This window comes from Oryctolagus cuniculus, chromosome 12 (assembly GCF_051225735.1).
Source record: "Oryctolagus cuniculus isolate XC-2025 breed Fujian yellow rabbit chromosome 12, ASM5122573v1, whole genome shotgun sequence".
Classification (NCBI taxonomy): domain Eukaryota; kingdom Metazoa; phylum Chordata; class Mammalia; order Lagomorpha; family Leporidae; genus Oryctolagus; species Oryctolagus cuniculus.
In genome coordinates, this window is record NC_142878.1 from 73,916,736 (window position 1) to 73,988,055 (window position 71,320).

The following is a 71,320-nucleotide window of genomic DNA, read 5'->3' on the forward strand; positions in this document are numbered from 1 at the left end:
TGGCTCCCTCAGTGGGGCAGGGGTCCAAGGCAAAAAGAAACTGTTTCTGTCTGTTCTGACCTGTTGCCCTTGCTGAGACCTGCTGGTGGAAGTGCTGAGCCTTCCCAGACCAGGGAAGGAAGGACCCGGTTACCTTAGAGATGAGTGGGCTGTGAGAACCCAACTCAGTCTTCCTCCTACCACCACAGCTTGTGCCGTGGCCTGAGCAGTGGGGGGAGCCTGCAGCTTCCTTGGCTGGGAACCTGTCTTCTTCCTCCCTGACCTCACACGCACAAAAGGCAGTTTCATCCACTGCTTTTGGGTTTGAGTCGCATGTAACGGTCTCCTTAGTGAGAAATAAACCTACTTCTAGACCCATTTCTTGCACTGGAAAGCAGTTCCTAGTCAGACAAGTACAGCAAGGCAGGCTTGGAGGACCCTGCATGTGAAAATACAGCTCCTGCTGGACCAACGCCTAGCAGGCAGATAGAAGGGGGAGCCTGCTGCATTCAGCTCCCACCAGCGCTGACAAATGCCCAGAGACCACCCTAGTGCAGATGGTCCTATTTCGGCTCTGAGGAGAGGGGACAGGCCATAGTTGTCAGCTATGGAGAACAGGGCCTGACTTATCTTTTCCATATTCCATGCTGGGCATCCTTTGTATGAACTAATTCTGGGGGCAGGAGAATTCTATGGCTGAAGAACTTACTGCATAGTGTACACTGTGGTGAACACGGGAGCCAGCTGAGTCTGGCTCTGTAGGCTCAGTGTACCTTGTGTCACTCTCACAAACCATCTCTTGATACCCTCTGCTGGAGAAAGACCATAGGGTGGGATGAGCCATGGGATCAGCTACTATATGTTTACAGTATCATTAGATAACAAGAGAAGCATAGCAGGGTGGGAGATAAGGCAGGAGGACCAAGTCTCTTAATGTGGCACAGTGTTGTAAGGTCATAAATACACTGTCCTGATGTTGGTTTAAGGGATATTGAAAAGATGCCAGAAGCTTCAGTGTGCAAGCACAGCTGTGCAAGAGTGGGAGAAGGGGTCTGCAGGCCTCAAACCCACTGACCCACTTAAGACCCTGAGTGCAGATCTCTTGCTCTTCTTTTTCATCTTTCTTTCAACTCCGTCATCATCATCATCCTAATCATCATCATTCTTCTTCCTCTTCCTTCTCTCCTCCTTCTTCTTCATTTATTTTGTCCATTTGAAAGGCAGGGTTAGAGAGAGAGAAAGATGGAGAGACAGAGAGAAGAATCTTCCATCCATTGGTTCACTCCCCACATGGCCACAACAGCCAAGGTTGAGTCCCACTGAAGCCAGGAGCTTGGAATTCCATCCAGGTCTCCCATGTAGGTGCAGGGTCCCAAGCACGTGGGCCTTTTCCACTGCTTTCCTAAGTACATCAGCAGGGAGCTGGATCAGAAGTGGAGGAGTCGCACTCAAACCGGTGCTTATATGAGATGCCAGCGTTGCAGGCAGTGGCTTAAGCTGCTGCATCACAACACCGGCTCCTCAATCCCATTATTGTTAACAATGTATTTAAGGAATTTTATTTTGAATCACAACTCCAAAACCTCTTGTTTTAAGGGTAATTTCAATTTATTAATGAACCAGAGAAAACAGCACAAAATGACTGTGAAAGGCCAAGAAATACGGATGAAGGTTCATTCAGCCTGACTGCCCCGTGCATGCCAGAAGAAAGCCCTCTTGAGCCACAAGGATAAGGGAAGGCTGGTCCCACAAGGAGGCGCCCAGTGCTTCTCTGCTTCTGTGTTATGGGTGGGGAAACTCTCTCCCCACTGGGCATGGAAAGCTTCCCTCCACAGGATCATAAACCTGCACTAACAGCTAAAAAGTGCAACTTCAAATTTTCTAATCTGCAACCAGACTTCTGTGACACCTTTGGATTGTATTTCGTGAAGCAGCACATTTAGAGGAAGGTCGCAAACTCAGCCTGTTCGATTCTACCGTCCTTTTCTTCTATGCTGCTTAAAAGTTTAGATCCAGGTGTATCCCTCTCCCACTCAGAAGAGAAAATACTCAGACCTTCCACCATCGTTTTCAAAAGCACGAACACACAGCATCTATCTCATCGGATCCTCACAACAGCCCTGTGAGGTAGGCAGGCAGGCAGGCATTGTGGTTCTGGGATACAGAGTACAGAGCTGCGGCAGGTGGAGCTGGGAAGCAAGTCCATGTCCTCAGGCTTCTGATCCAGGGCTCCTTCCACTCCAAGAGATGAAGCTCACCTGCTGAGCAGAGCAGCCTCTCTGGTTACAAATGATGAACGAGCCCTTGGGCTTGCAAACACAGGTGATGTTAGTACAGACGTCGTCAGAGAACTTGGGGAATAAATGTACCTGAGGTCAGTTCAGCATCAGTATCAGGGGTGGGATAGAACAAGGGCATCTTGGATAAGGGTTTTTTCTTGTTTTCTTGATTCTCACCCAGACAGTGTTGGGGGCTGTAACCTTAAAGCAGCAGAGTCCAGGAGGAGAGAAGCCATTCAAAGGACTTTCTCATCTAGTAATTTATTTATCCCTTCACAAATCCGCTTGAGGTTGGGCCGACAGTCTCCGTCCAGACTGTAGAGAGTGGAGAGGAACTCTACGTCTGCAAAGTGGTTGAAGACATGATTGATGCGCCCGTGGGTCCTGGGTGTCAGGTGCCGCTGCACCAGTTCATGCACCAGGTCCTTGCACTCATGCAGGAGCTTGGAGAGCACATTCCTATCAAAGGTGTATTCCACCTCGTAGAAGCTGACCATGGTCATGGCTGTCTGGTTCAGCTTCTTCCGGAACTTCTCCACGACAACCACCTCCTCTTGGTTGAACTGGTTGTTCCGGTAGAGGATCCCAATTTTGATCGCCACCTTGATTAAGTCTTTCATGATCTTGTGTGCCTCTTTCTTGTTGTGGGTGTATTCTCTGGTGACTTTGTAGAGCTCATCAAAGATCTCACTGCTGGTATCATCGATCAACATGTTGGCCACAGTTTTGCTGGCTATTTTGCTCAGAATCTTCTTCTGGGCTTGAAGGGCAAGACTCTTTGAACTAAAAACATCGGGACCTATGGTAAGGAAAGAAATAGGTGTTATAGAAACACGAACAGTTAATATGTTTCTGCAAGTAAAACAGATTACATTGGGGGTGGGCATTTGGCTTAGTGATTGCAATGCTAGTTGGGACTCCCACTTCTTAGAGTGCCTGTGTTTGGGTTCAAGTTCCAGCTGTGGCTCCTTATTCCATTTTCCCGCTGGTGCAGATCCTTGGTGGGCAGTGGGTTGTGGGTTGTGATTGGGTCCCTGCCATCCATGTGGGAGCCCTTGATTGAATTCTGGGCTCCTGGCTTCAGCATAGCCTAGCTCTGGCTGTTGCAGGCACTTTGGGAGTGAACTGGCAGATGCGGTTCACTATTGGTCTGTCTTTGTCTCTGTCATTCTGTCTTTCAAATAAGGAAAAAAAAAACCTCTAAATTGATCTGTATGTTCTTTGAGCAAAAACTCATGTATTTATGCAACTTTCTAACCAAACCCTGTCCCAATCTGGCTACCCCTCTCTCCTCTCCACATGACAAGCTTGTTTACTGCTTTGAGCCTTCTACACTGTGTTTATGCCCTTCCCTCTGCTGGAAGTGATCTCCTGGGCAGGCAACAATGTCACCTTTTTAAACATACTTCATGCAGAAAGTCTTCCTGACCCTGGAGAACCCCCTGCTACTGCTGTGACACTGGAAACTACTCAGTTTCAGAAATCATACAGGAGCAAACCATTGCTTAATGGCAAGAATGTAGTCCCAGGATCAGGGCAGACATGTTTCCAGGGTGGATAGTAGGTCATGGCAGTCTTTTTGACTGAGTCTCAGAGCCCATATTTTACTGAGTCTTACATGTGTGCTTCCATTTTGAGATGTATCCATTTTAGGGTGTCTTACAGTCATGGCTGCCAGGAAGCTATCCTGCTATGGGTGTCATTATCTGTCAATTGCATGTCAGTTTACACCACAGGTGTGAGAGATTAGGGAGAAAGTCAAGAGCATTCTTCTAAGAAAGGTCTCCTCGCCAGTGTCCTTGGCATCACAGGACATGGCACTGTTTGGGAAACACAGATATTAAGAACCCCAAGTCAGAGGTGTGGCAGATGTAGGCGTTGCCCACATCCCATGTCAAGAGTGCCTGCTTTGAGTCCTGGCTACTCGGCTGCTGTACCAGCTCCCTGCTAATGCACCTGGGAAAGCAGCGGAAGATGGCCCAAGTGCTTGGGCTCCTATCACCCACATGGGAGACTCACATGGAGTTCCTGATACCTGGCTTTGGCCTGGCCTAGTCTAGGCTGTTGCAGGCATTTGGGGAGTGAATCAGCAGATGGAAGATCCCTTTCTCTCTCACTCTGCCTTTTAATTAAATAAATCAATAAGTCTTTATTTTTAAAGCGTTACAGACAAGTAGAACTCTGTATGTGAAAAAGCTTAGAAAAACCACACTTTATTTTACTGTTATGTTCTACTTTATGAATACATGAGAGCAATATACATTAAGAAAAACTACAACACTGCATCTGGGCACTTTCCATAAGTATGGACAAAATTCTAAGTACCAAAAAAGCAACAATTCACAATTTAATCAGCAGCATTTTTCTTCTTTCTTAAGAGCACATAAAATGGCATCTTACAATTGATGATGTCTGAGATCTGATAAAATATCTAGAAAGTGGCCGATTGGCGGGAGCTGACATTTGAAATGCAAACCCTTGGCCATCCTCACTCCACAGCATGTATGCCTGTTATTCTTATCTTCTCAAGGGATTTAAGTGGCCTGAGGACGGAGACAGTGTCTTCCAGAGCCCCTAGCTCAGTTCTGGGTTCAGCACAGGATGGTGTCGGCTGAGTAAAATACCAGAGAACCATTGCAGAAGAACAAGAAGTAGTAAACTAGAACGCAATATTCCTTTGAGAATGAGGGTCCTCCAGGATCCCTAGAGCTCACAGGCTGTGCCCTGTGTCACACGGAGGTGGCAGATGTGGTAGACAGAGTAAACAGAGGGATGGCCACATGCACCAGCTCCTGTTCTCCCTGTCTGCCCCTCTGCAGTCCGTACCCTAGCCTCTCTGCTCACACCAGACTCGTTCCCTCGGCAGACACGGATTCACCACTGGATGCTCCAGCCTTGCAGACACAAACTCAGTAAACACGCAAGCACAGTTTAAACAACGGCTTCACGCGCCCTCACAGCCTTGGGTTCTTCCAGGACAGCTCCTTCTGCTTTTGGGCCTCTTCCAGAGGCAGGCCCCTACTGGGCATATCCTGGAGCAGGGTCACCGCAGTGGAATCAGCAGGACTCAAACAGTGGGCACCAGGGGGCTTCCAGAGCCGCAGGAAAGTCTCCCCGAAGCCTGGGACCACACACTCCTCAGGCAGTTTCACAGCCGAGTGACCCTGGCATGGCCGGGATTTTCCCCTTTGCTCTCAGAGTGTATAGAATGCACACTCACTGTGCAGAAATACAAGAAGTGAGCATGGTCTCCCGGCTTCCTGATTTATGCTCTTGCAGAATTTGAGATCAGTGATCTTTTTCCTCAGACTGATCATCTACCATGGTTACCAGACCTCACCATGAATAACCTTTGCTTCCCCCAAAATCGAACTTGTCCTTCAAAGACAAATATTTACACGCACTAAGGAAGTTCAAAAGATCACACTGTATGCTTTGATGTCGATTCCACACAGAAAAAGCTTGGCGACTTTTGAGCATTGGCTCTGTCATGGCAACAAGTACATGCCTCCCCAGGTGATTACTCCAGTGGGACCAACAGAATTTAACTGGATCTTTTCTGCAAGATCAAAAAAATGTAGCCACAGCTCCTAACGGTCTGAGAATAAGTTCTTTTTAAAGGTTTTCTGGAAATGCAGGAAACATACACTATACAGACGCAATGGAACCACTCAATAAGTCTTAGTGCTGAATGTTAGCACTGAGGGGGAGGGATGTGTCTGTCTAAGCGCTACCTTATGCGCAGGGCCTAGCGTATCACCGTTTAACTCTATGAACCCCTGCTAGCTCGCCTGATTCCAAACCCTGCTCTTGTTACCACCAGCATTTCCGCCATGCTGCTTGGAGCAGTGGTCATCACAACGTTTGTTCACACCTCCCCATTAGAATTTTGAGAAAGCCATGTGCATTTTTGTATATTTTAAAAACTTGGCAGCATTTCCCACCTTAGGGTCAAATAATTAGAAAAGGTATAATTTCTAGGTATTGTAAATATTGACATTTTCAAATTAATCTGCTAAACATTCTTCTAAATGTGTCCACTGTAATACAAGTACTGTTGTACTCTAATGCCCAGTGTTGTCCATTTAAAAATGGTACAGGGCTGGCGCTGTGGGTAAAGCCGCCGCCTGCAGTCCCAGCATCCTATATGGGTGCCAGTTTGAGTCCCTGCTGCTCCACTTCCGATCCAGCATTCTGCTATGGCCTGGGAAAGTAGTAGAAGATTGGCCAGTTCTTAGGGCCCTGCACCTGCATGGGAGACCTGGAAGAAGCTCCTGGCTTCGGGTCGGTGTAGCTCCCGCCATTGCTGCTGTCTGGGGAGTGAACCAGTGGATCAAAGACCTCTCTCCCTCTCTCTGCCTCTGCCTCTTTGTAACTCTGCCTTTCAAATAAATAAATAAGCCTTTAAAAAAATGAAAATGGTACAAGCAGCATATCCTTTAAAATTGAATTTGGGGACTGGTGTTGTGGTGTAACAGGTTAAGCTGCTGCCTGCAATGCCAGTATCCCATTTGAATGCCAATTCATGTCCCAGCTGTTCCACTTCCTATCCAACGGTAGCTAATGGCCTGGGAAAAGCAGTGGAAGATAGCCAAAGTGCTTTGGCCCTTGGCACCCACTTGAGAGACCCAGATGAAGCTCCTGGCTTTGGTCTGGCACAGCCCTGGCTGTTGCTGCCACTTGGGGAGTGAACCAGCAGATGAAAGATCTCTGTCTCTCCCTCTCTCTCTCTGTAACTGTGACTTTCATGTAAATAAATAAATAAATAAATCTTTTTAAAAATTGAAAATGAGACACATCCCTTTTTTTCTTCTTGAAATTGTGTCTCTGTTCTACCTTACCCACATAACCTTAATCCATCGTAATTTTCTAGAACCAAGAGATGTACATTGATGGAAATTTAAAGAAGATTCTAATGATTATCTCTAGGCATTAAAAGTTATCTCCTGGAGCAAATTACCACATTAACACTTTGGGTGTGATACAAAATACTACATTTTGGAAAAATATGCATTAAAAATAAAAAGTAAATTTTATTGGAAAGGTAAATTAGATGGGCAGGGGTGGGTTATGGTGCCTTGACTAAAGTAAGCATTGCCAGCAGGAGTTCTACATAGTCCCTGAGTCTGACCTGGGAGGTTCTGCACTCAGTGTCCCCCTGAGAGTCTTTATGGGTGAGGACTCTGATTTAAACAGTGGGGAGAAGGGAGATCCACCAGGCCTTAACCTCAGGTTTCTATTCAGGTAGATAGGTATGCACACAATCTGTACAAAGAGTATGTGCTGAAGTTGGGAAGAGGAATTGAGAGTTGCAGGTTGGATCCCTTCAACGTCTCTTGGTTTGCACATTGCATGGAAAATCTCTGGACTGTGGGAGGTGTGCACACCAGTTTGAGTCCTGCTCCTCTCTAATGGCAGCAGCGTTCCAGGGAATGTTAAGATGTTAAGAGGTAATCTTTGGGAAGAAGGAAAAGACTTCCTTGGTTAGGCCGGCGCCGCGGCTCACTAGGCTAATCCTCCGCCTAGCGACGCTAGCACACCGGGTTCTAGTCCCGGTCGGGGCGCTGGATTCTGTCCCGGTTGCCCCTCTTCCAGGCCAGCTCTCTGCTGTGGCCCGGGAGTGCAGTGGAGGATGGCCCAGGTGCTTGGGCCCTGCACCCCATGGGAGACCAGGAAAAGCACCTGGCTCCTGGCTCCTGCCATCGGATCAGCGCGGTGCGCCGGCTGCAGCGCGCCGGCCGCGGCGGCCATTGGAGGGTGAACCAACGGCAAAAGAAGACCTTTCTCTCTGTCTCTCTCTCTCACTGTCCACTCTGCCTGTCAAAAAAAAAAAAAAAAAAAAAAAAAAAAAAAGACTTCCTTGGTTAAACAAATTTGAAAAACACTGTATTAAGAAAAGTGAGGTTCTTTTCTGTGAGACTTTTAAAACTATTCCTTTAATTCATTAAACGTTCTATCAATTTTCAGAGAGGAGCGGGGCGGGGGCAGGATAATGGCCTTCCCAAGGTGTCCATATCCTTTTTCCCAGAATCCAGAGCTACACTGCTTTCCATGGCGAAAGCCACGTTCATGTGTGATTAAGTTATGGACCTTGGCTTTGAGGAGATTATCCTGGATTATCCAGAGGGCTCAATGCAATCACAAGGGTCCTAATAACTCAGAGAGGCAAGAGAGAGACAGAGAGAGACACGTGCTGTTGGAAGCTGAGACAATGTGGTCGTTAGTTCTGACGATGGAGGAAGAAGCAGTAGCCGAGGAGGGCGGATGACCCGTAGAAGCTGCAAAGGCGAGGGAAAGGACCTCCCCTGGAGCCTCCAGAAACACGTGACTGCTAGCCTGGGAAACCAGTTCCAGAGTTCTGATCTCCAGAAATTTAAAATGACAAATTACTGCTTTAAGCCTCTAAGTATGTGGCAATTTATTTCAGCAGCAACAGAAAATTAATGCCGGTGGACAGAATGGGATGTGACATTTCCCAGTTTCATTTGGTCAGGGAACTCTTTTCATCTCTTGAGTAGAGTTGATGCATGCGGGGAGGTAGCCCTGGCAGCCAGGAGCTGAGGTCTGCCCGTATCGCCCCGCTGTCCCGATGCTGCGGCTCTGCCCACCCCGGGAAGCACAGTGGCCCAGCCCATGGATGGCAGCTCTGCCGGGGCTGCCCAAATCCCCTGCTCGCCCCTGCCCCCCGCACCACTCAAAACCCCTTTTCCATGCCCCACCGACCCTGCTCCTTCTGTGTGGTGAAAACAACTTCTGTGATGCTGTCACTTAGCACTGATGGCAACTGAAATACCCAACATGGCTGCAGGCTGTGAACCTGTGATTCCTTTAGTTCATTACAATCTCATTGTAATGAAATTACTATGGCTGATACTCCCACTCCCATCTTGGACCTGATGCCACAGCACTTCCAAGATTTCCAAAAAGGCAGAAGGAAATGGGCTGTTCTCAAGCCCCACCCTAAACTCTGCCCTATTTGAATATTCAATTAAGTCCCACTCCAGACACCATCCCTTATGCCACCAGATTGTATAAAAGGAAGACCCCGAATCTTTTTTTTTTTTTTAACAGGCAGAGTTAGACAGTGAGAGAGAGAGAGACAGAGAGAAAGGTCTTCCTTTTTTCGTTGGTTCACCCCCTAAATGGCCACTATGGCCAGCGCGCTGTGCCGATCCAAAGCCAGGAGCCAGGTGCTTCCTCCTGATCTCCCATTCGGGTGCAGGGCCCAAGCACTTGGCCCATCCTCCACTGCCTTCCCGGACCACAGCAGAGAGCTGGCCTGGAAGAGGAGCAACCGGGACAGAATCCGACTCCCAGACCGGGACTAGAACCCAGGGTGCCGATGCCACAGGGGGGTTAGCCAAGTGAGCTGCAGCGCTGGCCAGAAGGCCCCCTGAATCTTGACTGCTGCTCTCTCTCTCCTGAGCTTGCCTACACTACGCTTTAACTTTGCCTATAAAGAAAAAAAATCTTGCTTCTCTGCTGACCTTTTTCTATGTCTCCTCCTGGAATTCCTTCTTATGATGGAGAAAAGAACCTGGCCCAAACCTAGCCAGGGGCCACCCCACAGCAGGGACCAACTGTCCAATTTCTCAGCAGTAAGGAATTTCCCAGACATTTTCATTGCTAATAGTGGAAAAATCCCAGGAAATGGGGAACAAGTTGGTCATCCTACTTCTGAAATACATCATTTCCCTCAAGAGTGAAGAACAGAGAAGTAATGAAGAAAGCATTTCAGGAAGTAGAAGATGCTGTTTGATGTTTAAGAGGCTACCATCTCAGCAGGATAAGCAGTGCACCCCCCATGGTGCAACATTTACCGCCCTCTACCTTCTGTTTAATTCTGGAGGCGATCATAACCCCTTTTGGTCCCTATTAGACTAAGCTTCCTTTTGTCTCTTTTCTCTGTAATTATTGAGCATTTACTAGTAGGTTTTCTCTGTTTCAAGTGCTATTGGGAAAACCTCATAAAGTATTCCATTTGATCTTACTCTTAATATAATCTTATAGAGAGACAAGATATAAACAATGAGACAAAATACAGAAACATGTGAAACAGCCCAAGCTGACGTGAGTGAGAACAGTTGTGATAGGCCCCAAGGACTCTACAGATGGACTTGAATGCAAGGAAGTGGGGAGAGCTACTGTTAAGAAGTGGTTTCCAAGGTCAGGAAAACAGCATTGTAATTTCCCCAAGATGCAAAAGCCCTGAGTGGATTCCTGATAAGTTTCCACCATCTTTTTTGTATTAGAATTTATTATTTACCTAAAAGGGAATATGGGGTACAAACTTGTAGGGTGAGAGGATGAGAAAGGTCACAGGGATAGCATCTCTAGTCATAAAGATCAAGTGTGTAGAGTAGAATAATCAAATGCTACAGGTCCTGGCTGTCACCAGGAAGGTTTCAAGAAAGAACACCACCACCCACCACCAAGTAGATTCCCCCACTCTGCCTTAGATTCCCACAGCTCTGGGAGAGATTCTGCCATGGTGAATGTGAGACGCGCTCATTGAAGACACCGTGGCCCAACACTTATCCCAGAGGCCATTAGTCCCATAGGATGCTCCTGGAAAGCAGGTTCTGGGGTCAGTAAGTGAGTTTGTAGGTGACTACATCGTACGGCTTGCCCTTGAGTTCCCCATATCAGGCCACTTATTATGGCTTTAAAAAGTCCTGCAGTAAAGACACCAGTGGAGTGTGGTTTAGTCCACCACTTGCCAAACTTACTGGACAATGCCTTGCTGCCCTGCCTCCACCCTACAGTATGCGTTTTATGGGAAATACCAGGATAGGATGGAGAAAAAGAAAATAAAAAATACTCGAGTCAGCAACACTTTTACGTCTCCCAGAGATCTGTGGGGGGAATGGCACGGAGAATGGCACCATTGCTCGCAGCTAATGATACACGTGATGTAAGGACCGCACTGAGGGAGCAGTCCTATGCAGGGGATATTTTGCACATGGAGATCTTGGACTTGCATCCACCCATCCTGTCTCAGCCTTCTGCAAATGGTCCAGCTGGGGACCCACAAGGGAGGGACACTGCAGGCTAAGAGGAGGAATGTGAGCAAAGTTTTCAGAGCCAAGAGCAGGGGTGTGCCTGGGATATCTGGGGAAACAGGCCTTAGAGGGGACACATGCTTGTTGGTGGGGAAACACCAAGGGATCTAGGCTAGATCTTGGTAAAACCGTTCTCTTATTTCTATGTACAAGGAGCCTTAGAGATTGCTTGTGGCCAGAGACACCATGTTCGAACAAACATTCCCATTCTTCAGCCAGGAAAGTTACTGGATTGTTTGTGATACCTGCATAGAGATAAAAATGTGATTATGCAGCTCTGTAGTGTAGCTCATCTGACTGTACAATGGGACACACTGAGGAAGCTGTGCAATTCATCTTTGTAGAAGCAAATGGGGTTTCCTTTCACCTAGACTGATGGATAACCTCAAGGGAAGGGAACATGAGCACAGTGCTCTGAGAATAAGTAACCTCAACACCTTTAGAAAGAAAGGAAAATACCACAACTAGGTGGGAGGAATGGTGTGACCATGGTAGTAACTAGTTTGCAGAGAGAAAATAAGAGAGAATTTAAGTGGGCACTTTACTGCATGAAAAAGTGCTGAGGCCAGTCGGAGTTGCTGCTTTCACAAATGATGTTCAGCTGGAGCACAAGAGATGTTTCCACATTTCTAGAAAACATTAAGCTCTCCCAGATGGTGAAATGCCAGGCTGATGGTGACAAACAGCAGGAAACTCTAACCAAGCTGGGTGAGTGGGCAGAAAAGACAGAAGAGCTTCAGCATGGTCAGAACAAGGTAACAAATTTGGGGAAAAAGAAAGCAAATGATGGTTATGAAAGATGGCGGGCTTTGCGCTGTCTGCTGCAAGCCAGAAGAGTGCTTTGGCAGTGGAGGAGGCACAGAGATGGCTGGCATGCTGTCCTCTCTCCCATAGGGTTCTGCAACTTCGCTACCTCTGCAACGCTTCCAAGGGGTGTGTGGAAAAGTTGAGTAGAAGCATAGATAACTATGTCAAAATGATAAGATTGGAAATGATTTGTAACAGCCAACAAACAGTCTCACTTCCATAAACAGCTTAAGATGATGGTAGGAAAGAGAATTAGCTAAAAGTGTTAAGTAGAAGAGTGGAGATGGTACCCAGAGAGGAACAATCTAGCGCCTAGTGAGCACTACCTGTCTAGACAGGGGATCCAGAGTACAAGGGAGGCACCGAAACCCTGGGCATAGGAAGATTGAATGATTGTCTAAGTTTCTGGTACTCAATCATTTATATTTAACTCTTGAAAAAAAACCTCAAGCAAATCTCCTTGAGGTAGAGGATCCTTGCAAGCTACTTTGAACTTGGACTTCAATGATGAGCAGCCATCCTTCTGCTCAGCGGCTTATGCACTGGGAAATGCTGACTGGACATGTGTCATGGCCCTCAGCCTCCAGCCTGCACCACTGGGAGCCAATGGGGAAAGTGATAGCTTCCCCTCCTCCCTTCAAGTTTCTTTTTCTGTTCTCTGGGTATGTAATGAGGAAGGGGATTGCTGCAGGGGTGAGGTGGTCCACAGGATGGGCTAACCGTGACAATGATACATGCTTCCTGGAGCAGACAAGGGCCCTGCTGCCCGCAGGATGGGTTGTCCATGACAATGATACATGCCTCCTAGAGCAGACAAGGCCCTTGCGTTAGTTCTTGGTCGTCCCTAAGTAGCTGTGGAGACAAGATGATTAAGGACATTAAGCAGTGTTTAGAAACATAAACCTCACAGCACTGTGGTTCCCAGAATGAGCAAGGAGGCATCCCAGGGGAATGACACTAGAAATCATTTTTCTCCCCTCATATAAAACTGTCATTTGTATATTTCTGGAATATTAAAGAATGGACATGGAGCTGCAGGAGCTGGAATAAAGTGGAATTGTTAAGGAATGGTGGGACCTTCGAGGTTGGGACATCACAGACCTTGATTCTCCCCTTCCCCCACAGAGAAAAGATCAAAGCTTATAAGTTCATGAAAAATGCCTTTTGTTGGTGCAATCCTTTCAAAGTTGAGTAAGATGGTGTTTTTAAAGCTTAAGAAAGGCACTTAGGGATACTTTAAGAGGCACTTACAGTAAAAGTTAGATGACTGAGGAGGGTTAGGGAATGGATTTTTCTGACCCAGGGCTGACCCAACGCATCTTGGAGGACTTTTTGGGGCTGGCACTCCCAACCCTCCAAAGGTATCTGATCTGCCTTAAAGACAGAGCCCGTGGGCTCACCAGGCTTCTGGAGAGACCTGTGGTGCCCCCAGATTTCCAACACTTTCAACAAGAAGCAGGCAGCTTGTGGGTCCTATGAGTGGGGTACCATGGTTAAAGGGGCAGCAGCTTCCACCAGGCACCACTGGTGCAGAGCACAAAATGAAAGTATTAGAACCTCTATGTATGTTTCCATTTTTTTGGTCATGGGATAATTCAAGCTCTACTAATGGTAGTATACAGACTGGCCCTGAGGCAACTGTTGTGTGACATTCTTAGGGCAAAGGCTACAGAGAGGGGGTTTAGTGTGTCCATCATTGGCTTGTTCCCTTCCAGAAGTTTTGATTTATTTCAGTATAAATGTACGTGTTCTTGGTCATACAGACTCGCTGACCATACTATTTAGAATCACTAAACTAACCCTTGCAAAAGTGACTAGTGATTTCAAAAGATTCCTGCAAGAAACAAAACAGAATGGAAGACCGTGTACCAACCGTTGAAGTTCACGTGAATAGTGAGGGAATGGCAGAGCTTCTCCACAGCCAAACTACAAGGTGAGAGTGAGGATCTAATCAGATCTGATGAGAAGTGGACCATCAATCTTCCAAAAATTTAAATGGCCTGAAATTCAGATTTCAAGTATTTTTATTTACCTTGAGGTATTCCTTGATGGCAGTAGGAAGCCATGACAATTAACAAGACAGTTAGAGCACTGTGATTTCAATCTTTGGCTTGTCCTTTGAGCCAACAGGATGAATGGTCTTTGGGGAAGAGCAATGAGTCAAGGATGATGCTGTTTTCTCAAGCTCTGGATGCCAACGGACAGGGCTGGTGTTCTGGCACAGCAGGTTAAGCCACTACCAGTGACACTGGTATCCTATATAGGTGGCATCAGTTCAAGTCATGGTTGCTCCCTTTCGGATACAGCTCTCTGCTAATGTGCCTGGGAAAGCAGAAGATGACCCAAGTCATTGTGCCCCTGCCTCCCACATGGGAGACCCAGATGGAGTTCATGGCTCCTGGCTTCAGCTTGGCTCAGCTCCAGCCATTGCAGCCATTTGGTGAGTGAATGGTTCTCTCCTCTCTCTCTCCCCCTCTCTGTAACTCTGCCTTTGTAATAAGTAAATAAATAAATAAATAAATTCTTTAAAAAAATGCCAGCTGAATTAGGCAGCAGGGAAGAGAAGCCAGCATTCAGGGACGATGAGTTCAGCCCTGAGTTCCAGGTGGCTGTGGGGCATCTGGGTGGAGGTGGCCACTCCAGTCTAGCAGGGCACCTCACACCTCCCTGGTCCTACCCCAAGCAAACCCTATCCCTTTCCAGTTAGAAAAAGATAACAAACAAACAAACAAAAATCCATCTTCTTGAAATGGTTGGTCCATTAGGGATCTTTGGGATAAACAGGCTCTTCCTTCAAAATGCAAATACCTACGTAGTCAGGGAAAGTGGATTCACTGCTTATTTTAATCATAGCCAGGCTGTACTCCTCTCAGAATTCTCCCCTTTGAGGCCCAACACCAAAGCACCCCTCCCCCCACCAAAAGAATGAATTATTTAGCAGTTAAGGCAGGAAGGGAGAGGCAGGCTTAGGTGCAGGAGGGCTGGGGTGGAGGGTGGAAGGAAGCCCGGCTGAATGATCAGATACAACCAGATGCAGACCAGGGGGCGCTGCATTCTCCAGTCTTCACCCCCTTTGCATGTGACCAATGTCCTGTCTCCAGCTTGGGCCTGGATGTCCCTGAAATCTTGCTTTTGCCTCAGGCCCGTGTGAGGCACAGAGTCTCGGCTTTTCAATTCATGCATCCAGAGGCTTAGAAACAGGGATTCGTAGCGTTTGGGGAGAACCAGGCATAATGAAATATCCCAGCTCTACTGGACATTTTAGGGTGCTGAGTAAGGACATTTGCAGGCAACGGTGGTTGAAACAGGTGCTTCTTACAGGAAAGCAGACTTAGAGAGCACTTCCAATACTTGCATTGAAAAGTCATAATCGAAAAGCTGTGTTTGATCATCTTCAAAGAGGAAGACTAAGTATTTTTCCTTCTTCCTGGGCCTTGAAAGGCCTCCTTCGTTCAGTGAACAGAGACTGGCAGAGTCCACTGTAAAACCTTTCAGCGTGTTATCTCATGTTGTTTTAGACTCCACATCTACCACCCATCAGCGCTGAGCAATCCGTAACTCAGTTCCTGATAATGTCAGAGCTAAAGATAACTCCTGAGCCCAGATTTCGTACTGGGGAGAGGGGAGGCGGTACACCTGTGTATTTGATGCTCACAACAATCACACAAGAGAAGTGAGTTCCATTTTAAAGATAAACTGAGGCACAGCACATTGAAGGAATTCACTCAAATCTAGGAAGTAGCAGAGCTGCAGTTGGGCCCAAGCTCACCAGACAAAACCTGTAATTTTTGCCTTCCTGCATCTGCATTCAGAAAATTTCTGTTGGTTTCCTAATGACTGTGATTTCTCATTTATTTGAAACACTAAATAGGCCTAAATTTAAACCTCCATCTAGCGAGGTGGGGTTCCATTTCATCTTTTCTTTTAAATACAAAAGGGACAGTCTCATGTGATAGACCAATACCACATATTCATCAACACTTGAAGACAGCTTTCATTTTTAGACAGAATTCTATGGATTTCAGCAGAGTTACGTATTGATTTTCGTTTTTCATATTGATTTTTACAGCCAGCGCTGCAAAGTGAATGAGTGTTTGATCATTTTACTTGCCAGAGCTAACTGAAGTAGAGCCGTGTGAAGTCACTGGGGGCTGAGGGCTGAATCATCTCCAACTCAACAGGTTAATTTTGGAGATCTGAGCGATATTTTTGTCTCACTGCAGTAGAAGGGCAACCATCACTAAAACAACGCCTACTTACATGAGAGCTTATTCCTCCCCTTCCTCTCCTGTACCTAACAAATAGCTAGTATCTCTCTGGATGGATCATATTCAGGCATAATAATTAGAGTCCACTTATGTACTGCCTATTCTTCTTGGTGCTTTATGACCAACAACTTGTCATATCTCGCAACAACTCCATGGAGGAGGCACTAAGACATCATCATCATCATTAGTAGCAGCAACAGCAGCAGCAGCATTTTACATTCAAGGAAACCAAGGCAGAGGGAGAGCAAGGGAACAGGCACTGGCCTAGAAGTTAAGGCTCTGGGTAGGATATCCCTGTCCCATATTAGAGTATGGGTACCCACTTCCAGCTCCTGACAGCAGCTCCCTGCCAATGCTGACCCTGAGAGGCAGTGGTGATGGTTCAAGTAGTTGGGTTCCCATCACTTACATGGAAAACCTGGATTTGCTTCCTGACTTCTGGCTTTGGTCTTGGCCCAGCCCCTGTCATTTGTGGGCATTTGGAGAGTGAACCAGCAGATGAATGTACGCACAATCTCTCTGTTGCTTTACCGCTCAAGTCTTTTACAAGGGGGGAGATTAAGCAGCTGTCCAACCTACCATTAGGAAGTAGTAGAGCTGGATTCAGCAGCTCTGTGCCTCGACCCACCCTACTGAATTGCCAGGCATGGGGTGACAACCGTCAAGTACTTTTTTAATTTTTAAAAATTTTTGAAAGGCAGAGTTACAGAGAGGCAGAGGCGGGGGTGGGGTGGGGTGGGGTGGCAGCACTGCAGGCAGCGACTTCACCAGCTATGCCACGGCGCTGGCCCATCAAGTACTTTAAATGTTTTTTGAATCACTGCCCACTTTAAGATGGAGATTGAGCAGGTTTTTTTTTTCCCAAGAAATTAATTTTTTAAAAACCACAAACCCCTTCAAACAGAAGATCATAATAACAAACCTTTGTGTGGCCCCCACCAGATGGAACGATTCTTAATGTTTTGCCCCTGACGCCAGAGGGAGGTGAAGCCCTCTGTTCCCAACATCTTCTCTTCTGTTTTTACTCCTCAGAGAGGGGGCACTTCAGAAGCTGGTGCGCTGTGTCTCATCTGGGATTGTGTTCTTGTGAGCAACTGTGTAAGTATCCATCAACATCATGAGGACACTCAAGACAATTCATGGAAAATGCATATGACAAAACAACTATGCAGAGATTTCATTTTTTTTTGTTTGCATGTGACCCACTTTATTTTTATATCATTGGTTTTAAAAAATTTTTTTTTAATTTACTTATTTGAGAGACAGAGGGAAAGAGAGACAGAGCACTCCCCCTTGCTGGTTCACTCCTCAAATGCCCGTAACAGCGTGGAGGTGAATGGAGAGGGAGATGAAGCTGGGAGCCAGGAACTCAATCCAGCTCTCCCAGGTGGTGGCAGGAACCCAACCACTTGAGCCATGGCTTCCCAGAGTCTGCATGAGCAGAGTGAGGAGCCAGAGCTCAGAATGGAACCCAGGCACTCCAGGATGGGACCCAGGCATCCTCATTGGTGGCTTAACTGCCAGGCCAAACACTTGTTCCGGATTTGAATTTTTTTAAAGACTTATTTATTTCTTTGAAAGCCAGAGTTACAAAGAGGCAGAGGCAGAGAAAGGGGGGAGGAGAGAGAAAGAGAGAGAGAGAGAGAGATATGTCTTCCATCCACTGGCTTACTCCCTAAATGGCTGCAACGGCCAGAGCTGGGCTGATCTGAAGCCAGGAGCTTCCTCTGGGTCTCCCATGCAGGTGCAGGGGCCCTAGGATTTGGCCCTCTTTCTACTGCTTTCCCAGGCCATAGCAGAGAGCTGGATCGGAAGTAGAGTTGAACCGGTGCCCATATGGGATGTTGGCACTGCAGGCGGTAGTTTTACCTGCTCCGCCACAGTGCTGGCCCCTAGATATCAAAATTTTTGGCACAAAAATAAACTTCACTTTTAATTGCATTTTCTGTGAATCATTTGAAGTACCGTCATATTTTGATAAGTGTTTCAAAACTTGATGTAAGAGTCTTCTGAAACTCTTCATTCAACATGCTTTCAAGATTTATCTAGCTGAGTCATTTAGTTTCTTATGTGAACATATTATGTATCCATGTTTCCTGTTGATGGACATTTAAATTCCTTCCATTTTTCTGCAAATAAAAAAGTGCCCATATGTTTTTCCTTGTGCACACACCCCACAGTCCTGGGCTCTACCTAGAATGCAGCTGGCACATCCTGTAGCAGGGGTTGCAAGTCGCTCTGCAGTGAGTCGGCACTGTCACTCCCAGGAGCAATGTGTGAGTTCCTGCAGTTTCACTTCCTCATCAACACCTCAAATAATCCAACTTCAAAATTCTGGCCCATCTGATAAGCACAAAATGATATCTTGTTTTTCTATATGTCTCCCTGATGGCTACGAGATTTGATATGTTCCTATTTATTGGGTTTTCAGGCTTTTCTCCTCCGAATTGCTTACTCATACAATTTAGTTGTATATTTTTCAATTGGAATGTATGCATTTTTCTTATTAATTTGTAGGTTTTTTTTAAATCTATAAGAGCATGTTATCCTATATTTCCTTCTCTTACCTAACTGCTCTGTAGGAGTTTTTACGTGTTAGGGATTTTAATCCTCTGCTGACCACATGAGTCCCAGTTATCTCCCCCTGGTCTGTGGCACTGCCTTTTAACTTTATTATGGTGTCTTTAGTCGTACAGAAAATTCACATTTTAATACAACGAAGTTGATTAATCTTTTCCTTGATGGTTGGTGGTTCTTCTATCTCATTTTAAACATCTCTTTCCTGACATAAGTTTACAAGAGTCTTGTGTATTTTCCAGAAGTTTTAAGGTTTTCATTTTCACATTTTGGTCTTTATTCCATCTGGAATTTATTTGTGCATATTGCATAAGGTCAGGAATATTTTTCTCTTCATCATTTATTCTTTTTATTGAATAGTTCGTCCTTCTGGTACTGATCTGTTCAGCCCCATTTTTAAAATATCAACTTTCCATATTGCATGAGTCTGTTTCTGAGTTTTTTACTCTGTTCTACTGGTCTGCTAGTCTATTTCAGTAACAATACCACAGTTTCTTAATTACAGCAACTCATAATTTAAGTCATAATAGACCAAAAGGAAGTCCTCCCTCTTTATTCTCCTTAGAAATTATCTTAACTATTGCTACCTTTACCCTTTCGTGTGAGTTTTGGGATCATCTGATTAAATGCCATGAATACCCCATGGTAATCCGAGGCAAACTGGTATCTTTATGGTGCTGAAAGTTTGCACCAGGAGAGTGACAGGTGTCTCCACTTAGCCAGATCTTCTGTTTTCTTCAGCAATGTGGATAGTGCCATCCACCGAATTCTTGCATCTCTTTCAGTAGATTTACTTTTGAGGTAAAGCAAAAGGCTCCAGTTGCCACTGTTAGTCTAAGTTTTACAAATTACAGTTTCTTCATGGTAATTAATGATGCAGAAGAACTCAACGACTTCCAGTATGTTTATCTCCTATTGAGAAACTGAGCAGGAATCCCACAGACAGACCTCGGGCTCCGCCTACCCCATGCCAGTCCTCCGACCCAATGTCAGTCAAAGAACACGCTGGCATCAGGACCCAGAAGGCAGTGCATTTCTTCACAAAGCCAGCCTTGCCCTGAGAGCCACACGGTCCCGGCAATCGGCCCTGACTGCCAACCACGCCCTGACCCTCTGGTGCGTGGATCCAAGCAGACCTTGTCCAGGAGGAGGAGGCACAGCTGACGGCAGCCCTCACGTCCCTCTTCCCAGGGAGGGAGGCCCTTGGCCCACAAGGCACTGAGATCAGCTCTCTGCTTTCCGCACCTGGTGGTGACTTCTTAGGGACCGATGCTCAGAGGATGTGTCGTATCCTCACAAGGAGGGGGGCGCCTGCTATGGAGAAGCTGTCCAACAAACGGCAGTTTAGAGAATGGCTGAATGAATGATTTTTGGCGTGTTCTTTCTCGCTCTCTGAGGTCTGGATTCTGTCTGTTCTGGGTCCACACCTGCGTGGTCGTGGAGTGCAGACTGAACTGAATGCACTCACCTGCCTTCTCAGCTCAGCACGTGGGCTGCGCCTTGCCTTTTGCTCGCAGCTGCCTGCCTGACCTCCTGGCCTCTGCCTGTCTTTGCCCCAACAGCAACAAGAGTACGTGGGGGCCAGACCGCCGCCCCCCCACGTGCCCTCTGTGTTCCATTTCAGCAGGAATCCTCTCTCCACAGCAGCAGCACCCATTCCTTCTGCCACCCCCGGAGCCTCCCCATTCACGCTCCTGCTCACTCACACTCAGGAGCTATCTGCACACGCAGGAGCTGTCGGGCACAGGAATAGCACAGGCCACATTCTGTCTCTCCAAGTGATCCTCTGTCTCTGCTTGCTGCTCCCAAACTGTTCTCCACCGTGCCAGGCACCCAAAGACCCAGGCACAGGCTACCAAGCTGCTAACAAGGGCCCTGGGAGAGAGGCAGCACAAGAACACATGAAGCTAACAGGCAGATGCACTAAAGAGGTGGTCTTTGGAATTCTTTAATTTTTTGAGTACAGACACAGAACCTAAAATGTCAAAAAGCAGGCAATAAAATGGTACAAATTTCATTCTGTTATGTGACCTGAAGTGTTAGACAGGTTTAGGCTTAAAGGATTGAGGTTCCTGGAAGGTGCTAAATTAGAGTCCTATAACTTAATGAACTCACACACACACACACACGCGTGCACACACACACATGCACACACACACACCTGTTGGCTGTACTACAGAGGTTGCAACATATGAGGGAGAGGAAACCAGAAGATGCTTCTGGATGGGAGATGATCTGGCAGGCAGCACTATGCCTCGCTGTATTCTACCTCATTTTTTCATTTTAAGTGCAACGTGAATTTTGTACCATGACAGTTTTGGATTTCAGTCAGCTTGAGTGTGGGACGGCAGCAAAGGAGCACACGTAATATATTGTGTATAGTACGCCTTACCTATACGGTAGAGTGAAGGTTTGATTATGCCTGGATTTCAGATCAGAGAGCTGAGTGAGGTGGCATTTTGCATCTCTTCTGGTGCCATGGTCAATATCTGCCTACGGAATGACCGTGTCGAGGGATGTAGTATGCAAATGGGAGGTGGGAGGGCATCTGAAAGGTGCCCCGAGCCTGGGCCCCTAAGCTTGTTGGGACCCCCACTCTGATGGACACTCTTGGAGCCCAGGGGCAGGCCCATGCACCTCACTCAAGAGAAAGGAGGAGGCATGACTTCCTGGAGGTTACTCAGAAGTGTGTTTTCCTCCAAGCTTCTTTTTAAAAAAATTTTTTTAAAGATTTATTTTATTTATTTAAAAGAGTTACAGAGAGAGGTAGATTTGAAATATAGAGTTACAGAGAGAGGTCGAGACAGAGAGAGGTCTTCCATCCACTGGTTCACTCCCCAGGTGGCTGCAACAGCCGGAGCTGTGCTGATCCAAAGCCAGGAGCCAGGAGCTTCCCCCTGGGTCTCCCACATGGGTGCAGGGGCCCAAGGATTTGGGCCATCCTCCACCACTCTCCCAGGCCATAGCAGAGAGCCAGATTGGAAGAGGAGCAGCTGGGATTGGAACTGGCGCCCACATGGGATGGCAGCACCTCAGGCCAGAGCCTTAACCTGCTGTGCCACAGTGCCAGCCCCCAAGCTTCTTTCTAAATTAAATTCTCCCAGTACTTGTGTCTAAGGCAGTAAATGGCTGGAAGTTAAAATTCTTATACTTCATGGTAATACAAAACAGTGCCATTAAAAGGTTTTACCATTTTACAAGCAGGTCAGCAGGTGTGGTCACTCAAAGATGCTGAGAACAGAGCAGGTGTCGTGGCTTAGTAGGTTAAGCTCCCACTTGGGACACCTGCATCCCATATTGGAGTGCCTGGTTAGAGTCCCTGCTACTCTGCACTTCTGATCCAGCTTCCAGTTAGTGTGCTCCTGGGAGGCAGCAAATGATGGCTCAAGTAACTGGGGCTCTGCTGCACAGGTGAGAGATCCGGACTGAGTTCCCAGCTCCCAGCTCCAGCCTGGCCCGCAAATGGGGAATTTCCTTTCTGTCTCTCTGCCTTTCAAACAAAAAAAAAAAATTAAAACAAGCGCCCCCCAGCACGCATCAGATGTGACTGATGCTGGTGCAGGGATCCTCAGCTGTCTGTCTCATGTGCTGGTTCCCTGCCTGTGCCTAGCCCTCTCTGCTCACACCTGCCATTCTTTGGCAATGGAATACAAGTTCTTCCTGCTTTCTGCCACTGTGAACATCTTGAGGCACTGACCTTGGATCTTGGATCCTCTAGACTTCTTTTCTTTTCTTTTTTTTTTTTTTTTTTGTGGTTTCCTTCCAAAATGCCATCCCCGTCCATGCTTTCCTGGGGGCCCTGATGCTTCCAGCAGCCCTCACCCTCCTCTGTGGGACTTCAGTCTGTGCTCCCCAGACGGCAGGTGGTCAGCAGGCGGTCATGATGGTGCTCTCCAAGGCTCCTTCCTGTGCTGGCCTCAATATCCGCAGATTAAGCTGCAGACTGCCAGCCCCACCAGGCCTTGGCTCCAGCCAGCTGCCCTGTGCTGACACAGCTGTGTGTGGGAGTTGTGTCCAGAACCTCAAGGGCAGCTCTTCTCACTCAGCCTCACATCCCTGTGGCCCAAAGAGACGGCGGCTCAGCCTTTGCCCAGTCTCACCCCACTGTGCGCTGTGTATCTTCTCCCTAAATCCAGGCACTCCTGATGCCCTTCCCCCTGCCTCTCCTCTGCACCAGACCTATTCCAGGAACTCCCAACCTGGCTTCATTTGTTTGTTTCCTGGTAGTCCTAGGAGGGTGGGCCTTGACTGCCAAGTTCACCATGGTGGGAGATCCATAAATTATTATTTAATTAAAAGTTTTCTTCATTTGAGAGGCAGAGACACAGAGCTCCCATTCTCTGGTCCACTGTCTTCAACAGCTGGGACTGGGCCAGGCTGAAATTTGGAGCCAGGAACTCCATCTGTATCTCTCGCATGGGTAGCAGGAACCCTAACCACTTGAGCCATCACCTGCTGCCTCCCATGGTTGGCATTAGCAGGAAGTTGGAATTGGGAGTGGAGCTGGGACTTGAACCCACTCACTTTGATATGGGATGCAGGAGTTCCAATCCGTGTCTTAATTGCTGTGCCAAATGCTCACCCCTCAATGGTAAATTTCAAACTCAAAAAAACGGTAGTGACTGGTCAGCCCAGGAAGAGGCCTGAGGAGAGAGAAGCTGTCATTCGGTCCTTTTCCGACTTTCACCCCAAACTCGGTGGTCTTTTCATTGTCCCTGAGGAGTATTTGGAAGCACGGGAGGGCATTTTGGGTTGTCGCTGCATGCAAGAGGTGTTCTTCCGGTTCCTGGTGTGCACACACAGCTCTCCATCCCTAGCTGACCCGGCCTCCCGCAGCACTGGAGCCTCTCCTGGTCTCTGTGCCCCTCACCTCAGCCCTCTTGGTCCTGGCCTCCTCCTGGGCTTCCTGCCCTCTGTTTGTGCTTTAAGTCCACGTGTTCTCCTGGATTCCCTCTTCTCTGACCACACGCTCTCCCTGGCAGGAGAGAAGCACCCATTCTCTGTGCCAGTTCCTTCCCAACATACACCCCCAGCCCGGGGGTCTCTCCTGAAGCCCACTCCCACACCAACTGCTGCCTGACCTCTCCACTTGAATTCCCACCGGCCCCCTCACCTCCACACGTTCAAAGTGTCTCAGCTCCCTCCTCCAGCCCCTGGAGCCCTCTCCTCATTTTTGAGGTGATTCTGTCGCCTGACTCACATGCAGACTAGAAGCTGGGGGCCAGCCTTGCCTCAGCTCCCCTGTCTAACGGGACACCTGTCTACTCAGCTCCCTTGATATCTTCAAGTGCATCTGCCTTCCCGTCTCAGCACGCTGCCTTAGCACAGAGCACCGCCATCTCCTTCCTCACCTCTCTCTCCCCCAGCTTCTGCTCTATTTTCCAAACTGGGCTGAGAGCAAGATTTGTTGATGCTTTTCCTCTGGAAGAGCCTTGTCTGGTTTCCCATCAGCTTCAGAACAAAGCCAGACTCTGTTGGCGTTCTGTGTGCTACTCACCTTCCACACACTCTGAGCTCTCAGCCCCAGGCTATGGACAGCTCTCCATGTACCTGGGTGCCCTCTGAGCCTCTGCATCTTCTATCCCCTGTGCCTGGAAACTGCCTCCCCACCCCCCACTTGTCTCAGCCCAATTCCTCCTCAACCTCCTGGGCTCCATTTGAAAGACTTCTGACTCCGGGGTGGTTTCTCTCTGCTATCACCTACCCTGGAGTATACTGTTATCACGGTACAGATCCATCAGTCAGCCATTAGCTGGGTGACTTCATCTCCCACCAGTCTGTGAATGCCTCGTGGCCAAGAATCATGGTTTCTGCATCCCAGCGGCCCAGCCAGGGATTAAATCACACACAGCAGTCAGTGCATGAAGGAACAGCTTGCAGTCTTAACATCGGACTGAAATACACTTGCACTCATGTCAGAAACATTAATGATAACCACAGCTGGCCTGTCCTTGGGTCTCTGATGCCTGCTTCTTCCAACCAGGAGCTGGGAGTCCCCACACAGTGCCTCTTCCCAGTGAGAGGGACCAGGGTCACCCCATCTCGTCCTGAGCTTACTTTTCTTTTCTTGTTTTATTTTTAAAAATTTATTCCCAAAATAATACATGTGCTTTAAGTCAAACCATTTTAGAAGGCACATGACATCCTGTGCTGCCCCGCTAGTTCCATGGAGACAAGACACTTTCAACCTTTTTAGCTGCTTCCGTGAGTAATTACTGCTACATATTTAAATTCCACGCTTATATTGTTAGTTCCTGATTTTAGTCACTCTCAGCTTCCTAGCATGGAAGCGGACAATTCAGCTCTCTTCCCTATTCATTTCCTCTTCCACCTTCCAATTTGGTTCTTTCAGCAGTTGGTTAAATCAAATGGCAATGACATGACTGTGATTTCGACACTGTCCATGACCGAGTCAGGTCGCATTCTAGGACTTACTTGACAGCATTTCCTGTCTTACTCCTCTTTCTTTCCCAGGAGGTAAGCACTGCTTGTTTATCTTTCAGTTGGTTTTCTGTCTGTCTACAGCCAAGTCACTCGCAAAGTCCCCAGCAGAATATAAACCTCCTCAGTAGGTCCAGACACATCAACTAATCCAGGGCTCCCACTGTTTTTCCCTTGGGGACACCTCTGGGAGCCCTCGGTCTCCTAGTTTGTGTGGGAGTGCGTTTCCCCCCATGCCTGCCCAGCTGTCAGCCTAGGCTCCTCCTGCATCTTCCAACTCTTCTCTCGGGTTCTCTCCTCTTTCCTGGATCTCACGCTGCTCTCTTCGCTTACTTTCCTGTTTTAGTGGAGCACTTGTCTCACCCAGGCATCAGCAGACTACTCCCTGTGGGGAGCAATCCGGACTAGACTGAGTTACTGGAATTAAGACTTATTCTATGCATCTGCTCTCCCACAATATGGCGCTGGGAGAGAAGTAAACAGCTTCTGCACAGCTGCCTCCAGTTCAACCAATAAACTGTAGGACTTGCTCCTGATTGGAGGAGAGCAGCGTACTCGGCGTGTGGGCAGCCGAGTTGGGATTGGCAGAGGAGGACTATAAAGGAGGAGAGAGACGGCATGCACCAGGAACATCTAAGGGGAACATCTGAGGGAACACCTGTGCAGCCCCCGAGAAGAGCCGGCTGGCGGTGTGCCGCTCCCCTGCGGAAGTGGGGAATGTGGCCAGGGGGAACTGCCCTTCCACGGAGGTGGAAGGGATAGTAGCCAACCCGGGAAGAACCAGCAGCAAACCCGGGGAGGGCCGAGCAGACAAAAGAACAGCGCAGGGTCCTGTGTCGTTCCTCCATGAAGACGGGGAGCGACACTCCCAAGAACCACAGAATAATAAGCCCAATGGCGAAATGGAGGGGATTATGTAGGGACTTGTATGACTGTTGAACAACACAAACACAAAAGCAGGCGGCAGGCCAGAGCTGCCTGCAGGCCTCCGTTGGTTGACTCGTGATCTAGCAGTTCCCTAAGGAAGGCCAGGGGAAGGCCACTTTCTTCAGATTTAACATGCCTTATAACCCCCTTATTCCACTCACAGCTGAACCGATGGTTGACTGCATCCAGAACTCCGTGCTGGACTTGATAGTCTCATTTAGGTTGAGAATTCAAAGCCATCGCATCGCTGTCATCCAGCCCTCAGTCTTGCTACTTAGGAAATGTAATACATCAGTAAGGGCCTTTCCCCCGACCCCGGAAGCTTTTAAGAGTTTTGTTTCCTGGCCAGTCCCTGGGAATGGCCACAGAACTTGGGACTTCCACTGCTTTAGCCCTCCTAGTTCCCAGGCAGAGGAAACAGGGAGGGGCTTGTAGATCTGAGATGCTGCAGGGAAGTCACAGGGGATAAGGCAAAGAGCAGGGACCAGGGCGGACATCAGGAGGGGAACTCCTTAAGGTTAAGAAGGCAGGCAGAGGGGCCCGAGAAAGGGCAGTGATTAGCAGACTGGTTGCAGGCCAGGGACTCTGAAGAGATGGGCTTGGCCTACAGCACCCCTGGCAAGTGTCTTCGACTTCCTCACCACCTGACCCGTTTTCTTAGCCTTCCCTCTGCCTGTGCCATGTCTCCTGGTGACCACCCACTTTCACCCCTCTTCATTCTTTGCTCAGACTTCAGCCCACCTCATTGGGTTATGACAATTTGGCAGGGCTGTTTTTGTGTAGAAATTTGCCTTCACAATAAAATACAACACATTAGGGATACTTGGGAAGAGACCTCCTTACCCATCCCTGTGCTGCCCCGCTAGTCCCATGGAGACAAGACACTTTCCACCTTTTTAGCCCCATCCCTACATCTCAGCCATCACTGACCTGCCTCCTGGGGTAAGGAGAAAGCCCAGGTAGGGGTGTTCCAGAACAGCCCATGAGTGAACCACACTTGCTGTCATTCTGGCAAAATGTCTGCTTTCTCCAAGAATTTACTCAAAATCTCAATCATTCTGCCTCTCATATTCTCTGATTTCCTTTAAAAATTATAGCCAGTGGTGGGGAGTGGGGAGTGTGGGACATTGTGGTGTAGACATTGTAGAGCTTCTACTTGGGATGCTTACACCCATATAAGAGTTCCTGGTTCTAATCCTGGCTACTTTGCGCTTGCAATCCAGCTTTCTGTTAACGTGCCTAGGAGGCAGCAGATGATGGCTCAAGTTCTTAGGTTTTGCCACCATGTGGGAGAGACCCGGATGGAATTCCAGGCTCCTGTCTTCAGCCTGGCCCAGTCCCAGCTGTTGAGGATATTTGGAGAGTGTATCAGTTGAGAGAAGATCTCTGTTTCTCCCTTTTTCTCTGTCACTCCGCCTTCCAAATAAATCAAACATTTTATTTGAAAGGCAGAGTGACAGAGGAAGGAAGGAAAGAGAGAAGGAGAGGAAGAGAGACATAGAGAGGGAGAGGGGGGAAAGGGAGAGAGGGGAGGGAGAGGGGGAAAGAGAGAGAGAGAGAGAGAGAGAGGGACAGAGGGAGAGAAAGAGGGAGAGGGAGAGAGAAATGTTTCCCATCTGCTAGTTAACTCTCCAAATGGCCACAAAAGCCAGTTCTGGCCTAGGTTGAAGCCATGTGCCAGGAACTGCATCTGGGTCTCCCATGGGGGTGTCTGGGACCTGAGTACTTGGGCCATCTGCTGCTGCCTTCCTAGGCACATTAGCAGGAAGCTGGATTGGAAACAGCTGGCTTCCCATGCAGGGGCTTAACCTGCTTGGCCACAATCTCCCACTCCCAACCCCCCACACCACTTACATTTAGTAAATATTTTAGGGTGTTCACTGAAGGGAGAATTGGTTTCATAGTGTATTGAGCTTGCATTGTACACATTATAACGCCAACACAGTCCCTTTATCTTTAATTCTTCATCAAATTAACTTTTCTCAGGCCTAGGGCATGGGCCAAGTGGGAGGTCCTTAGGTCACCGGGGGCGTGCCCGCGGAGGCCTGGTCTCCCGAGAGATTTGGCTATAAAATCGTGAGTCGTGGGTCTACTTCAGCAGGGGCTTTGCTCTGGGTCGGCGTTAACGGCGCTCCTGCATCTCCAGGCTGCCGAAGCAATGGGGTCACGGACCCTCGCCCCTGAACTTCCTAAACCATGAGTGGAAATACATCGCCTTACAACCACAGAGTGACTCCGCTGTGTGGCGATGTCAGTGTGCGTTCGATAGTTCTCTGCACGTCTCACTGGGTGCTGCAGTTGTTTATTTAGGTTAGCTCTTTGGAGTTGGCTCTGCCCCGTCCCCTCCGCTCTGGGGAAGTTTTAAATAGAGAAAATCTGCCACTGCCTTTGTGGTGGAGCTAATTTAATCCCTCCGAATCTGCCTCTTCAGCTGTGAACTGGAAATAATAATACCTGCTGTATCCGTGCCATGGTTTTGCTTTGAGATTATGTGCATGCAGGATATTTCATTGTTCTTCCGCCTTCACAGCGGGGGACCTTTGAGTGATTTGGGGGCTGTGGGGGCCACCAGCAGAACTGGGAGAGGACAAGGACGAGGATGAGGGCAAGGCAATGGCCTGGGTGTGGATGTGCTGGGGCAGCCTCTGGTCACCAGGGGAGACCTTGGGCGGAAGGCTTTGTGCTCAGGAGAGAGCGCTGGGCTAGACCACAGCTTTGGGAATCTGTAGCTCTGTGCTGTGAGGGCAGATGGGTTTTCCCAAGAGTGTTTTGTCAGAAAATACCACCTTGGGGTGCATAGATAGGGAAAGGTACTGATGAGGGTTAGAAACTGAGGAACGCTGTGGGCGATTCAGTGTGAATACAGCCAGAGGTGTCAAAGCAAAGTCAAGACAATGAAGACTGAATTCCTACCAGATACCGCTCTGGGCTCTAAAAGCTGACCTGTATAAACTTAACTCTGCTAGCCTTGTTTGATTGGCATTGAATCGGCGATCATGACGTTAAACTCTAAAGGGAGAGAGGTCTAACACAGATAGGCAAATTTCTGTTTTCTTACAATAAAATCAGTCTGAGGATAACGAAACATAAATGTGACATTTAGAGGCCAATAAGTTTTCTTTAGCTGTTTAAGCCCAAGTAAATTAGCTTTCATAGTTGTCACTGGGCATCTGTAAAACCTACCAAACGCCTCTCAAATACTTAAAAAAAAAAAGAAAAAGTATGCAGTCGTCTTCTGAGGGTTCCTTGAAGAAGGGTTGTTCTGACTGAGGAGGGGGAGTGGACCTGGCCCAGGGAAGCAGGCTGCTGTGTCACACACAGGTATGGACCAGCAGTGGAGAACCCTAGGAGAGGGAAGGTGGTGCTGGTTGGGGGGGGGGGGGTCAGGTGGCAAGAACACGGAAGAAAATCTCAGAAGGGAGAAGAGCGGTGTCCTTTGGATATCCCAATACCTAGAATAACTGAGTTTTTTAAATGCATATGTTTTGAGGGAAGGATAGAGAAATCAGGGGATCTGGCCCCCTAGATCTGATTCCAGTGCTGCCTGGCTGTGCAGCCAGATGCTTTTAGCAGCCACAGATAAATATTTTGGAAGGGGTATTCTTATTCTATCTCTCTAGACAAAGCTCTCTAGCATCTTTTTAGTATTGCTTTTGGACTATATTCTTGCCTTTGGAAGAGTGCATCGACTCCTAGGGCTCAATTTGGTTTTTCTCTGTACTGTTTTCACATGGCTTTTCACTCATGTGGTCAGAAAATAGTGTTACTAAAAGGCAATAACTAAGAGACAGCTCTGGAAACCTAAACCCACGTCATCTGGCTATGCATTTCAAATTATTTTCATAGTGCCAAAACCTGAGCTTTGCGTTCTCTCTCCCCCTTGAGTCCTGGAGATTCCACATCTGAAATAGTCTGAATGTTGGGGTGAGGGCCCGGCATTGTGGCACAGCATGTTAGGCCGCTGCGTGCAATGCCAGCATTTCATATGGGCACTGATTTGATTCCCAGCTGCTCTGCTTCCAATCTAGCTCCCTGCTAATGCACCTGGGAAACCAATGGAGGATGGTCCAAGTACTTGGGTCTTTGCCATCCATGTGGGAGACTCGGATGAAGCTCCTGGCTTTGGTCTGGCCCAGTGCCAACTGTTGCGGTCATTTGGGAGTGAGCCAGCAGATGGAAGATCTCTTTTTCACTCTCTTTCAAATAAATAAATCTTAAAAATAAATACTGGGTTGAAACAAAGGGCTTAGGCCCCAGCCTAAGTACAGTCTGACAAAGGGAACATTTGTCTTTGGCACTTCTTGTAACTTGGCTAGTCACTCCTGTGCTCCTCTCTCACGGGGTCCTCTGACCCCAAAGAAGCCTGTGGCCCCGCGGTCCCCCTGGTCCTTCTCTCCCTAGCAGTGGCTTTGTGTCCATGCTCTCTCTGCCCTACTAGCCACCCTGCACCAGCTCCTGTTCTAGAGCATGGTCAGCCAGTTCTTGCTATATGTATGATTGGACTAATGCAGGGAATGTCTGCAGCTCAAAGTAGGGCCTTGTGGAGATACAGTTAATGTCCTAGCTAACAAAGGAGGCCTCGTGGTCAGGGTTATGTTCAAAATCAGTCATCTTTGGCCCGTCTTGGGCTCATCTGTACAATTTCTCATCTTGTTTTACTGCGACTTCTTAAACTCCAGTTTCCCGTATTGTCATCTCCACTCCAGTCTTTCCTCTCTGATTTTCTCAGTCTTAATGAAAGGAAACTGAGGAAGCAGGACTCAAACATGGTAGGAGAGAGAGCTGCTGCAAAGGCCTGCGCTGAGACGGCCCCCGCCCCTCCCTCCTGTATTCTATGCCATATTTGCCTACCTTCCTAGTGGAACCCACGGGCCCCAGCTCAGGAATGTGGGACGTGCGTCTCACCAGCAGCAGCGTTTCACAGAATTTCCTCCCTCATGTGAAACTGGATGCCTGCGCTATAAAAATATAAACTGGAGTCTCCATAAAGCTGCATATTGCTAACGTGCTTGCTTTAAGGGTTAGAACAGTTTCACAGAAAACGTATTTTACTTCTGAAACAGAACCCAGCAGCCAGTGGCTGTCTCTGTGGTTTTTCAACAGTTTTAAGCAACATTGGACACCACCAAAGTGTCTCCTTTTTCTCTCAGAGAACGGAGTTATAAAATACTGGTTTCTATTAGGGTGTGTCTAGCACTTTCTGTGCTGCCAAACCTTCCATTTTTATAGTCTGCACACTGGTAGATTTTCCATGAGCAGGCCCAAATTTATTCCCAAGCAATGATGTTTAGGAAACCCAATACAAACACAAAGATTGTTCTAAAGCAGCCTCAGACTTTGTGCCACGCAGTTGCCTAAAAAGAACATTGCTTTCTTATAAAAATTTATTTATTTTGAAAGAGTTACAGAGAGAGAGGCAGAGACAGAGATCGTCCGTCTGCTGGTTCACTCCCCAGATGGCTGCAATGGTCTGGGGTGGGCCAGGCTGAAGCAGGGGGCCAACAGCTTCATCTCGCTCTCCCAAATGTATGGCAGGGGCCCAAGCACTTGGGCCATCTGCTGCTGCTTTTCCTAGGCCATAAGCAGGGAGCTGGATAAGAAGTGGAGCAGCTGGGACACGAACTGGCACCCACATAGGATGCCAGTGTTGCAGGCTGCGGCTTTATCTGGTATGCCACAACATGGATCCCAAGAACATTTCTGATGTATAATAAAATAAGATATTTTCCCATCATGTCTTAATAAATGGAGAGGGGAATCTTGAAATGTTCACAGAAAATGTGTATCATGGACAAAAATATGTATGAATATCAACATTTTTTTTACCAAAATACTTTGATCTTTTGATTACATTTACTTTGAGTTTTTAAAGGAACCTGTGGGGTAGGGGAGGGTGAGTAAAGGTATTTTATCTCCTCAAGAGATATTTTAAAGGAAACTTGTCTTTTAAGTTCTCCTCTATACTTTTATTTCAGCACTTGTATTGAATACAGCCCAAACACCCACCTACACAGGCATTTTATATAAAGAGTTGGAAGCAAAGGGACTGGAAAGCAAAACAAAATTATTTATATAATGTCTTTATAGAGATTTACGTGTGAATTCAAATGAGAGTCAATGTAGGAGCACGAACCAGTTAGCGAAAAGTGCTAATGGAAAGTGTGACTATAATTTAGTGTTGCTGACAAATGAGAAAGCAGGTGCTATTTTTTAAAGGAGAAAAATCACACAGGAAATGTATGTGTACACACTCATACACATTATCTATCTCCAGCAGCCTCTCACTAGAACTTCAGTAACCTCGCTCCACTCGCCAAATCCTGCACTGTTTAGGGTTGGTGCTGCCCAGTCCCATAGACTGGGTTTGAGGGTGGGTGTTTTCTCTCTTCTTGAAGGCAGAACCACATCTAATTCCATTTCTGTGTGCTCCAGTTGCATCCAGCACCACTCTGAACGCAAAACAAATGACCCAGCAGCATCTATTCAATTGTGTGTACTAAACAGTTGGGTGCAAACTGTGAGTTCGGGAAAGTCAACTTCAGCTGCCTAAAGAGGTCTAGATAAAGTTGATAGCTGAACAAGCACCCCTTGAACTCTGTGGCTGGTCAGGCTGCTGTCCCGAATGAGATAGCCCTGAAGAATTGTGCAGGCCACTTGTGGATGCTGCCATGTGCAGTTTGGCTTCGCCTTCAGGACTGAAGGACTCGCCTCCACAAGCCCTCAGCTGAAGGGTACAGACTCGCCCAAGGTGACACATGAGGTGGCCTGCCATCTAAAGACTGCTGACTGGAGGAGGGGTAAGAAGGCTTGTCTCTTCGCCCCAATCTGAACAGTCCTGAAGGGTCCTTGTAGCTTGTGGGTTTGGCTGAGACTGTTATTGAGTCTGCAGGGCAACTCCCTTCCCTTCCCTCCTCACCTCTACCTTCCCTGCCTTTCTGTAGACACTGATCGCGAGAGAGGTCACAAGTAAACCTGCTTGTGGCCGGCGCCGCGGCTCAGTAGGCTAATCCTCCGCCTTGCGGCGCCGGCACACCGGGTTCTAGTCCAGGTTGGGGCACCGGATTCTGTCCCGCTTGCCCCTCTTCCAGGCCAGCTCTCTGCTGTGGCCTGGGAGTGCAGTGGAGGATGGCCCAGGTGCTTGGGCCCTGCACCCCATGGGAGACCAGGAAAAGCACCTGGCTCCTGGCTCCTGCCTTTGGATCAGCGCGGTGCGCCGGCCGCAGCGCGTCAGCCGCGGCGGCCATTGGAGCGTGAACCACCGGCAAAGGAAGACCTTTTTCTCTGTCTCTCTCTCTCTCACTGTCCACTCTGCCTGTCAAAAAAAAAACAAACAAACAAACAAACAAACAAAAAAACACACAAGTAAACCTGCTTGCTAACCTGTGTCTCAGAGTCTGCTTCCTGCGAAACCACCCTACAACACCATCCATGCATTCACCCCTCCACCTACCTGTCCATCCAGTAACTTGCTACAGTGTGTAGGGCTCCTAAGTGATGTGAGGGAAGGTGAAGCATCTAAAAAAGACTCAAGCTTTGCCCAAAGGCACCTGACAGCCCAGTACAGGAATAGCTGTCAAACACACATTGGCAAGTAGCTAGTGTCAGAGATTCAGTGAGGGTATAATCCCCTGCAAGGGAAGTTAGCAGGCTTCAGGCGCTGCTTAGGCTGTGGTCATCAGCATGCCTTGGCTCTCCATCCAATTTCAAGTCTTAGAGGACAGGACACTAATCACTCTTCACGTTCCTCAGAATGCCGAACAGTTTAAGACCGTGCAAGAAATCTTAGAACACTGGAACAAAACAACAAAATACCACAAGAAGGCTCTGGAAGTTCTACTTTAATGGACAGGTTTGTGGCTGCTTGTCTGGCTTTTTAGTGCAAAGTTCTCAGGAGGCTCCTCAGGATATTAATTCATTTACTATTCTCATAAAATCTCGGGAACATGAAGAAGCACATGACAAGGTCCTGACTTTGAAAGCAGCTACAGCTCACTGTGTGGACAAGGCACAGACCCATGCAAATTTTAGTGAACAGAAACAAGAGATGGGTGTGTGACTTATAGCCAAATGGCCCATCGTTCCCAGGTTGTGCCTGCTCTCAGCCAGTCCTCTCATCACCTTTCTGTCAGTCAACAGAGATTGCAACAACCTGCATATGGAATTGACCAATGAGAGGTAGCAAACCAGCAAACCGGATGATATCTCAGTACCAACGTGCTTGTGGAGCTGTCTAAAGAGGAAAAGAATCTTGAACCCAAGCATCACTGCCAAGATCCTGAGGATGGAGAGGCATGTGGTGTTGGGGAGCCTGGCTCTTGCATTTCTCTGCTTCCAGGGCATCTTCACTCCAACTCAACACGCCACTGTCTCCCTTCCACTCTTCTTCTCCTTTGCCACTTTTGCACAATCTGTCACCAACTTCTGTTGTTGATTTCTCTGAAATGCCATTTGTATCCTTCCTCATCTGCCTTGCCTTAGTGCTACCACCCTCTTGGACATTATGGCCACAACCTGGTAGCTGAAGGCTCTAAGCCCAGGAAAACCTTGCATTTCTCCGTCTCCACCAGATGCAGCTTCTGAAAATCCAGCTCTCGCGTGGCCACATCTCTGCCACCAATCATGGAAGCTCCCCAGGTACCACCATCCAGACCAAGTTTTTTTTTTTTTTTTTTTTTTTTTTTTTTTTTTTTTTGACAGGCAGAGTGGACAGTGAGAGAGAGAGACAGAGAGAAAGGTCTTCCTTTGCTGTTGGTTCACCCTCCAATGGCCGGCGCGTTGTGGCTGGTGCACCGCACTGATCCGATGGCAGGAGCCAGGTGCTTCTCCTGGTCTCCCATGGGGTGCAGGGCCCAAGCACCTGGGCCATCCTCCACTGCACTCCCTGGCCACAGCAGAGAGCTGGCCTGGAAGAAGGGCAACTGGGACAGAATCCAGCGCCCCAACCGGGACTAGAACCCGGTGTGCCGGCGCCGCAAGGCGGAGGATTAGCCTAGTGAGCCATGACGCCGGCCAGACCAAGTTTTTAAGACCTCCTTTTTACTAGAACTCCCTACACTGACCTAGCTTGATTTTTCCAGGACCTTCCATGTGTACCTACTACTCCAATTGCCTCTATGTTCATCTGTCCCTTTGCTCAAACTATGTCTGACTCTAGGAATGTATTTTCTCCACTTGAAAACCCAGGGGGTGGAGAAGCAGGGCCTTTGTTTTCTCAGTTGATTTTTTCCTATTCACAACCCACCTCTATCAAACTACCCAGGGGCAAGATGTCCCATCAAGCTCAACTGCCCTGGACTGTGTACTTGTGAGTGGAATGAGCTCATCTAAACTCAGCTGGGCAAACTATCTTGGTCTTCCAAGCCAAAAAGGAGAAAAGCTGATGTTGCTAATATTTATTCCCATGTTGCTTCTTAGGAAAGACTCTTAATCACTCCCAAGTGCATACATCAAGCTCTAGGGTTTCTGAGAGATGGGTGGTGGATTTGCCAGAGGAAAGACTGCCAAGTTGGGTGTCTGGAACGAATCCAGTAGTCCATAAACCTTGCCTCTTCTCTAATCACAGAAAGAACCATAAAATGCCAGAAAGGCGAAGCATCATTTTGTGCTTCTTGAAAAATAGAAAATGCAGATGAAGACAACTCTTGCTGACAGCCCTAATCCCCTGCTATAGGGCGTTGCTTGATGAGAGATCCACACCACATGCAGAGGGAAGACCTTGGAAGAGTCTCTTGAGATACTGTAAAGAGGGAGTGATTATGAAGCTGCCTTTCTCCTCTGCCAGCAGGTGGCCGTGATGGGCAGAGGTGGAAGGGAAGGAGGCAAGCACCTCCTGTGCTACTGCCACATTGAAGGGAAAAGGTTTACCAGCGGGGTGGGAAGGAGGAGGGAGGGGATCGTCACCCCTTCCTCTCATCTCCAGGTAGGCAGGTGGATTAGGTAGGGGGTTCTTGGCTTTTTACAACTTTTAGAGCTGGAGGAGAGGGTGGTGGAAACAACAGGTTGGAATGTCCCCATCTTCATGCCTTGGGCTGGAAGATGGATAAAGAAGAGAAGACGTGAATTGAAAATCTCCCCCAAGTGTTTGGTGCAGCAGTTAAGTCTCTGCTCAGGATACCCCCATGCCCTATCAGAGTGTGTGGTTCGCATCCTGCCTACTCCACTTTTTTTTTTTTTTTAATATTTTGTTTTATTTATTTGAAAGACAGAGTTACAGAGAGAGGTAGACATAGAGAGAGGTCTTCCATCCACTGGTTCACTCCCCAGATGGCCGCAATGGCCAGAGCTGCACCGATCTGAAGCCAGGAGCCAAGAGTTTCTTCCAGGTCTCCCCACTTGGGTGTAGGGGCCCAAGGACTTGGGCTAACTTCTTCTGCTATCTCAGGCCATAGCTGAGAGCTGGATCAGAAGAGGAGCATCAGGACTGGAACTGGTGCCCATATGGGATGTCGGCGCTTCAGGCCAGGGCGTTAACTCGCTGCCCCACAGTGCCGGCCCCTACTCCACTTTTGATCCAGCATTCCTGTTAATGTCCACCCTGAGAGGCAGCAAGCAGTTGGGTCCTGCCACCTGTGTAGGAGACCTAACTTAAGTTTTAGGCTCCTGGCTTTGGCCTTGCCTAGCCCTGCTTGTTGTGGGTATTTGGGGAATGAAACAGTATATGGAAGATCTCAGTCTCTTTTTCAGCTTTTCAAATAAAAATGGAAATTTAAAAAGTTTAAGCAAGAGAATCATCCCCAATAAACACTTAAGTACATGCAGACATACATCAGATAAAAAGATTAAAAAGGAGAAAATCCAAAACAGATTTCTCTAGGCAGTTAAATCAGTGTGATAGTGACAACAATATGAATTGTTTTACACACACCTAGTGATTCACATTTTCCACAGTACTGGGGGGCATTATTTAGCAGTATTCTTAGACTAAATAACCTAATTGGGCAATAATCAAAGAGCAGTTACCATTAAATGATGGTTCCTGAATGATGACCAGGGAGGTTCTTCATGGGTTACTGTTTTTAATTCTGTGGTACTGTTGTTATCCCCATTCTACAGAGAGGAAAACTGAGGTTGGAGAGGTTAAATAACTTGCCACGTCAGATGGAGAGTGACACGAGGGGCTTTCTAATTCCACAGTGTAGGCTCAACCTTATAATATGCATCTTAGGGCAGGGCTTTTCATGCACCAGGAAAGGAAGGATGTTGGGAGAAGCAATCCCTACCTCTCACCCGCCTACGAGGTTGCTGTACACAGGACTAGTGCAAGAGGTCCTGCTTACTCGGCTGTCTTTCTCTGCTTGCACACATACACGCTCACGGGTGAATGCCAGCTTTCCTGTAGTGGCACGTCATCCCCTATGGGTAACACGCCTGTCATTTAACTGTGTCTGAATCCGCGACAAGGGTTTTCATTTGACAGAATGTAGCCTCAGCAAGGTGGTGAATTAGCATCCACTTTTGAAGTGCTGTCACGAAGGAGAGTACTTTAACACTGAAACTAATGAGTGAGACTGAATGCCATTTAGCAGAATGGCTCATGACATTAAAATATTCAACTTCTGAGACTCAAGTGCATGAAGAAAGAAGAAATGACTGTGGAAAACAGGTGCACAAATATGGTGACAGCCCATGCCATCTGGCTGCTCTGTCCTTTCTGAGACCCATCTGACCACAGTGCTGATGTTTGCCATCAGCTGTGCAGAGGCCTTCTGACCCAGAGTGTCATGGATCTATGCAAAGATACTTAGCACTAGGGCAGACTAGGAGTAGGGTGAAGATGGGGAGAAGACAAGAGGGTGCATAAGAACCCCCCCACCCCTACACACACACACACACACTTAACACTAGGACCAAGGATCCTGCAGTTTCTCCTCACTCCCCCTTTGTCTAAGCCTCCTTTTTCTCATTCCTATTGCAACCCTAACCTCACCCAGCAGGAGAGATTGAGGGGTAGCATGAAGACTGTTAGACTCTGGGATTTTGAGAAAGTAAAGAATCTGTGTCAGTGGCCCTCCCTCCACCCATACTTGGAGCTCTGGAAATAGTTTACTTAGAAATACACAAGCCACCTACTGGAACTTTTAAATGATGAGCGCGCCACAAGCTACCTGTGAAGCAAATGTTGAGTGCTTCATAGTCACAGAAACAGGTACACAAAGGGTTCCCATTGGAGAATGAATGGTCTCCATACACCTCAGCAAACAGGTGGCGCTTACACACATACAGGAATCCCCACAAAGGGCATCTTCCTTTCTGTCAGCCTTGTCCCTTCCTTTCCAGCCACCCCCAAGGTATTGGCCACAGCTGCCCTGTGAAGGGTGTGGCCCAGTGGTAGGGGAGTCCAAGAGCCCAGGCTACTCCCAGGCTCTTGAGACGTGAGCAAACCCATTTCCCCGCCTCTGAACCTCTGTAGAATGGATAAAACCGCCTGGCTAGGTGCTGTAGGGGATGAAGGGGATTGATACACACAGGAATAATACACTGGGGCGCTGTCCTGCCTGGTTCCCGAACCTGTCTTCCCACGCCCACGCCCGCACTGGCGGTGCCTCCGGTCTCTCGGTCCCCACCCTAAGCCCTGTGGTCTGAACTGGGGAGAGTGGGGATGGTTCCGGGGCTTCTGTATCAGGACGGCATCAGCCAGCAGGTCTCAGGTCTGTGCTAGTGCCAGTGGGTCCCAGCGGCACGGACTGGTGGGCGGGAGCGGCCGGTGGGGGTGGGCAGAGCTCGGTGGTGAGTCGCCCTAGGTTGTGGGTGGCTTCCTCTTGCTGCTGCTCAGTATCAGGGAGGGGCGGGGGAGGGCACTCATTTTCCTCCCCCAAGTAAGCATCCACCTTTTGCTTCCATAACTATCGATTGTGAAAAGCCGGCGGTGCTTCCCGAAGGCGACGTCCGCCCCCGCGCGCCCGCGTCTGCGTTCTGGGACCCCCCTCGGCAGCGATGGGCCAGCGCTTTTGCACCGGCTCGCCCAGCAGCCTCGGGGTCCCCTGCCCGTCCGTGGCACCTGCGGGGTCTTTGCTTCCCAGAGTCCCCATCACGCCCGCGGACCCAGTCACCTGCCCCGCAGCATGACCACAGGTCCGAGGACCCTACGGGCGCTCGTAAAGTTCTTTCAAAAGATGTGTGCAACCTTCGCTGCAGCAAGCTACAGGACACGGATTTCCCGAACCCTTCCCTGCCCCCACCCAGCCCGGGTGCCTGGGGCCCGCTGCGGGGACCAGCAGTACCGAGAGCCGCCCCCTTCACCCCCCAACCCAGTGCACTTCCTCTTTCTCTCCAGCGCCCAAGTACCAGTGGGTAGGGGAACCCCGAAGGAAACTCTTCACGGAGCGATTCCCAGCCCTGGCCTTCCAGGGAGCCGGCTGGTGAGGACTGGCCTCCCGCTTGGCAGCTCCGAGATTTCCTGCCCCGGCCTCCCCTCTTTCCCAGCCCTAGCCCTGCCAGCGAGGCTGCCGGAGGGGGCCCCTTGCTACCTGCAGCAGTCACGGGCTCGCCCTCGCTCTGCTCCCCGGAATCCGAATCCATGCTGCGGGCTGCTGGCCGGGTGTGCACGGAGCCCTGCCCGTCTGCAGGGCGCTCGGGCCGGCGTCCCGGCTGGGGCTGCCGCGGCGCACTCTGCAGGCAACCGGGCGGCGCGGGCTGGGCAGTGCGCGGCGCCGGCAGTCAGGGGGCGGCTCCGCAGAGGCAAGAGCTGCCTGAGCCCAGAGCCCGCTGGCCGGTGCCTGCGAGGGAGGCAAGCGCGGGGCTGAGGGTGGGGCGCGCGGGAGGGGGCGGGGAAGAGGGGGAGGCGCGACATCGGAGGAGCTGGAGAGTCCGGCGCCCCGCGGGCTGCAGGCTAGGGTTAAATACCCCGGGGGGCGGCGCTGCTCCTCCCCACCCGAGCCTGGCGCTCCGGACCCGACCCGGGAGCGTGGCACTCTGGTGCTGGCCGGCGAAGCCGATCCCCTTCCCTTGGATGTGGCCGAGTTTGCAGAATTCTTAGGTGAAAAAGCGCCTCTACTCGTGTAGGACTGGGAGAGGTCCTGAGTGCTGGGTGATCGGAGGCTTCCCCCGGTTCGGAGCCTGACTCCGCTGTGCAGAGACTCTGGGCTAGGACTCTGCGTCTTTTTCCTCTCTTGGAAAGTGGGGGGAAGGGTCCGAAACGGCAGCTTCCTTCTTGTAGGAATGTGGGCGAGTAAGATAATGCACTGGAGGGACCGGGCATAGGGCCTGGCACCTAGCGAGGAAGTAAACTTTACAGGGCCGGTGTTGCGCACCCTGGCTGTTGTGCCGCTTCTGCTGGCGGGGGTGGGGCAAGTTGGTGGTGCTGGGGCGCTGGGTGCTGGGTGAGACCCGCCCTACAGACCGTGTAGCCCTGCCACTTTGCATCCCCCTCCCCACCCCCCAACCCGCGGGGCAAGAACAGATTTTAAAATCTTTTTGGAATTACAGTTCTAAACTTCCTGAACACCCAACTGCCCCCCCCTTTCTAGGGAAAATATTTATGCATTTATTTACTAAGAGACCAAGGTAGGAGGAAAATACACGGATCAGTAAGATCTCTGTTGTTGATTTTTGATTATCCACGCGGCTTTCTTTGAGTGACAGATTCCAGCATTTACACTGCCCCAAGCTGCCTTTTTTTTTTTTTTTTTTTTTTACAGGCAGAGTGGACAGTGAGAGAGAGAGAGAGAAAGGTCTTCCTTTGCCGTTGGTTCACCCTCCAATGGCCGCGGCGACTGGCGCGCTGCGGCCGGCGCACCACGTTGATCCAAAGGCAGGAGCCAGGTGCTTCTCCTGGTCTCCCATGGGGTGCAGGGCCCAAGCACTTGGGCCATCCTCCACTGCCCTCCCTGGCCACAGCAGAGAGCTGGCCTGGAAGAAGGGCAACCGGGACAGAATCCGGCGCCCCAACCGGGACTAGAACCTGGTGTACCGGCGCCGCTAGGCGAAGGATTAGCCTAGTGAGCCGGGGCGGGGCGCCGGTGCCTTGTTTTGATATAAGGTGCACAGAGAATGCAAACTCCGGACCTTGGTGGGTGGGGGGCAAGGAGGCTCAGGAAGAGAAAGTCTACTAAAAAGCTCCATTTGCTGTTTCCTGTGTGCTTCCCTTTAATCTGTACAGTGACCCAGAGATGAACTCAGGTTGAACAATTTGAAAATGTTTTTCCGGGGGGTGGGGGTGGGGGTCAACAATGGTTGAGAGCTGACAGTTTCACAGAATTCAGCTTAGCCTTACTGGCAGATGTAGCAACTGAGTCTCAGCATGGACTCAAGTCCAGTGAGTGAGTGAGTGAGCCAGGACTTGAAATTAGGGCTGCCTGATGTCCAGACCTACTCCTAACTGTTGTCGCAAGGACAACAGGGAGTTTTGTCTTCTAGTCCACCTGGGGGCTGCTTCCTATGTGAAGAAAGGTGTGGGCTGCACTTTAGTACAATTTTACCTTGTGTTCTCAGAAGAGGTTTTCTGGATGGCCAGACTCTGGGCTTAAGTGCTAAACGTTGGATGGATTTCCATGAGAAGGTCCTGGAAGCCCCACACTAGTTGTGTGGTTTTGGGCAAATAGCTGCCCTCCTTCATTTTCCTCAAGTGTTGGCATCTTCATTGGGTGATTGTAAAGAGCAAATTAAATAAGAAGTATGGAAGCGGCCGGCGCCATGGCTCACTAGGCTAATCCTCCGCCTTGCGGCACTGGCACACCGGGTTCTAGTCCTGGTCGGAGCACCAGATTCTGTCCCGGTTGCCCCTCTTCCAGGCCAGCTCTCCGCTGTGGCCAGGGAGTGCAGTGGAGGATGGCCCAAGTGCTTGGGCCCTGCACCCCATGGGAGACCAGGATAAGTACCTGGCTCCTGCCTTTGGATCAGCGCAGTATGCCAGCCGCAGCGCGCCAGCCGCGGTGGCCATTGGAGGGTGAACCAACGGCAAAGGAAGACCTTTCTCTCTGTCTCTCTCTCTCTCTCTCTCTCCCTCACTGTCCACTCTGCCTGCCAAAAAAAAAAAAAAAAAGTATGGAAGCTATTCCTTAGTGCCTGGAACACAGATAATATTTGATAAATGGAAAATACATTGTTTTTAAAGATTTTATTATGTGAGAGAAAGTTACAGACAGAGGGAGGGAGAAACAGAGATCTTTGATCCACTGGTTCACTCTTCAAATGGCTGCAACAGCCAAGAATAGAACAGGGTGAAGCCAGGAGCTGCTTCTGTGTCTCCCATACGAGTGCAGGGGCCCAAGCGCTTGGGTCGTCTTCCACTGCTTTCTCAGGCCATAAGCAGAAAACTGGATCAGAAGAGAAACAGCTGGGACTTGAACAGGAGCCCAAAATGTTAATTCTTTAGTCTAGTGGATCTCATTTAGAAAAAAAAAATTTTTAATTTAATTTTCAAAAGAAAAAAGTAATGGCAAAATTTGGATCCAAGTTCATACTCAAAAAACAAATAGCTGGGATCATTTGTGATATTTGTTGTAATAGCTTTGGAGATTTTAGGAAAAGTGGCAGCTTCACAGAGCAGCATGTTTGGTTGAAAAGGCACCGTTTCCGCTAAAGGCCATAGCAAAATTCAACAACAGGAAATGTGAAACTTGCTGTTCCCTGAGACCTCCTTTCCCTGCACTTGCTGGAAGCTCTTTATTTTTGCTTGCTTGTGTGTTTCAATGGACAGGTGCTCTTAGTTACAGTGAGGGAGACAGAAACACCAGGGAGAAACCTAACACACACACACACACACACACACACGGGAGTACATGTGTTAGAACTTGATCAATAGCAAACAAAGTACTGGGAATACACATTTACAATACATGTATGCCTATCAGTCATCATCTCTTTAATGACTGCCTGGCCCAAAGATAAATACTTGGGGACAGAGAAGAGGAAAAAACTGTGCAAAGTGTCCTGAAAAGTCTCTGAGGCAAGTCTAGAGACAAACAACACCTATTCATTTAGCTGTTCCTACACTCACTCATGGTATATTTCTACAAAATGAGACAGAGACAGAATGAAAAGCTGAATGTGGAATGAAACAATGGGAAAGAGATCCAAACAAAATAATGTCTCCATTCCAAGTTCCTATGATTTGCAATCTGTTGTCATGGGACAGCAAGACAAGGGAAATGACTGCTGGCGTGTGTGTGAGTTTAATGAGGAATGTTAGTAGAACATACCTTATCTGTCCCTCCAGTGTGGAAAAACCTCTGTAAGAGAAGGAAATCCTTAAAATAGTACCCTATGACCATCATCCCCCTGAAAAACAGTGAAATCAGAGGTGGTGAATCCCCCCAGTCTCCCTTTTTTTCTTGCCTGGGGTGGGGGGGACCCAGCTCTTAGGAAGGAGAAAAGAGGAAAGGGTTTTTGTAGTTCCTCTGTGTATTTTTGGAAGAATGGCATCACTTCGCAGGCTTGAATCTAGGGTCTGAGGGTTACAAACCACCTTCCTCAGTGTTTCCACTACATCTTCTCAGCCTGGCAGCTCTTCAGACACACGCATTTCTGACTCTCATTGGTCATTTCTTCACTTCAGCAAACAAATCGTTGGCTTTTTAAGGTAATTGCCTGTCTGGAGGGAAAAGCGTATCTATTTGTAAGGTGTCAAGAAACAGATAATAAAATAGATCCATTTCTGCTAACACAATAATACTCTTTGATCTGAGCCAGGGCTATGACTCATGCGCCTGTCTCCTCCTGTGGGTTGGAAAGAGAGCTGTCTGCAAACCTTGGGCGGCAGGCAGCAGAGGAGGAGGAGGAAGGGAGGCAGGGAGATTCCTTCCCTATGCTAGGGTGGCTACTCGGCTTCCAAAACCTCCAGCCCCAGAACTGCCCCTTTCTCTTTTCTGGGACCCTGGGAGTGAGAGGGTGGCCAGGACAACCCCATTTTCAAAAATGTATCTCAAGGTAGACCCTGGTCCCAAGGATGCTTCTGCCCAGAGTCAATCTGGCTTTAGTGGGACTGTAGATGAATGCGAGAACTGGTTTCCTATCTGTCCAGTGAAAAGGGCGCTTGAAGGTAGCCTTGGAAGAAGGGACCTTTTCCTCTTTATTGCTAGTAAAAGCAAGTTTTTATTATTGCTTCCCCCCATTGTTTCAAAAGCAAAAATGTCACTGCAGAAAAAGACATAGAAGCAAAGGGGAAGAAAATTAAAAACCCATTTATAATTCTACCAATCGCAATAGCTGTTAATATGTTTTTCAAAAAATGTTCCTCTTTGTGTATACAGAATTCTGCTTTTGTGACTTTTTCCTTTGAGCAATATGTTGTGAATATTGTTTCATCTATTCTTTGACAAAATGATTTTTAATAACTGCACAGTAATCTACTAGATAGGCGTTACATAATATATTTAAAGAATCCTTGGCTGGCGCCGCGGCTCACTGGGCTAATCCTCTGCCTGCGGCACTGGCACTCTGGGTTCTAGTCCCTGTTGGGGCACCGGATTCTGCCCCCGTTGCTCCTCTTCCAGTCCAGCTCTCTGCTGTGGCCCGGGAAGGCGGTGGAGGATGGCCCAGGTGCTTGGGCCCTGCACCCGCATGGGAGACCAGGAGGAAGCACCTGGCTCCTTGTTTCAGTGTAGCACACCTGCCGTAGCGGCCATTTGGGGGGTGAACCAAGGGAAGGAAAACCTTTCTCTCTCTCTCTCTCTCTGACTGTCTAACTCTGCCTGTCAAAAAAAAATCCTCTACTTTTGGGCATCTAGTTTATTTCTAATTTTTCTGCATCAGTTCATATCTTCATGTCTCTTTGTACACATCTTTAATTAAGATCTGTGAACCTTCACCAGCGTCCATGGTTTACTATGGGTGAGAGAAGGCAGAAAATTGTGGCTAACAAAATATGAGTAATTATGGCATATTTGTATATCCCAAGACTTAAAGATTATCAAGAATTTTCATGCACATGATTCCCTGTAGGCAGAGGGTGAGTTATTTGAGTTCATTCTTTCATTTGTCAAGTATTGATTGAACTCAGAGGGCTTTCTATAGATTGAGGAGAGGAGTAGAAGGATTCCTGCTACACTTTCTTGGTGGGCCTCTCCTCTCTGCTCCCCATCCAAGCCCAGACAACTTGTGGGAGGCAGAGGGTGGGTGAGGCTGGCAGCTTAGACGTTAGGCTGTTCTGGGATCTTAGCTCTACTCTCATGAGCGAGCTGCCCAGAGGACAGCTTCCTAGTAGCTGCCACAGTGACAGTGACTCTTAATACATTGTTTCAGAAAGAAGGAGATGAAGAGGGGGAGACAAAACAGAAACCCCCCATGGGCCCAACATCTGTTTCTCCCTGGCCCAGTTTCCTGTGAGTTATTTGTAAGCCTTTTAAATGGAAGCCCAAGATTGTAGTTCTGCTCTGTGGGGAGCTTCTGTGATCACATATGGTGTCTGGTCTCCCCTATGGTACTCACTTTGGAGACTGCAGGATGTGACTGCTGCTGTACGGAAGCTCTTCTTCCCAGCATCCACACAACTTCCGGGTGTGCACCCTGCATGACTGTGCTGGCTGTGTTCAGTGCCTTCCCATCTTTTAGGGTCCTTACATACAGCTGTGTGGAATGAAGAGGGCCAATATTCTTCCCACCAGGGAGAAGACAGAGAGTCAAGCCCACGAGGCGTCAACAGTAGCTAGAACCTTTAGGAAGATGGGAAAGAACCCAAGGACTGGAGAGGGGTAATGCTGGCCCAGTTTTCAAGTGGGAAAAAGGAATAGATGCCATAGATAACTGGTTGGTGACATTTTTGTCACTGTCTAGCAAAAGTCTGAAACAAGCTTATAAAAACCTAACGAAGAAAATGTTGATCACGAGTAGCCAACCTGGTTTCTTTATCGCATCCTGTTAAAATGACCATTTTGACTTTGTTCAAATATGTCACTAGGTGTATAAAAAACCATAATTTTGTTCAACTTCAACTTACACATACTAGTTGAATGCTCTCTGGGCTTCAGGTGCAAGGTGAAGGGAGCTGACTGCCACAGATCCCACGAGCTGTGATTTAAAGAACTAAGTTGATGCACTTCTGCACGTGTTCCTTGCTGCTAGGTAGGTCTGGAGCTAGTTGAACAGTCCTCCCCAGTAGACCTTGATTCTTGGCTCTGAGTTGAGTTGGAGGGAATCTAACAGGGTGATACAAAGCTCTGCTGTTGGCTGTGGTCTATTCTAGTTTTCCTTCCTTCCTTTCTTCCTTCCAGCAACAGCAGCATCACCTATAATTTTTTTTTTTTTTTTTTTTTTTTTTTTTTTTTTTTTACAGGCAGAGTGGACAGTGAGAGAGAGAGAGAGAGAGAGAGAGAAAGGTCTTCCTTTTGCCGTTGGTTCACCCTCCAATGGCCGCCACGGCCGGCGCGCTGTGGCCGGCACACCGTGCTGATCCAAAGACAGGAGCCAGGAACCAGGTGCTTCTCCTGGTCTCCCATGGGGTGCAGGGCCCAAGCACCTGGGCCATCCTCCACTGCCCTCCCGGGCCACAGCAGAGAGCTGGCCTGGAAGAGGAGCAACCGGGACAGAATCTGGCGCCCCGACTGGGACTAGAACCCGTTGTGCTGGCGCCGCTAGGCGGAGGATTAGCCTAGTGAGCTGCGACACCGGCTGATTGTTTTGATGATTGTGCCTAGCAAATGTGCAGATTACTGTGCTAGGACAGGTCAGGGAAGACTCGGAATTATAAGGGAAAGATTTGTGGGTCCTGGTTGCCCATAAGATCAACATGAATCAACAAAATAACAGCTGTACAGATGGCTACAACAGGGGCAGGGATAGTCCTCCAGTGTTGGAATTGGTGTTAGGAATACACGGGGATTTATGAACATAGGGTACCACATTTTAGGGAGACATATCAGGGAGCTCCCAGAGGAAGGGGAACCAGCCTAATGAAAGAGATTTGGAAACGTTCTGTGTGAGGAAGTTGGAATGCCAGGCTGGGAGGTAAAATTGAAACATAAAGAAACTACCAATGCACAACTGTATGAATGTCTTCAATATGTAATAACTCAGATTCTAGACTGATGCAGGTAGAAGTTACATGAAAGTGGGATTTGGATCTTGTGCCAATCCTGGCCTACCTGTCCTCAGGTGCATTCCTTGCCATTTCCTTGCCCTCTGTTCAAGAGAGGCTGACCTCTGTAGGCTGCATTCACCAGGCTCCTGCACCACTGGTTTTTGGCTGGATCCAACCAATGGGAAGCACTGGCAGAAGATTGGCAGGGTTCAAGGTCGGGAGAGTGGATAGCCAGGATACCCTTTCCAACTTCAACTCTTTCCTCAGCTGTGCTCTGGCCCCCACCGGATGGACCTCCTGCGGTTCTAGCTTTCACAAGCTGACCCAGCCCTTTGGCTTTGATAACTGTGAGCTCAGCCCTTTTCTCTCTTCAAGTCCAGCAGAGCAGTGGCTTTCTGCTTTTGCTAATAAGTAGATTGCCTCACTGTCCTCTGTCTGGCTTCTCAGCTCTCCTGCTACCTGTGCAGCCAGTTCCCTGCATTACATTAGTTCTTTTGAAAAAATATAGAAAATGCTTTTCTAGTCGGACCTTATTCGGGTACAGACACACAGGAAGAAGAGGGAGTTTTTTAAATGATTACAACTGGTTGACCATAGGCAGGGTTATTGTGGGATGATGGAGACCAAGATCTTTAGGATTCGTTTGGAAATCGAGGCACGGAAGGGAGACGACGTGCTCACGTCCTGGAAGTGGCAGATCTGGGACTAGAGCTCGAGGCTTCTGACCCCTAGGGCTGTTCTCTTTTCACTGGATGTTTGCTGTCTCCCCCTACATTCACCAGTATTAACCACCATCCCACGGTTTGTGTTAATCACCCTTCTGATCTGTGGGAGGGAAAATGGAATCTCCTGAGTTTTTTTTTTCTTTTAATTCTCTTGTAATTATGTGACAACCCAGTTCGATAATGCTTACTTGCTAATTATTTTACAGAACAAATATTGCTCGCCAAGTGTTGAATGGAAGCTTTTATTCCTCCTTTCAAAGCATTTTGTACTTAGAAAAGCTAAATACGTGCTCCAATCTGGAAGGTTCCGTTTATGTAAGTTGCTGGCTTCATAATATCTCTGTTGAATTGAGGGATGTAGAAAGAGGAAGGAATGTTCAAGGTCACCTAGTCTAACCCCATCACTTTAGATATGAAGAAACAAGTCCAGAAAGAGAGTGTCCTGCCAAAAGTTAGGGCTGGAGCTGGTGCTAGAACCCACATCTGTGGCCCTCCTTTGGGATCCCCCATTATTTTACTGTGCTCTTCTATGGGCCTTCCATTTTCCTTCACTGCATCCAGTTTTTAATCTTGATCTACCTTCAGTTCCCAAACCCCTCTCACCAATACTCAGCTCTCCCCTCTTTTCTCCTCACCAGTGTTCTAGTAACCCATTTCCACCTAGAATGGAATTGACAAAAGCAGAATGTAACCAACTCTCCTTTCAATTTCTTCCTCTCATCAGACTCCCCCCTCCACTTGAATTTTCAGACTTTCCATTCCTCTCCTCTCTCTAGCCAACTTTTTTCCCCATCAAGTCTTCCCTTGGCATTACTTTTAATCAATCCCTCCCTTCTGTGTTTAAGACCAATCTGCCTTGTTGAAGCTGTCGGTACTTATGAGGGAAAAATCGTAGAAACACTGGGCCTGAGCCCATGAGTGTTTGATCACTTGCTGAGGAAAGGCACAAGTTCCTGCCGCCCCTTACTAGGACCCCTGGGCCTACCTCTTATTACCTCCCTGACCTCTGACTGTGGAAGTGCGCACCTTAGCCCCCGAAACACTATTGTGGAGATGGGAAATATACGATGGCCAGGACTATCAAATTTATTTTAATTCAAACCATTGACAACTACCATCCCATGGGAGTTTTAAGTGTTTCAACAACTTTCTCCTTTGGCTGTCAGTCTTGGCTGGTTTTTAGATCTTGCTAAATTTGTGTTATCTAGAAATTTGTGAGTGGTTAGAGTTACTGAAGCTCTTTCAGGATATAATTATTACAGTTTTAAGTTTTGAGTCATGGTGACCTTGTTCAAGTGAACAAGTTCTCTCCCAAATGGACACGTCGACAACATATTTCCAGTTGGCTTGGTTGTATTCTTCTGTCCTTCCAAATTCTGTGTTCCTTTCTTCCAAATTGGATTTTGTTTCAGTCACATAATCGTTGAGAATCAAGGAATTTTGTGTATTGTTTGCATTCCTGTAATTTATACTGAGATTTCTCTTGATGAAGTCAGTAAGCCAAGGATCAGCTATTGGGATTTTGTCCAGAAAACGAGTATAAAGGCCACCTGCCTCCTTTCTTTGTACAGGTGCTATGCTACAGGAAGCAACAAGAATGGAGGGTTTGTGGCATTGTGGCATTGTGGGTAAAACCAGAACCTACAATGCTGATATCCCATATGGGCACCCATTCATGTCCTGGCTGTTCCACATCTGATCCAGCTCCCCGCTAATGGCCTGGGAAAAGCAGTGGAAGATGACCTAAGTGCTTGGGCACCTGCTACCCACATAGGAGACCTGGAAGATGCTCTTGGCTTTGGCCTGGCCCAACCTTGGCTGTTGTAGCCATTTCGGGGAGGGAAGCAGAGGATGCAAGATCACTTTCTCTGTCTCTCTGTCTTTCTGTCTCTGTAACTCTGACCTTCAATTAAATAAGTAAACCTTAAAAGAATGAGGGTTCTTTGTAGGAAAGAGGACAGCCTTGGATACCAGGCTTCACAATCCTATCAGACCTTTTTCTCCTAGTATGGAATGTAGGATGAGGTCAGTACAACAGCGACTCTCAGCTTCAAATGATCCCACCTTTCCAAAGTCTCCAATGTCATTTAGGGTGCCAACAGCCTGCCCATTCCCCAGGCTTATAGTCTTCAAATAGTCCCCTTATTTTTGTCTTCCATGTTGTCATCCAAAGTTCTGTCAAATGGAATGCTATCTCTTCCATGAGTGTCTTAACTTCACACTTTCCTTTCCATGTCCACAGCCTCCCTCCTCCCGGGTGTTTACCCAAGACTTGATGGCTGCAACATCAACCTCTTGGCTAGTCCCCACTTCTCTGGCCTTGCCCGAATTCAACTACACCCAAGCTAGAGCTCAAGCTCTCTCAACCATCATTCCTTTCTATCTGAAAGCTTGCCCCTTTACTGTCCTGCTCTGTTCCCCACCCACAGGAGAGCCCTGAATACATTTTAAGACAAAGAACTAGGCAGAGTCTAAGCAGTGCTAGGTTTTTCAGAGGCCTGCCCGGCCCCACATCCACTCCATTTGAGTCTCTCTGCACCTTTCTCTGCCTCACACGTCATTTCTCTGTCTGTGCTGCAGCCACCTTGCATGTTCCTTGTTCCTCCTCATGCTGGCTTAGGAGTCCTGCCTCTTCCCTGCCAGCTGGGATGCTTTGCTGTGGTGGCTGGAGGTTTTGACTCTGGCTTGGCCTCAGGCCCTTCTCCCTGAATTGTCCTCATGGGAACTTCTGGCTAGTATTCCCTTGTGTTCTGGAACCCACATCTTCTTGGCTTTGCCTCTGGATAACTAATTGTTGGGTAATTTCTGTCATGGTGGAGGGAACACACCTGGATTTTTGTCCTAGCTGCTTGTGAACTTGGTATATGGCTTTAAATAAGTTAAGGGCTGTCTGTCCCAGCCCTTTTCAGATACCAGTTCTGAGCACCTGCAGCATGCATACTGTCTTCCATGCCATGAGCATGTTTCCCTTCCCGCCACCCAGCTCTTCCTTCCCTGCTAGCTCTTGGACAGTCCTGCTCAAGTCTCTTTACCCCCAGAAAGTTAGGCAAGAGATGAGGCAAGAGACGAGGCCTGTTTCTAAGTTGACATCCCTCTTGCCCTGGGCCATGGTTTCCCCTTTGGCTCTGCCCCACACTGTAAATCAGCATGCTTGGGCTTTGCCTCAGTTTCCCTTTTGCACTCAGGTGTCCCTCTTGGGAGAGTTGCTCCAACCTACACACTGACTCTTCCTGAGGTCTAACCATTTCCCACTACTTGAGGTAACACAAATATCAGTTTTCATCTCCAGAGTGTTTACCTAACACAGCTTCCCATTTAGTAGATGCCCACTTTGTTTCAGACATTAATTTGATTGGATTTTTATGTTGCCTTATAGCATCTTTAAGAATATAACCAGGAACCAGGGAGAAATCAGAAAGGAAAAGCCCCTGAGCTATCCGACAAGGCATCTTTAACTCAAAGGAGAAAACCTTGGGCTCTTACTGATAGTCCAATTTTATATCTTCACTTTAAACTCCTGGTTGGAGTGAGAGTAGGAGTGAGGGGTAGAATACCAGCGCTAGAGTTGCAGGAGCTTCTGTCCACGTCCAGGATGCCTCTTACCTTTCTGTAGCCCAGGTGGCTTTCGACAGCGATTACCTGCAGGCTTCTGAGAAGCTTCTAAGGGGAGTAGCCATCAGAGAATGATGGACAGAATCTAGGGATAAAATCAAGCTCCCTGCGCCTCGCATAGGACAGCGTCTCACAGACTTACAGAGGCGGGAGGAGGCTGAGCCCCAGCTTCCCACAGTGGTAAGTAACCTCTCATTAGCGCAACCTGATTGGCTGCCTTCCCTCTCCTCTCTCATTGGCTCGCTCTCTCCTCCTTCTGTTTTCCGAGACAAACAGCTTGCCCTCAAATCCTCATCTCAGGGTCTGCTTCTGAGGGAACCTGTCCTAAGCTGTGCCACAAGAGAGAAAAGTCAAGGGATGATGGAAGGAGCAAAGAAAACTCCAGGAAAGGCAGAGAGAACTAAAGTAGTTGAAGGCTGTGGGGTCCTGGAACAGAGACCACTGGGACGCAAGTGTCTGGAAGGTGGTTTTGTATGCGTGGAGGGATGTGGTAATAGTAATGTTCACACAGCAGCATCCAACCCCAGGCCTGTCTGGGAGGTGGTTTTGTATACGTGGAGGGATGTGGTAATGGTGATATTCACACAACAGCGTCCAACCCCAGGCCTGTCAGTGAAGATGCCTCCAGATTCCAGCTCTCCTGTTGCCACAGGCAAGTCCCCAAAGTCGTGGAGTGCAATAATTATCCATGTTGTGCCCTGGTCAGATTTCTGTCCCATAGAAATTTTATTATTTTACTTCTGTCTGGTAGCAAAATAAAATGGTAGTTTTGGGGTACTTCATGACACTGGGTGTAACGTATTCTTTTAAAGAGACCCAGGCACTAAATACCATGTTTTAGAAAGGTTTCCACCTGAAAGAGTGAAAACTGGTTGTGAGGTTACAGGAATAATCCATCAGAAGCTTAGGTTTCCTGAACGCTCCTTTGGTTGATAGCCAGGATTTATTAGGTTTTTACTTGAACTAAAATCATTGCCTTCAAGCTCCAGAGCTTCTGCTTCTAGCAGTTTGAGTCTTTAAGGTTCACATTTTTCATGTTTTTCCTCATCTTTGTGCCCCTTTCCCATCCTCTGTTTACGTAGTGGAGTTCTCTGTAAAGTCTTCCACTCTGCACTCTGCGGAAGTCCCTTTCCCCCTTGACCACTTCAGTGGCCTTTCTTATGCACCATTATTTCACTCCTAGGGCGTGGGGATGAGCTCTGCATTCAGTATTCCAAGGGCCAGTGTACTGCAATTTATACTGCTGTTTTGTTTCCAGTCCAAATTGATTATTTTTTTCAGTTTTCATCCAGATGTTTGATATCATGTAAACACAGCTTGAAAGTGTTCCTGAACTGCTTACAGATGTATGCCAGTGAAACCCTTTCCAAATTATATATAATGATGCTCTGGATCTATTTATATCTGTGTCATAGGCCTGGCTTGAATTCTGACTATAAGCTTAAGTTGGAAATAAAGTGAAACAATTCACGTGTCTGGGTGATTTGTTTTTTTGATTAAAGAACTCCAGACATTTGGAAATCTTAAGTGATTGACACCATTTTGCACTGAATGCTGGCATATCCATAACTAAGGCATTATGGCTGAATGTGTTCCCCTCACTACCAAACTCATATGTAAAACTCTAGTTCCCATGGGATGGTTTTTGAAAATGAAGTCTTTGTAGGGTGATTAGTGCTAGACAATATCATTAGGTTGGGGCCCTTATGATGGGATTGATATCCTTAGGAGACATAAGAGCTCTCTCTTTCTCTCTCTCTCTGTGTGTGTGTGTGTGTGTGTGTGTGTGAGTTGAGAAGGTGCCTGTTTGCCATCCAAGGTGACAGCTCTCACGAGAAATGGACCATACCAGTATCCTCATCTAGGATTCCCAGGAGAGTGCAAAAATAAATCTGTGGGAGCCACCTCATCTGTGGTATTTGGTTATGGCAGTCTGAGATGATAAATAGCTAGAAGGACACAGGTTCTCTTGATCCATTTAGCATCTGGCCATTGTGACTCTCAAATCTGCTCTGTACCTGTTTAGATCCAGCCAACACCTCTTTGCCTAGTGCTTGGCACCAGAAAGACACTTAGGTCGCTTAGGTCTGCTCAATTATTATCAAAAGCTTGGCTTCAAGAAATGGCACTTATGGATGACTGCATAATATAGCAAATCATATTTTCCAGCAACAGTGTCTACTGTACACATGGTTTTCTACAATGTGATTTTTAACCTGCTTCCTATGTAGATGTGTGGTCTGTCTTCTGTCCTTGAATTTGAGTCAGCTTGTGACTTGCATTGTAGCCATCCTTATGCAACGAATGGGATTTCACATGAGTTCTGAGACTAGGCCAGAAAAGACTTTACAGATTCTGTCTGGTTCTCTGGGACACTCACCTTTGGAGCCCTGAGCTTTCGTGTAAGAATTCTGACTACAGCAATAGTCCATGCCGTGAGGCAGCCACGGCCATGTGGAGAGGCCATATGTGACTGTGCCTGCCTCAGCCAACAGTCAGCATCAACCACCAGACATGTAAATGAAAATGTGTCCAGATTCCAGCTTCTGATTGCTCCTAGGTGAGCCCCCAATATCCTGGAGCAGAAAGAAGACATCCTTGTTGGGCCCTGTCCAAATTCTTGTCCCACAAATCTGGAAGCAAAACAAAATGGTGGTTTTAAGCCACTAGGTTTTGAGGTAATTTGTTACACATCTATAGTCACTGAAACAAATGTACATTTCATTAATTCTTTTGATGAGTAAAATACCAGCCCTGGATCAAACTAGAGCAGCAGAAATCCACCTGGCTTGGGTTTTTCCTGCCTGGCTGTCAGCAGTGGTGCCCTGCTTTGTACCAACAGGCATGATTAGATGCAGTGACTCTGCAGAGGTACTGCTGAGGGCTGGACAGAGCCCACTGAGATCTTAGTGAAGGAAAAGCTCTTCCCTTAAAGCCGCTGATTTCTTCCGACCCTGTGAATCTTATTGTTGCTCGACTTTCTCTTTTTTTCTCTGGCTTCCGGAGGCTTAACCTTGTGAACAACTTTTAGCAGTTCAGTGTCTCTTTATATTCAGCTACATTTATTTTTGTAGAGCTCTTAAAAATTCTTTTGGGACAAGGTGAGATATTAATGGGGGTAGTGAATGTCCCTCCAATCACTCTAATGTCTGAGAGTATTAGGAAAGTAATACTTATCTATTAATAATGATATTCTGAGAGTATCATTAGGTAAGTAAAATAATGAGGCATTTAGACAGGAAAAATAATCTTTACCGAGCACAAACTATCTCCCAGGCATGGGTTTTGTAGGTCATTTATGTACCAATTCCATTTACGCTCATTTAATCTTGATAATTAAATGCCTGGGTGAGCGGTTGTTTATTTTACAGAGGGCACAGATCAGATCCCACCCATGGGAACACTGTGTAGATGCAGCCCTTCCATGGGAATGGGGTTTTGTTGTAACTAGCCGTGGCCCAGGAGGGGTTCGGTGTCCTCGGCTGCAGCCAGCAGGGAAGAAGAGCCTTAGGAGAGGGACAGTGACACTCCTGCAGGGGACAGACGCTTAGGTAGCTCCTGCTTTCTGAGCTCACAGCTTCAGAACAGGTGTTTCATTTTCCTTGTTCTCTTTCATGTTAGCACCGCTGTGCCCCACCCGCCTCTGGAAAATATCGTTGCTCTTCAAGGAGGCTCCCTGGAAAACCTCTTGGATGTTGGCCCCGGCTGTGGGTGAGGCTTCTGTCAGTCACTAGACTGAGAGCCTGCTTGTTTCTGGGCACTGTCACACAGAGAGATGTGTGCCATTCTCCCCACATATGGACAGGAACTAGAGAAATGTGTTCTTGGTACCAAAATAATTCCTCTCAATGGATTCAATCACGAGCAGATTGGCCAAGCACTGTGACCATGAGCTTCTGGGTGGGGCTTGGACATTCTTGTACTTTGTGTCATGAATTGTTCCGTCACCCTGCTTTAAGCACCATGATTTAATCCCCAGGCAGGAGAAGGCTCGACTTGGGAACAGTTCCATCTGAGACATGACCACATGTGGCCACTTATCCTACCTGTGCGATACTACTGAAACTAAGACTGAAATCTCCCCACTTCTCCCCACGTAGGCTTGTCTGCATAAAAGATCTTTTGATCACTATTGGAGATGAGTCGGTATGAAATGACTCAAAGACTGTCACTTGGCTGAGATGAACAGCCTGACACTTCTCCTACCAGTCAATGTTCCACCATCAGTGGTTTATGCCACTGAATCAAAAGGAACCTTTCAGTGGAAAGAGACAGTGAGGGACACCTGCATTTGTAGTGTTTTCATTCTTCTTCCTATTCCTGATGCCTGGCCTCTTGCAGTCATTGAATGCCTTCAGGGTCCTGAGGTCTGGCGATGCAAAGCCATCATGAGACATCCAGAACTAAGGGCCAAGGGACCTCTTGACATGGCTGACCCATGACCCTGATCTCCCAAGGAAAGGACATGCTGTTACCTTCCCCCGTAGTTCCTTGAGACCTCAAGTTCTCATTGAGCCTCCACTACCTGTGAGGTACAGTCTAGGGCCTGTTGAGGGTGGGAGTTCATTATCCAAATTTTGGGAGAGGAGGGCAAGACAAATACCCCACTCTATTGGCAGCGTTACAGAGGCCCCTTTTCGCTTAGCCATGGGCTTCAAAATGAAATTTTAAAAATCAGGACAATGCTGTTCAACAAGGTGAACCCAAAATGAAAATGACAGAAAAAACTTTGATATGACATTCAAACTGCAAATTGTTTTTAGTAAACTGGTGTTTTGAAAAATTTCCACATTTACCTCACATGGCCTTTCAAGAGATTCCCAGTACATTAGGAAGTTCCTATGCAGTTGTTTAGATTTGTTTTCTTTCAGTTTCCAGATGTCAAACTTAGGGAGTGTTGCCCCCCATTTCCAGGAGTGATGACACAAACAGATTTGTACAATTTCTTTCTTCTCAGAAAGTATACTGTTTTCTGTTGTGTTTGATTTGCGTCTCCCTGCTTCCTCAGAGAGCTGGTTAGTCTCCCCACTCAGCAGAGGGTCCAGCTGCCCCCACAGGTGTGATCCACTAGACACCGCAGGGATGCACCTGTGACATGAGGGAGGAAGCAGTGCCCGCACAGAGTGTGATTTGGAAGGTGCCCATACACACTCTCTACCACCAGGTGGGTCCCAGTATCTGCTGTGGTGCCTAACCTTCCACCACTAGGGGTTTATGTCTTATTTTTATTTTTTAAAAGATTTATTTTATTTATTTGAAAGGAAGAGTTACAGAGGGAGGGAGGGAAGGAGGGAAAGAGAGGAAGAGGGAAGAGACAGAGGTAGAACTCTTCCTTTTGCTGGTTCACTCCCCGAATGGCCACAATGGCCAGGGCTCAGCCAGGCTGAAGCCAGGAGTCTGAAACTATCCAGGTCTTCTGCATGGGTGCCAGGTGTCCAAGCACGTGGTCTGTTGTTGTCTTTCTCAGCCACATTAGCAGAGAGCTGGATCAGAAATAGCTACATATTCCTTTTCTTTTTTACCTTGTCAAAAATTTATTTATTTGAAAGGGGGTAGGGAGAGAGAGAGAGAGAGAGAGAGAGAGAGACCTTCCATCTGCTGGTTCACTCCCCAGAGGGCCCACACTGTGAGAACTTGATGAGGATGAAGCCAAGAGGCAGGAGCTTCATGTGGGATTCCCACATGGGTGGCGGGAGCCCAAACACTTGGACCATCTTCTGCTGCTTTTCCCAGGCCATTAGCAGGGAGCTGGACTGAAAGTGGAGCAACTAGGATGTGAAGAGGGGCCCATATGGGATACTGGAGTTGCATGTGGTGGCTTTACCCACTATACCACAATGTCGGACCCCCAAGTGACAATGGTGATGCCAAACAAAAGCCTATCCCATTTTTTCCTTTGATGATATTTTCAAACTTTTTTGGTGGAAGGTGGTAAAGCAGCTGCGCTCTTTCTGTAGATGAGCTCTTGTACCAAAGCCCAGATGTGTAGAAATCAGATGTGAAGTAGGGATCTCCCTTTCCTGAATTCGAGGGGTTATTCCCTAGACATTTCCTTCTCTCCTATCCTACTTATCTCACAGCCTGATGAAGCCTGGGGGTGTGAGAGTCTTGTGATCCCCTCAGCTCCAGGATCCTGTGTCCCAGTTGCTCTCCCATCCTCGTAGATGTACTTTTCAGCCACACTCCAGTTTCCATGGGGCTCCCATCATGGCAAGTGTTTGGTGAGTTTCTCCAGCAATCAAGGATCGTTCATACTGCTGTCAGGTCCACCCACTTTTTCTCTAACTTCTCACATCCTGATTCTCCTGGGGTTCCCAGTTCTCCTGTCTGCACTTGGACTACCTGCAGGTGGCCCTGGCTCCACTGGCCCCAGTGGATCCCTCTCCTCCTGGTGCACGTGCTCCTCCCCCATCCTCCACCCAGTGCTCCAACGGAACCAGCTGTCCTTGCTTCCTCCTCCCTGTCTGTGTCCCATGTCCGAATGCCAAGTCCTCCCTACCATGAATACCCCTCTTTCTCCAGACTGGATACAGAATTTCAACATAGCGGGGCTCAGGGAGTAATATACTGTGGAAGAGGTGCAAGATTGGGGGATTATTTCTTACCCAACACACTGTTCTAAACTTGACTTTATTTTTGAGGGTGGCTTTCAGAGGTAACAGAGATTATGGGAAATGGCAAAAATCTCCCAACCTCTTTCAGTTACTTCTTTCAGTTCCTCTTGCCACAGTGCTCCTGAGGAAGGTGGGATGACCACACAGCCCCCACGCTAGCCCCTGGCCTTTCCGCTCTTCCTGATCTGTTCTCTGCACTGCCTCAGGACTGGCTTTCCGAAAGCTGAGTCCAATCACGCTGTTTCTCAGCTTCAGTGGTCCTTGTTGTCCTTCAGCTAAAGACCCAAGCCCTTTATACACCTCCCAGAGCCCACCACAGCCTGGACTCCCCTCCCCAGTATTGGTCCCACCTCTCCCAGGTCAGTCACACCAAGCTGTTGGCGGTGCCTTAGTGCACCAGTGGAGTTTGCACAGGCTGTTCCTCCACACCCCCATGGTCTGGTGAAACCGTCTGCAGCTCAGCTTACCTACCCAGCTGGGTGTTGCTTCCTCTGGAATATGTCTCCGATGTCCTGCTAGGCTGCCTTGTAGAGTGCTGGCATGGAGTTTTTTGCAGCAGGTAATAACAACAGCTCCCAGGGTGTGGGTTTCTCTCGTTGATCAGAAGCCCTGCTGCCCTGAAAGGCCATTTTGCACACTCTTGTCTCCCTGGTATCTGGCACATCACAGGTGCCCAGCAAATATGTGCTGGAGGAATGAGTGAATGAACAAACAGCATGTCAGCAGGATGTATCCATGTCAAAACATGGTGTTTGATCTGGAGAAAAGACAACAGGCAGGGGAGGGGGAGGGGAGGCTGTGCGGGATCATTACCTGAGGTTGCTATGCGAGATTGTTGGCAGGATAGAAAGGAAGGGCATCAGAACACCAAGCACCGTGCCAGGGACCCAGGGACTCAGCAAGCTTCCATTGAATAACACTTCCCATCTCCTCTTAGCCTTTTTGTACCCAACTCCCTACTCCCTGCCTCTAACCTTTGGATTGAATTAGACGCAGCGAAGAGAGTTCAGAGAGCAGCTTTCTGCTCTTGGAGGGAGAATTTTCTAGCAGAACATTCTGGAAATTGAAAGGGATCCTTGTGATGGTTATATCCTACCCGGTATCATGATGTTGCAACAGGGGTGCCATGCGCCAGAAGACTTGGGCAGGAGATGGACCTGATGTCTTTTAGGTTTCTTTCCCTCTCAAGGAGTTCTGATTCTGTCATCATTTGTTTAAAAATTTCTTTTGTTGTCTTGATTTAAAATAGGTGTAGAGATGCTGCAAATTCAAATATGAGAAGAATCTCAGGAAAATTATGTTACTAGGAAACCAGAAAGGTTTGGCATTCATTCAAGAGGAATTTCTATTCTGCCACCATATATTGTTCCTGAGTTCTTGCCAAACTGAATTCTTTATCTGTGGCCAATCTTTCTTGGATTGTTTCCCAAAAAAATGGCGAAGGCTCAACATCTCTGACCACCAAATGCTACTCATTGGCCATTGCTGTTCTTGCTCTTTTAAGTATTAAAGTGAACATTAGGATTTTTAAGAATGCTTTTTATTCCAAAGAAGAGGGGTTTGGGTTTATTTTGGACATTTTGGTCTCTGTCAATGACTTGTATGAAATGTCTAAGTCTGGCTTTCTCCATCTTGGCACTACGACATTTCGGGGCAGAGAGTTCTTTTTGTGGGGGAGGGGAGGTCTGTCCTGTGCGTTGGAGATGTTTTGGCAATTGGCCTCTTCGAGATAGATGCCAGAAGCACCCTCCCAGCTGTAACAACAAAAATGTCTCCAGATATTACCAGATGTCCTTTGGGGGGAGAAAAGGCAACCCTATTTGTGGGCCACTGGTCTAAATAAAGATTTTGGGTGTCAGTTAATCACCTACACGTTCTGTTGGTCCAGTCACTTTCCAAATTGTACCTGCAACCTGGCTTTTCTGACCTTGTTACTGGGCTGAGGAGGCAGAACACTGAAGTGATCAAGATCAAGGATCCAGAAACCAAATGGTCTACAATCAAATCCTGGGTCTTTTAACTCCAAGTTATTATTAACTTCTGTAAGTTTTTTTTTTTTTATCTGTGAAATGGGCAGTGATCAGTACTTACCCTACTGGGTAGTCAGGGGATCAAGGTGGTAAAAACCTTAAATCAGATAAAAATTTTGTGAAGTGCTTATCATAGTGCATGACACTTAGTAAGGCTGTCACCCATGTGACATACTATTGTTTGTGTAAAAAACTCCCTCAGATGAGCAAGATAATCCAGTCTTTATCAAATAATGCAAAAGCCATCATGCATTCTATATTGGGCAGCATAGGCTAACTGCTATAACAAACATCCCGGAAGTTCAAGTGTCTGAACACCTCAATAGTCCATCAGAGGAATTTCTGGTAGGGCTGCTCCACCCGGCAGCTTGGCTCTAGGCAGTGTCTTGGAGTTCCAGGGTCTTTATACTTTGTGGCCCCACGCACTCTACCGTCTTTGCTGAAGTGCGAATGCTGTGTGAAAATTAAAATACTTCCGAAGTCAAATGAATTTGAGAAGTAATATTCTTACAAACTCTTTCTTGGCGATTCAAAGTGTTTGTTATCCTATGCTGGACTCTGATGAGTTCTGCAGTAAAGAATCCTGTGAGATTTAGTTTAACCTGATGTCTGTCAGTAGGTCAGACTCCTGTGGGCATTGACTTGCCCTCCTTTTAATGGGCCATTTCCATGTCAGCTCTTATCATCACATGGAAATCTGAGTACTGAGCAGAGGAATGATGTGGTGAGGCCTGGGCTTCGGGAAGGTCCTTCAGTGACAGCTTAAGGGTGCGGTGCCAAGAGACCAGGCCCAGGAGAGGCTTCTGCCACAGTCCAAGCAAGCCATGTCCTGAACTGGGCAATGGCAATGGGGTGGGAAAAGGACTAGACTGCATTTTTGTGTGTGTGTGTGTGTGTCATTTATCCCTGAAAAAAGCTGGGAAGAAAAAGAGGAATTTCAAGGTAGAGTCACTTGGAACTGGAAGGGATGTGGCTGTGGAAATGCAAATGCCAATTTGCCTATCTGATATGATAGAGAAGACTAGATGCTGGAAGACAGAAGAGGCACCTTGGAGTTTGGAAGGGAGCTGGTGAGTCTGGTGCAGGTAAGATCACCCAGGAAAAGGGTAGAAAGGAGGAGAGCAGAAGGCCGTGGGCAGGACCTGGGAGAACAACCCTCTTGGAAGGCTTAGAGATAGCGATTGGAGAGGAGAGAGGGTGGAGCCTGTCCCAGAAGCCAGAGAAGGGGGCTTCCAAAAGGCCACTGAAGGTGTCACAGGCACAGGAAGGAGTCTCAGGAACAGAAGGAAAAGCCACCGTTGGTTTGGCCTGGATTTGAGAGCTGAGTGTTGTTGGGGGCCTGGGGAGGGGAGTGGAAGCCACTCAAGGCTCACTGAGATGGAGTGGCGAGGGCAGATCCCTCTCTGGGAAGTTTGGATAGGAGGGAGCAGGGAAGGGGTTTAAGGGACAAAAGCCCAGGACCTCTTTGTGGAGTAGGAAGTCAGGGGTACCAGGAAGGTAGAGATGCCAGAGAAAAGGGTCCTGGAGGGTGAGGAAGGAGTCCCCTGCTTTTGGGAGGAAGGCAGCAGGGAATATTGCTCAGCATGAGAGAAGCGTGAGAAACAAGGAGGCGGTTCCCTTTCCTCTTAGGCTGTGGACAGTGAGCGCACCTGGCAGACACAGAAGAAGAAGGGGTGCTTCTCATTACAATAACAAGTACCAAGAGGAGCTCCTGCAGAAGGCTATTTCAGCTTACAGTTTTGGAGGGTCACAGTCCAAGCCTGGGCGGCCGCATGGGTTTAGCAGCTGTTGAGGCTGGTGGGCAGTGGAATACATGCAGAGGGAGGATGGGGAGAGGAAGGGAAGGAGGGGAGGGGGGTGGGGTGTCAGCTTTATAACCAACTCTGTCCTGAGAACTACCTCCCAGGGGCACACTTCGCAGTGACTTGCACACCTCTCCCTGGGCCTGTCTCCTAGACTCCATAATTCGATCAAGTCTCCAGCCGTAATCCATTGACCACTGATAGGAGACTTTGCAGCTGAACCGTCTGTATGAGTTGGGAGCCAAGTCTTGTTTACACCATAGCAGATGTGTAAGGTGTGTGGGAGGCATCTGCTGAAGGGGATGCCACAAAACGGACACGACTCGCTTACCCGCACATCTCTTCAGACGTGAACCTCCTTGATTACTGGTGTTGAGTGTAATACTTAGGAAAATTCCCATTATACAGAAATATAGACAATGGTGTTGAAGTTTCCCATAATCTCATATTCCAGAAATAGATCCTGCCATTAGGCGTGTATCTTTCCATATTTCTTCCTCTCCCTTGCCCTCATTCTTGTGGTTTTGTTACAAAAAAATGAGATTATGCCTACTGTCCATCTTTTCATGTCTGTTCTTGTGATGAGACAGCAATTTTTTAAAAGAAAGATTTATTTATTCATTTGAAAGGCAGAGTTTACAGAGAGATAGACAGATCTTCCATCTGCTGGTTCATTCCCTAAATGGCCACAATGGCTGGGACTGGGCCAGCCCAAAGCCAGGAGCCAGGAGCTTCTTCCAGGTCTCCCAAGTGGTGCAGGGGCCCAAGTACTTGGGTCATCCTCTGCTGCTTTCCAAGGCACAAAGCAGAGAGCTGGATCAGAAGTGGAGCAGCTGGGACTTGAACGGACACCCACATGGGATGCCAACGTCGCAAGTGGCAGCTTTACCCGCTATACCACAATGCCAGCACCGAAGGAGTAACATTTTTTTTAAAAGATTTATTTATTTATTTATTTGAAAGTCATAGTTAGAGAGAGAGGAGAAGCAGAGAGAGAGAGAGAGAGAGAGAGGTCTTCCATCTGCTGATTCACTCCCCAGTTGTCTGCAACTGCCAGAGCTGTGCTGATCTGAAGCCAGGAGCCAGGAACTTTTTCCTGGGTCTCCCATGCAGATTCAGGGGCCCAAGGACCTGGACCATCTTCTACTGCTTTCCCAGGCCATAGCAGAGAGCTGGATCAGAAGAGGAGCAGCTGGGTCTCAAACCGGTGCCCGTATGGGATGCCGACGCTTCAGGGCGTTAACCCATTGTGCCACAGCGCTGGCCCCAACAGTAACATTTTAATGGTTGCTTACTCTTCTCTTTTTATTCCATGAAGGTATTAATACAGAATTGTGTTCCTAATAATACGTTGTTTCTTAAAGTTAAAAGTTAAATGGGGTTACAGGCACTCTGTACTAGACACACAGAAATATCTGAAGGCAGAAAAGGAAAACCAGACTGAACAGCCCCAGGAACTTGAACAACAACTCCATTCTTCAGTTGTTTTGGTTATGGTTCCTTTAGGAGCCGTTTGCTCTAATTTCTGTATCTAAGCATAATTTCTACAGAACCATTCCTGGAACAAACACTCCATATATTTTAATCTCAGATGAAAATTCACCGTCTCCTGATCTGAGCCACGGAGGAGAGAGAACTCAAGGGCATCGCTTACATGGCATTCTTGCCCAAAGGGCATAATCTGTATCTCATTATCAGGAAACGTCAGACAAAGTCCAACTTGGGACAGTCTATAAAATATCTTGCCATTGCTGCAATGTTTTTGTAAGTCTGAAATTATGTCTAAAAATAAATTCTTAATGAAAATACCAATGTAAACTCTTGTTTCCCTTCCTGTCAGAAGACCTAGACATGCAGCTTAAAATATTTAGAAATTGCTGACTTTGGGGGCTGGCACTGTGGTGCAGCAGGTTAAGCTGCTGCCTGCAACTTCAACATCCCATATGGACACCGATTCAAGTCCCATCTGCTGCACTTCCCATCCAGCTCCCTGCTAATGTGCCTGGGAAAGCAGTGGAAGATGGCCCATGTGCTTGGGCCCCTGTTTCCTTGTAGGGGACCAGGGAGAAGCTCCTGGCTTCGACCTGGCACAGCCCCAGTCATTGTTGCCATTTAGGGAGTGAACCAATGAATGGAAGATCTCTTTCTCTCTCTCTCTGTCTCTCCCTTTCTCATCTCTATCTCTCTATCATCTCTCTCTCTTTCATCTCTATTTCTCTCTCTCTCTCTCTTTCTCTCTCTCTCTCTAACTCTGCCTTTCAAATAAATAAAATCTTAAAACAGAAACAGAAATTGTTGACTTGGAAATGGTTGATTCATTAACCTTGAAACAAGTCACAAAACTTGGCTTTGTCAATGTTGCTGATCACTCGCCATCCATCATGCTAGCCCGATGACATATCATCTGTCAGCTCATCTCTTCCCCCACACTCGCCCTCCTAACACTGAACTTGTCCATCTATCTTCTGACTCCCAACATCAAAGCACTGTGTCATGTCCATGACCATGGCTTTGTGTGGGGCTGTGGTGGGGTTCTCTCTGTGGATCATAGCATCATGGTCTTCGGGGATACTCAACATCTCTGGGTCAGATCAGTAGTTGTAGACATTTTCCTGAAACTATTTTTTCCTTCATTATCCTATTTTACAGGAGTGGGATCAAATATATTTACAAGTATTTCTTTGTCGCCCTTTGAATAGGAGAATGTCTTTGCACCTCAATTATTGTTCCATTCTGCTCCCCCCTCTCTGCCCCTAGAATTAGGAAAGGCTTTATTTGAAGGATTCTAGGACTTTTGCAATTGGAACAGAGAGATTGGAGTGGGAGTAGAGCAACTTAGCCAGAAAAGGGAAGCTGATGTTTATAATGAAGTGTAGAGAGACAGGAGGAAAAAATGAAGCAGTTAGGCTTAAAGTAAATGAGAGATTATGGAGTGGTGTGTCCAAAGCAAGGGTGGAGAATGGCCGGTCTGTGGGCCATATAATGCCTGTGAAATCGTTTGGTTTGGCCCTTCAAAGGCAGCTGCAGATGGGACTCAAAATTCAATAAGCAGGCTAATTTTTAAGTAGGTAATTTTATATGACCTGTAAATGATGTTATAAATGTCCAAATGGCCCTTGGCAGAAAAAAGTTTCCCCAGCCCTGAACAGTTGGACGACAAAGGGACTTGGGAAAGAGGGATTGTTGGGAGTTGTGAATTGGAGAGATGGAATTAAAACTTTGCAATTCTTTTTTGTATGTTAATTTGGACTATTTAGACTGTGGGTTTTTTTTTTTTTTTTAATTGTAACTCCATCTAGAGACTGGATACATGGACTGGAGGTTTATAATGGTTGTGTCATTCATCATCTTTCAGTAGCTCCCTATTGCCTGTAAGATAACATGTAAAATATTCAGTCGTGTCATTTGACCCGTACTCACCACTGGTCCGGCTCTTTGCAATTTTTCATCCCCTGTAGGAAGTTTGCTCTCGATGTACTGTTCTCCAACGACGCCTTGTGGAGTGCTCACTGCCTGCTTTTGCTGACTTACACAAGTCCCTCTTCTCTTTGAAAACTCCCCTCTCTGGAAGCCCTCTAACACTTCTCTCATCTTGTTCTATGGTTCTCCTACCATCTCTTCTTGTTAGTTACTCTTTGAGGCCTCTGGCTGGCCTTCCCCACTTGACAAGCTCCCCGAGGGCCGGGGTGCCTCCTGCAGTGTCTGACTCTAGGCGGCTGCAGATCCGCCTGTGATTTTAGTGGCTGCTCCTGAGCATAGATCATTTCCCACATCCTGCCTGGCGACCAGGAGCTACAGGAGCTCCAGTTACCCCTGCTGGGTGACTGGGCATTATCTGCCCTGCTCTCCCTTCCAATCCTTTGGTCCACTTTCAAATAATTGTGAGATATTGGGAAGCAGTTTCCAATCCCCTTGCCCATAGTTGTGCCATTGGCTAGGACTTTGTTCTGTTAATACTTGCAGGTTCTGCCTTTAAAAAGGTGGTAATCTTCTCTCCCCCATATAGTGGGAATGCTGACCGCAGACACTAGGGCCTCAAACACCTGGTCTGTACTGAAAGGCAAAGTGGGCTTGAGATCTGCTCCGGTCATGATGCTGTTGGTCCTTATTTGTAATAAAAAAAAATTTCTTTATGACATTTCAGTTATATTAAGTGATCCCTATACTTCAAGTCCCATTTTACAGCAACTTTAAAATAAATTGTTATGCCAGTATGTTGCTTTTCTATACATCCCTTTTTCAATCCAGGATTCAAAAGTTATTCCTGGCTGTTTTTTTTCCTTCCACACTTAGCCTACTTAACTTGAAGACTTTCCTGGGCTACTTATTTGCCTGCTCGAGAAGCTGCCAGTGTTTAAGTATCTTCTGATGGTTTCCACATTAAAGATCTTACTTGGCTCCTCTCTGCTTTATCCCTTTTTGTTACTCCCCACCCACCCTTCTCTTCATGAAGGGAGAAATGGAAAGTTTTGTGGAGAATGTGTCTGTGCTGAAAGCATAGAGGGGCCACCCAACCAGGCTCTTCCCAATCCAGGGACACTTTCTCAGTGGATTTGTTGTGGGAATATGTTTCCCGGTTGTTTTACTCCAGGATCTCACCCTTGTGTGAGATAAGAATTCAGAACAGGGGGACACAAGCAAAGTGCAAAAGTGGGAGCAGGATTTATTTCAAGAGAGCGTGAGTACATATTCAGACATGAGTACAGTCAATCCCACAAGGAGACACTTGCCAGGAGAGGCACAGAGCTCTGCACGAGGTCGGTGAGTGTATCCGCAAGGGTGCGGGCTGCCCATCCCAGTCGAGGGAGCCCCTTTCTGGGGTAGGAGGTGATGCCCTAATTGAGTATGCAGATGGGGTGGAGTTTGGGCAGGCTTCAGTGTGCATGGTGTCCTCTGGGAAAGATTATATGGTGACTCGGCGTGGAGCTCAGTGTGCATGTTTATGGCATCTTGGTGTTGGAAGAGACTCAGGTGCATCATGGGAAAGTGGGTGAGCTGGATTGGCGTGTGAGGGGGTGGAATTAGGGTACAGGGCTAGAGACAGAAACTGGAATATCTTCCAGCTCTTTCATTCCCTGACTGACTCCCTGCCTAGCTCTCTATCAGATTTAGTCCCTCCCACCACACTGGTTCCTGACTTAATGAGAGAAACTTTTCGTTTCAGACAGGCCCATCACGTACAAGCTCTTTGGATCTCTTAGAGCCTCCTTTTCCTCGTCTTTAAGACAGCGAGAGCAAGTATCTCTGAATATGCAATGAGATAAAAAATGATCAAGTACCTGGCTGGGGTTTGGCATCTAGGAGGAGTTTAGGAAATATGAGATCTTTTCCTCTCCTCCCACCTAAACAATACCTTTGAACAGTGACCCTCAAACTACTGTGTATAAGAAACTTGTGAGGTCCTTGGAAAAATCGAGATTCCAGGGCCCCAAATGCAGAGTCTGACTCAGTAGGTCTGGGTGGGGTTAAGGAATCTGCTGTGTTAATCAGGCAGAGATTCTAATACAGGTGACTGGCAGATCACACTTGGAGAGACCTTGTTTTAGAATCATAAAATCATGCAAAGTAGAGAGAGCAGAAGAGAACTCCTAGACCTCATTCGACACCTACTCCCCATTTTCCTGATAGAGAGTCTGAGCTCAAGTGACTCACCCAAGGTCACACAGGGAGGCATTGGCTAGGCCAAAATGGGAACTCAGTTTCCCTGCCTCACATGAGGCCTGCGCCAGCAGACACAGCAGGTTTCCTGGCTAGGCTGGAGGTTGCCCTAAGCAGCTCCTTGGCAGTGACTTCAGCTCTCAGCCTTCTTGGTGGAAAGGCCTTCTAGCAACTGTTTTCTGAAAGGGTTCCTCCTGTGCACAGCCAGCGCATCCTTTTCATAGCCTCGTGGAGAGTGTCTTCAGATTAGGAAGCACTCCTGCAATCATGTCTCTGATTATGGTGGATACTTTGCTGCCCTTCCAATTTTTCTGCTGGCGTTCTTCCTAATTAATGGTTGAGATCTTTTTGAAGGAAAAACCTTTGCTCATTTTTAACTCTTTCATTATAAATCAGAGCACAAATAAAAGCTGCACACAAAAGAAAAATTCAGCTTGGAGAATTGTTGAAAGGGGAACATCATTCTAATCACAACCTGGGTGAAAAGATAGAATTCTGCCAGTTATCCTGGAAGCCCATCCCTAGGCCCCATGCCAGAGACAATCTCCTTCATTCCGGCAAATTAACCATGATCTTGACTTTTATGACCATTACTTCCTTGCATATTTTTACTTATCTTCACCACAATTGTGCATCCTTAGATACTGAAGTTTAATTTTGCTCTTTAAGAAAATATCCAATGTGTCTTAAACAGAAAATTCCCCTCCACCTCTTTTTTTCTTATAGTTTGTCTTTTTGCAGAACTGGATCCATTGGATTTATGGAGTTTTTTACAGTCTTGGTTTTCTGTATTGCATTCTCGTGATGCAGTTGAATATGTTTCTCTGCCCTGTATATTTCTTACAAATTGACAGCTGGATTTAGAGTTTAGCTCAAATTTGTACACTTGAATTGAATTGTTAGTGGCCATGTGTTCTTTCATTTTGATGCACAGTGTCTACTTTTTGCTCTTATTAGCAGCCGTTGATGTTCAATGCCTAGGTTCATTAATTATTTGGGGGGTTCCAAGGTGGTAATATTCTGTCAATTCATTTTCATTTGCTTACTGGAATAATTTTGTAAGACAATATCCCTTAATAGTACAGTTCATGCAAGAAAGTCAAGACAAATGCTTTCTGTATGTACTCAGTTTTCTTTTCTTTCTTTCTTTCTTTCTTTCTTTCTTTCTTTCTTTCTTTCTTTCTTTCTTTCTTTCTTTCTTTCTTTCTTTCTTTCTTTCTTTCTTTCGACAGGCAGAGTGGACAGTGAGAGAGAGAGACAGAGAGAAAGGTCTTCCTTTACTGTTGGTTCACCCTCCAATGGCCGCCACGGCTGGCGCACTGCGGCCAGCACACCGTGCTGATCCGATGGCAGGAGCCAGGTGCTTTTCCTGGTCTCCCATGGGGTGCAGGGCCCAAGGACCTGGGCCATCCTCCACTGCACTCCCTGGCCACAGCAGAGAGCTGGCCTGGAAGAGGGGCAACCGGGACAGAATCTGGCGCCCCGACCGGGACTAGAACCCGGTGTGCCAGTGCTGCAATTCAGAGGATTAGCCTAGTGAGCCACGGCGCCAGCTGTACTCAGTTTTCAAAATAACCAGTAGAGTCTCCGTTATCCTTTGAAGATAATATTTTTTAAAAATATTTTTCTGAAGCATGTTTGATCCATTTCAATCCATGCAACCTTTAATCTTATTGAAGCTCAAATGTTACATATTTGGTCAAAAGACATCTCTCCAGGTTGGGTCCTGAGGCCTTTGATGTTAACTTAGCAGTTTTTTGATAGCTTCCTTGATGCCTGTAGTGCCAAGATGTTGCAGGCTCATTGGACGTATTTCTGGCCTCCAGACTAAAAGTCATTTCTTAAAGAAGACCTCATTTCTTTTAATTGGAATTGATATTTCAAGAGCACAGTCATGGGGCTAGTGATGCTGAATTCACCATTGGGTATTGGGTCTTTTCGCATAGGCAGACCTGAAAACACATACACACTCATTTAAAAATAAAACATCTTGGAATTTCATTCGACATTCATAGTTCAAATTCAAAACAAGTTTTTAAAAATTTTAGGCTTTAATTCTAGAATAGTTTCAGAATTGCAGAGAAGTTACAAATGTACTCCATCTTCTTCTGGAATGATGTGTTGGAAAGATAGAAAATAATTGAATTTTCTTTCTCTTGTCATTCTTTTTGCCTAGATATGAGAGAATTTTTTCCTTTATTTTCCCTCAGGAGTCCAGCCATTTTACTATGGTATGTCTCAGTGTTAGCCATTCTTGGTCTGTATTCTTAGGTACATGGCTCTTTCTGAGAAAGTATATGCACTTCCAATCTTTATTTTAATTTCAGGAAAATTTTCTTTTAAATTATAGTTTTTAACATTTGTTCCGTTTCATTGCTTTAGCTTTCATCTTCAGAGACTTCTATCAATTTATTGGATCACCTTTGATATCTTAAATACATATACTTTTCTTTCAAGTTTTTGTTTTTTAAAGATTTATTTATTTCATTTGAAATGCAGAATTAGAGAGAGAGATTGATCTTCTTTCTGCTGGTTCATTCCCCCAAGTGGCTTCATCAGCCAGGACTGGGCCAGGCTGAAACCAGGAGCCAGGAGTGTCATCTGGGTCTCCCACGTGGGTGTAGGGGCCCAGGGACTTGGGATATCTTTTGCTGCTTTCCCAGGTGCATTATCAGGGAGCTAGATTGGAAGTGGAGCAGCTGGGACTCAAACTGGTGTACACAGGTGGTGGCTTAACCTGTTATGCCAGAATGCCTGCCTCTCATTGTTTTTTGTCTCCTCTTCTTTATGTTTAAAAAATTATACTTCTTTATTCCTTCTCTTGAGGCATTATTTGTTGTGTCTATTTGCTCTTGTCTCCCTTGAACATGTATATTTTAGTTGTAAAATATATTTAGATAAAATATTTTAGATTAAAAACATAAATATTAAATTTTATTATTTATGAAATGTTTTAGCTCTGCCATTTTATTTCTGAATTTTAAAATTCTTACCATGATAGTCTTGTTTTCTTAATATCTCTAACTTGTTTAGAAATAGTTTACAACACTTTGATTTTTTTATTAAATATAAAATTTTATTTGAAATGCAGAATTACAGAGAGAGAGAGGGAGAGACAGAGGGAGGGAGATCTTCCTTTAGCTGTTTTACTCCCTAAATGGCTGTATTTAATTTTAGTGGTGCTTTAATTTTCTTTTTTTTTTTTTTTAAGATTTATTTGTTTGAAAGAGTTAGAGAGGCAGAGAGAGAGAGAGAGAGAGAGAGAGGGAGAGAGATCTTCTATCCGCTGCTTCAGTCCACAGTTGGCTGCAATGGCCAGAGCTGCACTGATCTGAAGCCAGGAGCCAGGAGCTTCCTCCAGGTCTCCCACATGGGTGCAGGGGCCAAAGGACTTGGGCCATCTTCTACTGCTTTCTCAGGCGATAGCAGAGAGCTGGACTGGAAGTGGAGCAGCCGGGACTCCAACCGGCACCCACATGGGATGCCAGCACTGGAGGTGGTAGCTTTATCTGCTACGCCACAGGACTATCCTGACCACTATCAGCTCTTTTTCCAAAGCTCTGGGAACAAGCACTTGCCTCTTTCC

At 47.4% G+C, this 71,320-nt stretch overlaps 1 protein-coding gene across 1 annotated transcript; it reads right to left on the reverse strand.

The window, feature by feature from the left end:
• Nucleotides 1-1,565: 1,565 nt before the first annotated feature.
• On the reverse strand, nucleotides 1,566-40,074 carry TIPE3 (TNF alpha induced protein 8 like 3). The gene is made up of 2 exons (XM_008269003.5): nucleotides 39,807-40,074; nucleotides 1,566-3,057 (listed from the first exon to the last, which is right to left on the reverse strand). Exons 1-2 carry the CDS (start codon nucleotides 39,856-39,858, stop codon nucleotides 2,495-2,497), a joined length of 615 nt encoding a protein of 204 aa, XP_008267225.1. The 5' UTR covers nucleotides 39,859-40,074; the 3' UTR covers nucleotides 1,566-2,494.
• Nucleotides 40,075-71,320: the final 31,246 nt, after the last annotated feature.

Bases quoted from the DNA above. Each gene is read 5' to 3' on its own strand.
- TIPE3 (XM_008269003.5), bottom strand. From the start codon at position 39,858: ATGGATTCGGATTCCGGGGAGCAGAGCGAGGGCGAGCCCGTGACTGCT. The intron at 3,058-39,806 runs GTAGCAAGGGGC...TCCTTACCATAG, and splicing joins CGAGCCCGTGACTGCTGCAG to GTCCCGATGTTTTTAGTTCA.